At 42.6% G+C, this 69,344-nt stretch overlaps 1 protein-coding gene across 3 annotated transcripts; it reads left to right on the top strand.

The window, feature by feature from the left end:
• The first annotated feature begins 42,420 nt into the window (after window positions 1-42,420).
• On the top strand, window positions 42,421-68,946 carry EBAG9 (estrogen receptor binding site associated antigen 9). 3 transcript variants are annotated; one of them, XM_063451127.1, is made up of 8 exons: window positions 42,422-42,692; window positions 45,222-45,293; window positions 46,302-46,399; window positions 47,765-47,843; window positions 56,681-56,818; window positions 61,868-61,978; window positions 65,750-65,841; window positions 68,526-68,946. In XM_063451127.1, the coding sequence occupies exons 3-8, from the start codon at window positions 46,317-46,319 to the stop codon at window positions 68,644-68,646; spliced, it is 624 nt and encodes a 207-aa protein (XP_063307197.1). In that variant the 5' UTR covers window positions 42,422-42,692; window positions 45,222-45,293; window positions 46,302-46,316; the 3' UTR covers window positions 68,647-68,946. The 3 variants fall into 3 exon arrangements, with proteins under 3 accessions (XP_063307198.1, XP_063307197.1, XP_063307199.1); XM_063451128.1 differs by lacking the exon at window positions 45,222-45,293 and having other exon boundaries at window positions 42,421-42,692; XM_063451129.1 differs by lacking the exons at window positions 42,422-42,692; window positions 45,222-45,293 and adding an exon at window positions 46,082-46,173.
• The last annotated feature ends 398 nt before the right edge of the window (window positions 68,947-69,344 follow it).

Below are 69,344 nucleotides of genomic sequence, written 5' to 3'. Positions count from 1 at the left end.
TCAGAAGGCTGGGCGAGGTTCGAATCAGATTCCAAATTATAAAGTTCACTATAATACTTTGCAAATTGATCGCTAATTTTAGTTGGATGAAATATTTTTTGTCCCTGGTCATCCATTAAATATGCTATCTTTGATTGGGCATTGGGAGTTTGGATGCCAGAAGAGTTGAGGCTTTATTGCCTTTTAAATAAAACATTTTCTTAAGGCATCTCACCATGAGAGTAGTTCGGTCCAAATAAATTTTATGTATTTTGAATTTAACCTCTGCTATCATCGCTGACAGAGAGGAAGATGGGCCAAATGTATTTGCTTGCTTCAAGTTAAATAATTATTTTGCCATATTCCTTAAATTATTATTGTTTTTCCTCTTCAGGTGAGACGCTCTAGAAATGAAGTGGCCTCGCAACACAGCCTTGTGCGCATTCCAAGTCACCTCGCCAGGAACCTCATGAGAAGCATTTTCCAAAAAATAGTTGTTCAATACTCCCTCCGCTATCGATCTATTTTCACTGTCATCTAACAAGTAGTCACTTAGTTTCCATTGTCTGTTGGGTGAGGAAGAAACTATTTCATCTATATGCAAAATTATGGGAGCATGATTGGACCAATTGATATCTAAAATATCAGACCTCAAGATGTGTGGGATGAGAACACCCTGTATCAGAAACCTGTCCAGCCTGGAGTACATATTTTTGGACACCGAATAAAAAGTAAAGTCTCTCTCATTCTCATGCATTAGCCTCCAAGGGTCATACAATTCGCATTCAATCATATATTTCGAACATTTCTCAGCTAGTCTATCGCTATCTCTCATGTTTAAATTTTTTTCCCTTGCATTGTCCAAAACACCATCCATAACACCGTTCATGTCACCACACATCACCAAGATCCCTTTCAGATTCTCATTCACCAGATCCATTATCTTCCTTAAAAAAGTCAGTTGACCCGTGTTGGGAAAGTACACATTAACAATTGTATATGAACCGTAATTAACTTTACCAATCCACAATATGTATCTCCCGTCATCATCCGTCATTACTTTTTCTGTAGAGTTGGCCACATTCCGGCAAAAAAAAAAATAGAAGCACCCCTTGACTTAGATTTGTAAGTGATATGGAATTGGGATGGGAAATAACCGTGCCATAAATTTATACCTTCCTTATAATGAGTCTCCTGAACACATACAATATCCGATTTGTTGGTTTTGACTTCTTTGAACATCAATCATCTCTAGTGAGCGGTGTTCAGGCCTCTCACATTAAATGACATAAATTTAATAACTATGGCTCAAATCAGAGATCATGATTATTAAGAGAAAATGAACGACAATGTGAGAACCTGAAGGTCCTCGCCCCAAGAAAAGTGTCAAAAAATCCAACAATTAAATAAAAAAGACATTTGTTTAGACCAAAATAAACTTGATAAAACATTGGAAATATACCATTGTAACGTAACATATTGCTTACATTGCATAGTAAAATGGATGGAATGACAAAAAAACAAACAAAAATAGGGAATTAAAAACTTGGATAAATTCCCCTATCCGAGGAAAGATAAAAACCTTATTTAGAAAAAGGGCAATGCGGGAGAATTAAAAAAATGTCTCCATCTCAGGGTATTAGACCCAGGTTGGGGGGAAAGAAGACTACCTGGAGCAAGGGAACCAATGCAAGCAATGACAATAAAAAACAAAGAAAAATAATAAGAAAAATTAAAAAGAGATACAAAAAAATTATTCAAATAAAAAAAAGGGCCCTTCCAGCCCTGAAGTCGGATTTTGAACACAAGTAAAATCCTGGGAGAAACCATAACCATAGCAATAACTAACCATAATACAAGTTTGCTATATTAAAATAGTAGCAGGAACAAAGTTTTTAGTACTCCCTACATGTCTCAGGACTGGAGTAGGAATCAATAATATGTCCCTCAGATAGTGGACTTTAAATCCATACATTGAAGTTCGGTTCAAAGTAAAAATAAAAGAAGGAAAAAAGAAACATCAAAGGCCAAATCAGTGTTTGCAGAAATCTGGAGTAGAAAAAACAATAGTTTGTAAGTGGTAATCCAAAATCGACAATGCCAAAGCAGGAATCATGAAGGAACGGAATAGAAGCAGGTTGGGTCTCAAGTATCATCCGCTTTACTCTTCTTATGTGTGTGCGCTGGAGTTGAAGGTGAGAGCGCATGTGTCTTTGCTTGGTGTCTGTTTCTGGAGGCAAGAAATTTCATACCTTCCTCTTGTGATGTAACACTGAGATTCCTGCCATCCATATGAAAGAGTACTTTCACAGGGAATCCCCACCTGTAGCGTATTCCTCTCTGCCATAGTTCAGCTGTAAAAGGCTGTAATTCCCTGCGGCCAGGGGCGTACCTAGAGCATATGGCACCCGGGGCGGGTCCTAGTTTTGGCACACCCCCCCCCCCCCCTGCACTTTAAAATGTACAAAACACCCACATTTTTTTTAATGTATGTAGCATTGAGCAGTGCTTGCATGTTTCAATGTAAGCATGCTTTTGTATGGAGTAAGTGTGAGTGAATGAATGGGTGTGTTTGTATGTAGTGTTGGCATTTTAATGCAGGCATGCTTTTGTGTGTAGTGTTGGCGAGATGCAGTGGTGTGGTTATATATAATGGTGATGTTTTAATACAGAGGTGTGTTTGTATGTAGTGTTTGCACTGGAATGCAGGGATGTGTTTGTGTGTAGTGATGGCAAGATGCTGAGATGTGGGATTGCCATATTTAAGGACACCAAATAAGGGAGCTATCTGCTAAACAGCACCCTAATTTGGTATCTTTACATATGGAATCTCACCTAAGGGCACCAATGTAGGGAATTCTCTACTAAATAGCTAAAAGATCAAAATTTGAAAAGCCTTTTTCTTCATTTTAATCTTTAGGTTGTTTAGTAGATAACTCACTTATTTGTTATCCTTATGTGGGATTGACATATTTAAGGACACCAAATTAGGGAGCTATCTACTAAACATATACAAAACCACAGATATACAAACGCATTTAGTTATTAAGAGGTCCAACCAACCTCCCTACCTTACCCTGGGAGTGACAAGCGGTTGCTGCTGGGCTGGGATCTCTGTGCTCTTCCTTCACAGCTCACCTGCACGACCAGTAGTGATGCCGATGCCAGGATGATGTCATGCCCCGGCTGCTGGCTTACTGCAGGGCGTACACAAACTCCTATATGGTCCATAAAAATGTTTAATCTCACTGCCTTCCAGTATATATATCTGTCCTATCTGTCTGGGGGAATGTGACAACGTGGATGTATATGTAAGTGGGTGAGTATTACTATCAGGAGAAAGGTTTATGGCAGGGTGGGACAGTGTGGTGGATACTATGACAGTGTGTGCCATTGCACACAGTGGATTGAAGGAGGCGACTGCAGGTGAGGTGGTGAGTATATGGTGTTTTATGTCACGGGTGGGAACAATGGGGTTGGGTGTTATATGGAAGAGAGGATATTATGTCAAGGCAGGGCCAGGGTGTATGGCAGGGTGTGTATTATGATACGGTGGAGGTATATAGCAGGGAGGGGATTATGGCAGTGTGGATATTCTATGACATGTTAAAGGGGTATATGCCAGGGTGGGAATTATGACCAGGTAGTGGGTTTATAGCTGGGATGATATTATGACAAGGCAGGGGTGTATATGGCGGGGGTGTATATGGCAGAGAGGGCAGGGGTGTTGAAATAAATAAAAAATAAAAACTACTTGTCCAGGGACTAAAGTGTTTGCCCAATCTACTTGTCTGCCGTGACTATCTACTTGTCCTGATACAAATCTTTATTGATAGTAATTTAGGAGACAGACCTGGTGTAGGGGTGATAGGGATGTAGTATGGGTAAGACACATAGTGTGGGGGTGGGATGTAGTGTGTGTAGGGCATTGTAAGGCACATAGTGTGCTGTGGGATAGGGTTGGCAGAGTGAGGAGGGTACAGGTGGCAGAGCGTAGGAGGGAGGGGCTGACAGAGCGTGGGAGGGAGTGACAGGTAGCAGAGTGAGGGAAAGAGGGAGTGACAGGTGGCAGAGTGAGGGAAGGAGGGAGTGACAGGTGGCAGAGTGAGGGGGTGGCAGAGTGATGGGATGACAGGTGACAGAGTAAGGGGATGACAGGTCGCAGAGTGAGGGGGTGGTTAGTGACAGGGTGACTGAGGGAGGGGGTGACGGAAAGATTGACTGAGGGGGGTGACTGGTGACTGAGGGAGGGGGTGACTGGTGGCAGAGTGAGGGGGTGACTGGTGGCAGAGTGAGGGGGTAACAGAGTGACTGAGGGAGGGGGTGACTGGGTGACAGGGTTACTGAGGGAGGGGGTGACTGGTGACAGAGTGACTGAGGAAGGGGGTGACAGGGTGACTGAGGGAGGGGTTGACTGGTGACTGAGAAAGGGGTTGACTGGTGACTGAGGAAGGGGGTGACAGGGTGACTGAGGAAGGGGGTGACAGGGTGACCGAGGGAGGGGGTGACTGGTGACAGAGTGACTGAGGGGGGTGACTGAGGGAGGGGGTGACTGGTGACTGGGGGGGTGACTGGTGACAGAGTGACGGGGTGACAGGGTGACTGAGGGGGGTGACAGGGTGACTGAGGGAGTGACAGGGTGACTGAGTGGCTGAGGGGGATGACAGGGTGACGGAGGGAGGGGGTGACAGGGTGACTGGTGACAGAGTGACTGAGGGGGGGTGACAGGGTGACTGAGGGGGGTGACAGGGTGACTGAGGGGGGGTGACAGGGTGACTGGTGACAGGGTGACTGGTGACAGGGTGACTGAGGGGGGTGACAGGGTGACTGAGGGGGATGACAGGGTGACTGGTGACAGGGTGACTGGGGGGTGACAGGGTGACTGAGGGGGGGTGACATGGTGACTGGTGACAGGGTGACTGGGGGGGTGACTGGTGACAGGGTGACTGAGGGGGTGACAGGGTGACTGGGGGGTGACTGGGTGACTGAGGGGGTGACAGGGTGGGGGGTGACAGGGTGACTGAGGGGGGTGACAGAGTGACTGAGGGAGGGGGTGACAGGGTGACTGAGGGGGGGTGACAGGGTGACTGAGGGGGGTGACAGAGTGACTGAGGGAGGGGGTGACAGGGTGACTGAGGGGGGGTGACAGGGTGACTGGTGACAGGGTGACTGGGGGGGTGACTGGTGACAGGGTGACTGAGGGGGGTGACAGGGTGACTGGGGGTGACTGGGTGACTGAGGGGGGTGACAGGGTGAGGGGGGTGACAGGGTGACTGAGGGGGGGTGACAGAGTGACTGAGGGAGGGGGTGACAGGGTGACTGAGGGTGGTGACAGGGTGACTGAGGGGGGTGACAGAGTGACTGAGGGAGGGGGTGACAGAGTGACTGAGGGGGGGTGACAGGGTGACTGAGGGAGGGGGTGAGAGGGTGACTGAGGGAGGGGGTGACAGGGTGATTGAGGGGGGTGACAGGGTGACAAGGTGAGGGGGTGACAGGGTGAGGGGGTGACAGGGTGAGGGGGTGACAGGGTGAGGGGGTGACAGGGTGACTGAGGGGGGTGACAGGGTGACTGAGGGAGGGGTTGACTGGTGACTGAGGGAGGGGTTGACTGGTGACTGAGGGAGGGGGTGACAGGGTGACTGAGGGGGGTGACAGGGTGACTGGGGGGTGACTGGTGACAGGGCGTCTTAGGGGGGTGACAGGGTGACTGGGGGGGTGACTGGTGACAGGGTGACTGAGGGGGGTGACAGGGTGAGGGGGGGTGGCAGGGTGACTGAGGGGGGTGACAGAGTGACTGAGGGGGGTGACTGGTGACAGGGTGACTGAGGGAGGGGGTGACAGGGTGACTGAGGGGGTGACTGGTGACAGGGTGACTGAGGGGGGGGTGACAGGGTGACTGAGGGAGGGGTGACAGGGTGATTGAGGGGGGTGACAGGGTGACTGAAGGAGGGGGTGACAGGGTGAGGGGGGGTGACAGGGTGACTGAGGGGGGGTGACAGGGTGACTGAGTGGGGGCTGACAGGGTGACTGAGTGGGGGGGTGACAGGGTGACTGAGGGAGGGTGGTGAGAGTGAATTTACAATATTATTATCTTACCTTAATTCAGGGGCTGTCTCTCTCCATCCCAGCTAAGGCAGTGCAGCAGGTGCAGGCAGAGTGGCCGCAGGGGAGAAACCTTGCAGAATACACGCTCTGCGCCCCCTGCTGGCACACTCCATAACAGCATCCCTGGTGCTCAGTGATGACTCAGAACACAGGCTGGGAATCCCCTCCCTGTGCTCTGACTCACTCACTGAGCGCCTGAGCCGCGAGGGAGAGGACAACCAGCAGGAGGTACAGAGTGTGGCACCCCCTTACTGGATGGCACCCGGGGCGGACCGCCCCCCCCCCCTCCTTAGTACGCCACTGCCTGCGGCCCCTCATTGTATAGGCCAAGAAGTTTTGGAATATTTGTATATTTTTGTATTCCCCAGGTAGACCAGATGTGTGAGTTGAATGTAGAAGTTCTTCTTTTATATGGAAGAAGTGGAGTCTAACAATAGTATCCTTGGGTGCTGCTGCAGGTGCATTGTTGGGCTTAGGTAGCCTATGAATTCGGTCCACAAGTAAATCCAAATTGGTGGTTCTTGGTAGAACTGCCTTGACCATGGATTGAAAGTAGTTCAGCAATTCTGGAGTATCAACGTTGTCAGGGATCCCCCTGATCCTCAAATTGTTGCGCCTACTTCTTTCCTCTACATCCGCCACTTCTTTCCTCTACATCCGCCTCTACATCCGCCATAGTTGATTGGCCTGTGTTGGAATCATGCTGGTTCTGCCCCTGATCTGCCTACTTGTCAGTCTCAGCCAATCCTATGGGGAAGCACTGTGATTGGATCAGGCTACCACATGTCAGCAAACTGCTTGTTTTTCTGAGTCTAACAGGATGCAGATTTACAGCTTCTTGCTTGAATACAGTAAGATTTTTACTATATTTATGGAGGCATGAGGGGCCCAGGGGGGCTAGATGGTCGTGTTAACACTATAGGGTCAGCAATACATGTAGTTGCACTGGTGACTATAGTGTCCCTTTAAAGAAACATATATGAAAAAAATATGTTCCATTTCTAACACCTTGTCAGTTTGCAATATCTCTTATAGACAAAGTACACAGTTTAAGAAATTTAAACAACATTTAATTCTAAAACTTGTAATATTTGCATTTGCGCATTACACTCTAACTCTAATATCTCCCTCTTAGGCTGCCTAAATGACTGAGCAGTGGTAACAGGCTGTGTTGAAACTGCCCAACTGTTGTAAAACATAGCAGCGGAGCTGGCAGTAGTGGAGGTAGAGGTACTATTATCACCACTAGCAATGCTGGTGGTTGTGAGGGGAGTAAACAGCCATCTGTGAGATTTGGATGGTGGCGGCTTTGTGGACCCAGGGGACCTCTCAACCATGCTACTGGAAGGCAACTGCTGCTGCTTTGTGGTGCCAAATAGCTGGACATTGGGACCTGCAGTTTCCCTCTCTGCCCTTTTCAGTTTCATGGGTTGGCTAACTGGGCTTGAAGTCTTTCTAGTGCTCCTGCTGGCTTTGGTTGTAGGAATTGGAAGCACTAGCAGCTCCTGCTGTTTCATTTGCCACCGCTTCAGGTGAGCTGAAGAGGAAGCAAGTGTACCGCTACCTGTGCTCTGCCTCTTTACAATAGTACTGGTGGAGGAGCTAGTAGTGGTACTTCCAGCAGCAACATGACAGCTACTAGTTTCCACAATCACTTTCTTGAGGGGAGAATGTGAGGATTCGGAGGACGTGGATGATCCATTATGGTTTATTTTGTGTTATGAAATTGTTATTTAAATTAAATCACAGAAACATAAAAAAACACAAAATTAATCACTGTTGCATAGTCACAGTGAAGCAGAGAGACACCCTGGCAATCAATCAGGCTACCTGGCAACAGCTAAAAAAATACAAAATTAATCACTGCAGTAAAGTTACAGTGCAGCAGACAGACACCCTGGCAATCAAGCTGGCTTGCACAGCCACACACTCTCTCACCCCCCTCTTAAAAAAAAAAAAAAAGAAAAACAGAATGCAGATTGCAGAAGAAAAAAAAGGCACATCTCACTCTCTCTACTCCTTATCTCTCTCTCTCTCCCTGGAATACACACTTAAAAGAAATGCAGCTCCCCAATGTGGCTCAATCACAAAAATGTGCTCATTTCATTGGTCAGGGAATAGAGGAACCGGATTGGGCAAGCAAGCATTACATTGCACAAAAGGAATTAGCTTATTGGTCAAGATTCCCGTCATCATTCATGTAATTTTCCTCCCTCTTTCTAGTTTTGCCACTTTTCTGGAAGTCCGAAGCACTTCAGCACTTCCGAACTACCGAACTCCGGCACTTCGGAACTTCAGCACTACGGAACTTTGGCACTACAGAACTTCGGCACTTCGGTTCAACACTTCCGAACTCCCGAACATCGGCACTTCGGAACTTCATCACTTCGGTACTTCGGACATTTGTAAGCATCCGAATGTCCGATTGCCGAAATTCGTCCGAATTTACTTTTGGAACTAAAAAAATTGCACATGTCTATCAAACATGAAAAAAGCAATGTTTCAACACAAATATATGTCTTTCTACATTGTACAAAGTGTTGCATAGGATAAAACAACCATTCAAATCACATGTTCACATCACATTTGAATTGCAGTTAGAGAATACCAGTTTAAGTGATGAAAAATGGTAATCCAATCAGGATTAACATATAGAATACAATGTATGAAAGTATGTAACAATTTATTGTGCAATACAAATATGTTACATCTCTTTTTGCAATTGAATTTCCATACATTACAATATGTTACAATTTATTTGTGCAAGTTATGTAACACAAAATAAATGTATACCCAATTACCATATGTAAATATCTGCAAATTGGCTACCCAATGGCTGAAATATCAATGGATATCAAAAATTGTGTATCATGCTTTTGATGATGCTTTAGAGGTAATCAATAAGAAATTAAACACGTTTTTACTTAAAGATAACCCTGTTATTCCCTCCTTATATACTTTACCCAAAATATAAATACAAATGCAAATACATGCAAAGACAGATAGTCGTGAGTATTGAATAAGTTAAATCCCCACTGACATTCATCCTGAACCATTTTTTTCAGATATGTTTAAAGAATATCAAATACATTCTATTGAACACTACTGACTTTTTGAGACATTTCTATTTCAGGTAATACAATTTTTGCCTTGTTTGATGTTGTGAGCCTTTATATGAGGAGGTAATGAGGAGGGCCAGGATGTAATAAGGGAAGGTGATGGATGTAAATGAGGATCAAAAACTATTTGTGATGAATATCTTATGAACAGTGCTTGGTAGAAATGATTTCCAATTTGGTGGTAAATAATATATGCAAATTTTTGGAAATGCCATGGTCTTGAATGTGGCACCCACATACTCGAATATTGACATGTCCATGAAGAAGGTGCATGTGATCTGTACTGGAACGTGCGTCGGGCATTTGTTTCATCACTCTGTATACTGTGCACGCTTTGAACATGATGCATTGAGGACTTTTTATATATATTTTTCTCTGCAATTTAGCTTTCCTGTCTAGCAAGATTACAGGAGAGATAGGGATTCTATATACTTTCTTCCTGTTCCACCTTTCCACTAGAAAGCTGCATATATCTAGTTTGACAGGTTTGCATGATTCCCTATTCAAAAGGATACTATACTTTGCTGCTGCATTTCAAAGATTAAGCTTTTTTGTTGCAACATTATAGCTACTTATGTATATATGTAGATAGTTTGTTAGATGGTAGATGTTTCAATTGCATCATATGTAGTGCAATAATTAGGGGTTATTCATTTTTACACCCTAAATCTAATAAGAGACACACACGGGGGTATAAGACACACAAAAGAGGGGATAAGGTATACAACAGACAAACGTTAAGACAAACAAAGGGGTTGGGGAAAGTAAGAGACATAAAGAGATGCTCAAAGGAGCTTGGGAGAAAAAGATATATAGAGGGGGCAATGAGAGACACACAGAGGGGGTGTAAGAGACACACAATTGGATGTAAAACACACAAAAATGGGGATAAGATACACTAAAGGGGTGTAAGACACACTGAGGAGCAAAAGGTGAGATAAGATACACTAAAGGAGGCGTAAAACACGAAAAGGAGGTAAGATAAACTAAAAGGTAGTAAGACATTCAAAAGAGAGGATAAGAAACACAAAAGGGGCTAAGGAGGGTAAGAGGGTAAGAAATGGGGTTAAGAGACAGCACGGTGAAGAGGCACTTTGAGGGGCGGCGGCAAAATGCATTTTTGCCTGTATAACGAAAATTCTTGCACCGGCCCAGATCAGCTGGAACCATGTTATACTCTGTTACTTCCTTTTCTTCCTTGGTGGATGTGATGTCGAACTTGCAGCAGTGAGCCATTACTAGATGTGAAGGCCTAACCGTGGGTGAGATCAAACGTGTGGGGAAGGGGATTACTATACAGATAGATTTAAAAAGGGTTGTTGCTCCGTGGGTCTGGGCTGTGTGTTTGTGATACATTTATAGTATTGTGTTGTTGCCTTCTAAATAAATACCTTTTAATGTAGACGAACCTTGGGTGATACACCACAGGATGTTTGATGTAAAGAAGGAAAAACAAGTTAGTGACTGGAAACAGGAGTAGGCATAAAGTTGAGTGTGTTGCATACCTAAATCAGGATGATTGTGTTATGAAGTGGTTTGTGTCAATTAGTGAGTTTTAAACCAATGTTGGTAGCCTTTGCTTGAGGCTTTTTTCAATGTATATCCTTTTTTGTAAATTCTTGCTTTGCTAATGAGAAGAAGTTGATGTTAACAATTAGATTGGATTGTTCCTTTCTATTAAACCCTTAAAGGACCACTCTAGTGCCAGGAAAACATACTCGTTTTCCTGGCACTAGAGTGCCCTGAGGGTGCTCCCACCCTCAGGGACCCACTCCCGCCGGGCTCTGGGGGGAGGAAGGGGTTAAACTTACCTCTTTCTCCAGCGCCGGGCGGGGAGCTTTCCTCCTCCTCCTCTTCTACCTCGCGACATCATCGGCTGAATGCGCATGCGCGGCAGGAGCCGCGCTCGCATTCAGCCGGTCGCATAGGAAAGCATTCATAATGCTTTCCTATGGACGCTTGCGTGCTCTCACTGTGATTTTCACAGTGAGAAGCACGCAAGCGCCTCTAGCGGCTGTCAATGAGACAGCCACTAGAGGCTCTGGAGGCTGGCTTAACCCTCAGTATAAACATAGCAGTTTCTCTGAAAAAAAAAAGGGTAAAAGCTAGCTGGGCCTGGCACCCAGACCACTTCATTAAGCTGAAGTGGTCTGGGTGCCTAGAGTTGTCCTTTAAGGCAGGGGTAGGCATCAGTAAGGACAAAGGAATTTGTTTGAAAAACGTGATTGCCTAAAAGTCTCTGAACGTAGCATTTAACTTACTCTTTATGTCTTTGATTGTTTAGAATAATTTTTCAGACTTGAATGTTAAGAAAATATAAAAAATAACCAAAATACAATAAAGGCAAATTAATTTGTTTAAGACTAGATGCTGTTTGTTTCCTGAAAGTATCTGATCATTACATGACATGCATGATTGAAGCCAAATGCAGGACATCGTTTAACATGTTCTTTGTGTGTTTCATGTTTGAAAATATATTTTCGACTTAAATTAAAAAATAAATTTAAAAAAAAGGACCAAAGAATTAGTGTAAGGTTGGAAGCTGTTTGTTGCCTGAACGTCTCTCAACATTAGGCCACAGGGTGAGTCAAGGCAGGTTCAGGACATTATGTAAACGAGTTTACATAAGTATCAGTCATTTGGGTTTTAACTTGTTCCTTCTGTGTATCTTTTTTAAGAGGATTTGCTCGCACATATAACTACTTCCAAACATAGATGCTACTTTTTTTGCACGATCAACTAAGCTGTTATATTTCCCAGATTCTGTGAGATATATCCAAATTTCCACATGAAATTTGGATTTTAATAGTTTACTTTATTGCAACTCATTAAGCTCAATTTGAACAATTTCAGGTATGGTGCCTGCTTCTACATTAAACAAAGTGTGAAACGGCCTGAAAGAGAGAACAAACGTCAGCAATACAAGAAAACGTTCAGCTTTCAACTCATGTATCACAGCAACACATATGGTGCTGTCTGTTGGGTCGTTCTCTTAAAAATTGGGAAAATGAGAATAGTTTGATTTCTGAGGCTGGCATTCCAGTAATTATGTTTCAAAGGCGAATATGTATTCCCAAATCTCATGTATCAGCAGTTTATTTCCCTTAAGGTGCAAGTTTCAGTTGTTGAGATGGGATGTTAATGCTACCAAAAATGCCAGAACAAAATATGAGATTGCATAGCTTTGAGGCATCCATATTTTTGCTTTCAAGGAATGTAGTTATTTCTTCATTCATAGCATATATTCTTTCGAACATCTAATTAATTATCTGATTCCAGCAAAAATTGTTGAAACTGGCAATGGTTTAACCCCTTAAGGACCAAACTTCTGGAATAAAAGGGACTCATGACATGTCACACATGTCATGTGTCCTTAAGTGGTTAATTCTGGAGATCGCCGTTACTGCCCAAACTACTACATCCATCACATCCTTTAAATTAGAAGACTTAGCACACAATCCTTCCTGGAGATTATGCAGTGCATGTTTTGGACCATCAAGAGTCTTTCTTTGAAGCAAAGCCACAAAATCCTTCTTCTCTCCAACCATTGCTGGTGTTCCATCAGTTGTTATGTATGCTAGCGTTGATAGATCCAGCGCTATGTTTGTAGTACATGTGAGCATTTCTTCAAGAATGTCTTCCCCTGTGGTATTGCCCTTCATGGGGACCAGCTGAAGAAACTCCTGGAGAATGTTGAGCGAGCTGCGCATTGCCTTTAGTATCTGTACTCTCATCTAGTGCTTTTAGTATCTGTACATATTGTGTTTTTGAGAAGAACTTGACATTTTTGCAGTAATCCTTTACACAATGTTTCACATCTATCAACAGTTCTTCTATCTGTCATGTAACGGTTTTTGAGAGAGACTGATATTTGAAAATAAATTATATTGCTCTGGACACAGAATGTTCACAACTGCCATCAAACATTCTTTCACAAAATTCCCATAAGTGAAAGGCTTCAAACAGGCTTTGACACAGCATAGCTAATAGGTGTACTCCTTGTAGATGATGCACTTTTTTGTGAATACCAAATTTAGTTTTTCTAGGTGTTTATATTTATCAATAATAAAAAGACATATAGAACCAAAGCCACCTGATATTCACTAAGGTTAGTATCTATGAAAGGATGTTAATTTCACAAAGCATAGTGCAAATGTCACAAAGGATAGTGAAATAAAAAGGTCTTTATTATATATAGACTAAACAGCAATGTGCTAGCAAAAAATATAAAATCATACAAAACAATATGCAAGTAAATACACTCCTATATCTGCTGGACTCTGAGAATATGTCGATTCTAAATAACATGCAGTGAGCATTGCATACAGGGTCCAGGATACTGTAAAGAATGGACATAACCTTTACTTAATACCCCATACGTGGTGTAAGCTCAATGAGGTAATAGCAGCAATAGTATAGAAAAAGCCTTTCACTGTCCCTAAACTCATCCAATTCCTCACACGTCAAAGTAAACAAGATACTGAATTGCAGTGGTTACTAGGAAAGGAAAAGTAACAACAGTGGTGGACAAAGTAACAGATATATTCCACATCAATTCGCTCTAGGATGGCCTGATATAGATAATAGGCTACGGCTACAAAGAAATAAACAGTGCTATTGCATACCACAAGGAAATCTACCTGTACCTCAGCACACCTAAAGACCTGTGTGCCTTCCAGAGGGCCATAATCCACTACTGAAAAAGAATGTCTACAATAAGGCCCAAGAAAAAGCCTAATAATACTTTGGCACACCTAATACCCTGTTTGCCTACCAGGTCTACCAAAGGGGAATACTAACTGCTAGAAATCCCTATAACAGCTATTAAGATCCCTGCTAGACCTAGCAAGCCCGACATTACCTCAGCTCACCACAATTGGTTTTCTTACATATCAAAGGTCCCAACTACAAGTCCACACTTTAAAAAAAAATCCTAAATAAATCAAGTACCCATAGTGAAAAAACAAATGAGAAAGCACAAGCCTGATGTAGGTTTTGGCATGTAACACAGTGTCCTTGTCAGTGGAATTTCATATTTATCTTTTCTTGCATGACCCTTAAATTCACAGAATTTTGAATGTTTGACTAATAGTAGTGCCTAATAACTACTTATCCACAGCAACGCTTGCATGGTAAATTAGATAGGGAAAGGTGCTATATATCGATTGTTATTCATGGTCCATACGGTACTCCATGAAAACCTGAGACCACTCTCTAATATGAATTTTCTAGAGATGGAAACACCAGACCTTTACTAATACGTTTAAAGTTAGCAATATTCCTTTTGTATTTGTTAAAAAATGATTGACAAAAGAATAAGTTAACAATTGAACTAACCCCAAAACCTTATTATAAAATGTAAAGTGACTTATTAGACCAACCCCTAAATTATAGTTACTTGTCAAATCTAGTTTGTACACCATATTTAACTTAATATATGTACTAAATTAAATGAGAACACGTCAACAAAATCACAACATAATATGGAACATTAAACTCTGATTTAGTGTTTTCTGGTCTCTAAATAGAATATTTATTTAGCCTCTGTGGCTGAGCATAGAACATTTGTCGCCCTCTTGTGGAGGCAAACAGATCTTCTGAATCCCTTGAAGTTAAAAACACAAAAATAAACCGCATGAAAGAAAAATGTTTGCTACTGGTGGTTCCTTTAATTTCACAAACATGATGTGTACTTTCTCTCATTCTAGATTTAAATTTCCTAGTTGTCTGTCCAACATAGCAAATTTCACATTTAGTATAGTTGAGGTTGTAAACAACCTTTTTCTACCTACCGCCCACTAATGCATCTTTTTGGTTGAAAAAATGTCCTTACCGCCCACCAGTTTATACGCAAATGCGGAATATTTTTAAGAAAGGAGGGTGTTTTTAAAAAAAATAAATAATGAGATCCTTGAGGTTGATGCTGCGAGACTAAATATTTGATATCTGGTTCGATTTTCGTAAGGAACAAACGAAGGTCTCTTTCAGTGATATTCAGACGACTTCTCTGTTTGCTCATAATATGATTTCTCATTTGTGCGTCAGCTCATCTCCTCTCCCTCCTCAATTCCCCTCCCCACTTTTTTTTCCCCTTTTTTCTATCTTTTAACCTTCCTTATATCAATGCCCAGTAGGAAGGCTGAGCTAGGTAGCCCACTTACTATAGTCCACTATAACAGACAGGCACACATACAGACACACATACACACACACGAGACACACAAAGACACACATACACACACACACATACAAGACACACACACACACACATACAAGACACACACACACACGACACACGTAAACACACACACATACAGACACACATACACACATACAGACACACAAGACACACATACATACACACACAAAGACACAGACAGACACACAGACAGGCACACATACACACACAAGACACATACATACAAACAGACAGGCACACATACAAACAGACACACAGACATGCACACACACACAAGACACACATACAGACACACATACGACACACACACACACATACAAGACACACACACACACAAGACACACATAGGACACATACAGACACAGACAGGCACACATACACACATACAGACACACAAGACACACATACATACACACACACAAAGACACAGACAGGCACACATACACACACACACAAGACACATACATACAAACAGACAGGCACACATACAAACAAACAGACACACACAGACATGCACACACATATGCAGACATACATAGACACACACACATGCAGACACACAAGACACACATACAATGACACATACATACAAAGACAAGACACACATATATACAGACAGACACATACACACACACAAGACATACATACAAAGACACATACAGACAGACACACACACAAGACATACAAAGACAAACACACACACAAGACATACCTACAAAGACACACACACACAAACAAACACACACATTATATTTAAGTCACCCTCCTGTTTCCTACCTTTAAGGTGCAGGAGGGTGACTTTCCCTGGGGTCCAGTGGTGGCTCAGGTGGATGGGAGTCAGAGTTCCCACTCTGACTCCCTCTGCTTCCTCCCGCGCGGCTCTCAGTTTTAGCTGGGAGGAGTGACCGGGGAATCACTTCCTCCCAGCTCTGTGATGTCATCACAGGGGGCCCGGTCACGCTGTTAAAGCGCCCAGCGCTGACCGGGCCCCCTTACAATCCGCATCCATCGGGTGGCCCTGACAGCATGGGCCACCCGATGGACACCTTGGAAGGCGGCCCCGGTGGTTTACCGCGCGGGCCGGAGCCGCAAATGGTCACAGCGGTACCCAGTCGCACGGGTACCGCCGGCTCGCACCCGCCCGCCCGCACTATCAACCTGGAAATCCCTACCGCCCACCTGGAATCCTGAAACGCCTACTAGTGGGCGGTAGGGATCAGGTTGACGAACCATGTTGTAGACCATTTACATTGAATTATTAAAAAAAAAAAAAAGCTGCTTCCCTCTCAGCTGTCTTCCACCAATGCTCTCTTTCTTACACTATACACTCTCAGAAACACACAATGCACTAATTGATGTAAACCTTTGTTCAACTCTGCATACCCTGACTATTGTGGCACGGTGTGCTCTATGTGAATTTCCATGCACAAATAAAATAAAGAATTAAAAAAAGAAACACACAATGCATCCCTTACACACACAAACATACAATGCTTCCTTTACACACACACAGAACCACATAATGCTTCCCTTACAACTGCATGCACACATGAAAACACATTGCATCCCTTACAAACACATACACACAGAAAACTGAATGCATTCATTACACACAAACCAAATAAATCCATTACAAACACACAGTGAAACACATAATGCATTACTTATACACACACACACTGCATTCCTTACACACACACACACATACAAACAAAGCATACCTTACACACACACAGAACCACCCAATGCATCCCTTATGCACACACATACACAGAAACACACAGTGCATTTATTACACACACAAACACAGACACACACAATGCATCCTTTACACACACACAGACACTCAATGCATCATTTACACACACAAAAACACATAATCCCATACACACACACACACACATACAAATAGAAACACACATGTATACACAAGCACACTGCATACCTTACACACACAAACACAGAAACACACAATGTTTACTTTGATGCCAAATAACACCTATGGTGGCAATTACTCATATGTCTACTAGAGGTGCCTCCTAGACCAGTGTTCAGTGTCTTAATGCACATTTCCTATAGAGATGCATTGATTCAATGCATCTCTTTTACGAGATGCTGAGTGGCACAGCATGGTATTTTGCCGCACATGTGCAATAGCCTCCCAATGCTTTCCTACAGAAAAGCATTGGATTGAATCTCAGCCCCGAAATAGAGAAAGATCTTGCTAGGGGGTGGGAAAAAAAGGTAGGTAAACCCTTTTCAATGCTCTGACATGGAGTCCATGGACCTAAACACCCACACCAGCACTATAGCATCAGTAATACATGTTTGTATTCCTGACATTATAGTGTTCCTTTAACATTTTGCATATCATTGAGTAATGTACCAAATTTACCACAAGGGTGATGTCTCTCATTTGTAGAGGCACCCCAGTTCAAAAGTAGCCTGATAAATAAAGTGTAAACAATTGAGTAAATAAAATAAGCCTGGGTTTATAAAACTCCACTAGGAGTTAAGGATTAAAGATGGACCTCCCTCCCCTGTTGCTGCACCACCAGCAACCGCACCTCAAGTGGCGATACCATAATATGCAAATAAGCCAGGAGGTAACAGAGCTGCTTTAAGATGTTCCCTGAAGCATAGCTGTGATAGGTTAACAAATTAGTTTTTGGATTACACAGTCTCTTCTCCCTTGTGTGTAGAGCAGGATAAAATGTTATTTTATTGTAAAGAAAAAATAACAATCATCACTTCATTTGGCATTACTCACCTTTGGACATTTCGAGAAGATAAATATGTGGAAACAGGAACACATAAATAAGTATACATGCCTAAATATATAACCCCAAACTATAAATATACGTCACCCACTTAAACACACACAATCTCATATATGCAACATATTGCCCCAAAACTATTACAAATACATACAAAAGTTTACAAATACATCCTGAAATGTGCACACACTCACTTATATACACTTAATCATACACTCATACACAGATATGTACTCACAGTAGTTACATGCTCAACATATTTACACACATATTTACATATATACACAAAGATATATATAATTACATATTTACTTATACACACAGATAAATAGACTCACATATTTACATGTGCACACAGATATATACACTCACATATTTAAATGTACACACACAGATATATACACTCATACACTGATCAACCACAACACTAAAACAACCCAATATCATCTCGGTCACCATTATGCTGCCAAAACTGCTCTGATTCGTGGACTTCACAAGACCTCTGAACATGTCCTGTGGTATCTGGCACCAAGACACGATCAACAGATTATTTAAGTCCTGCAAGTTGCGAGGTGTGGCATTCATGGATCGGATATGTTGTTCCAGCACATCCCACAGATGCTCAATTGGTTTGAGATCTGGGAAATTTGGAGGCCAAGGCAATACCTTGAACTCTTTGTCTTGTTCCTCAAACCATTCCTGAACAAGTTTTGCAGTATGGCAGGGTGCATTATCCTGATGAAAGAGGCCACTGCCATCAGGGAACAGCAGTGCCATGAAGGGGTGTGTACGTGGTCTGCAACAATCTTTAAGTAGGTGGTACATGATAAAGTAACATCCACATGAATGCCTCTACGAAAAGTTTCCCAGAAGAACATTGCCCATGGTGCATCCTCCTCCCATCTCTTCCACAAGTAAAATGACTCATACATCCATCTTGTCTAAAAAAGAAACGTGATTCATAAGACCAGGAAGCCTTGCGCCTTGCTCCATGGTCTGGTTCTGATGTTCATGTCCCCATGTGGCTATGTAGCCCCAGACACAACAAGCTATGATGCACTGTGTGTTCTGACACCTTCCTATCCTGGCCAGCATTAAGTTGTTCAGGAATTTGAGATTCTATGTGATCAGATCCGATGGCTTTTGATAGTACAGTAGCTTTTTTTTATTGATACATTGCAGTGGAACATTAATATCAAATATTCCTGAGTACTTTTTTTGGACAATATCAGGGTTATTTACTATGTCCAAATTACCTCAAAAAAAAAAAAAAAAGGGCAAAACCACTTGGACTGCAAAATGTGGACTTTTTTGATGAAATTCATCAATGACCGGATTTTGTAGTTCAGATCCTGAGTGGGCCAAAATTCTGTACCCAATAAAAAAATCTATGCCCACAGTATTCAACTCTGCAAGCAGATTTTGAAAAAAAAATCTGTTTGCCCGCAAAATGTTAAAAACTCTCGATGGTGTGTAGGTTAATTATGTGGAAACTGGCCAGATGACAACCAATATGAGTGTTATGTGTCTAAATACAGGACCTGTCTGGTTAACCTGCACCTTGGAGGGAGTGGAAGAATGGACACTAGGTGAAGTTCAAAGAACTGGGTCAAGGAACACCACCCCTAGAGACAAGTGATGAGAAAAACTCATTTAACCAGATAAACTAGTAAGAGCCCCAGGGAAAAAACATAATGAACAACTTGTCAGGATCGGGACAGGGATCCAACACGCAGAGTACAAACAGTAGAAAGGTACGTATACCGGGCCTTAGAATGGCCGGACTAACGTACAGAGAATAACAGAGAATGGTCAGAGACAAGCCGAGGTCGAGGGAACGAGAAGACAGGTAAGCGAGAGACAAGCCGGGTCAGAGGGATAACAGAGATAAGCAGAATAGTACAACAAGCCGGGTCAGAACCAAAGAGAATACTAGAATACAAGAGCACTGAGTGACTAGACAAACTAGAACCACGACAGGGCAATGAGCTGAAGAGAGAAGCAAGCTTAAATACCCTGAGTACGGAGAGTAGACACGCCTCCGATGAGTGCTGATTAGATAAAGCCAAAAGAGTGACAGGTCGCTCGGGATAGCGTCAAGACGTCACGTATCGAGCGTCATGTTAGAAAAGGAAGCGGATCCCTTGCGGCCAGCGTTTGAATGACTGGATGGAGCGCGAGGAACGGAAGAAATGTCCCGTCTAGACGGATAAACAACTAAGTCTCTACCCTTCTCAAAGGTAGAGACCTCAGGTACCCTGACAGTACCCCCCCTCTCAGATACGCCCACCAAGCGGAAGGAACCGGGACGAGAAGGAAAACGGGAGTGAAACGCCCTGCGGAGACGAGGAGCATGAACGTCCTCCTGAGGTACCCAGCTCCTCTCCTCAGGACCATATCCCTTCCAGTTAACCAGATACTGTAATCCTCCCCGGGAGAATCGGGAATTGATAATGGAGTTGACCTCGTACTCATCCTGACCGTCCACCTGAACAGCACGAGGTGAGGACACCTTAGAGGAGAATCTGTTGCAAATCAGTGGTTTCAGCAAAGACACATGAAAGGAGTTGGGAATACGTAAGGCCGATGGCAGGGCTAGGCGATACGCAACCGGGTTGATACGAGACAAAACCCTGTAAGGACCTATGTACCGGGGCGCAAATTTCATAGAGGGGACTTTTAAACGAATGTTCTTAGTACTCAGCCATACTCTATCCCCAGGAACAAAAACTGGAGCCGCCCTTCTGTGTTTATCAGCGTGTTTTTTGAACAACATAGAATTATGCAGGAGAATTTGACGAGTCTGATCCCACAACCTCTTCAGATTGGCGACATGATCATCAACCGACGGTACTCCTTGGGAAGAAGAGACCGAAGGAAAAATGGAAGGATGAAAGCCATAGTTCATGAAGAAGGGGCTAGAACGAGTAGAATCACAAACGAGATTATTGTGTGCGAACTCTGCCCAAGAATTCAAACCGACCCAATCATCCTGGTGTTCGGAAACAAAGCAGCGCAGATATTGTTCAATCTTTTGATTAGTACGCTCAGCGGCTCCGTTAGACTGAGGGTGATATGCAGAGGAAAAGTTCAATTTGATACCTAATTGAGAACAGAAGGATCTCCAGAATCGTGAGACAAATTGAGAGCCTCTATCAGAAACGATTTCAGAAGGTATCCCATGTAAGCGAAAAACTTCTCTCGCAAAAATCTCCGCCAATTCAGGAGACGTGGGGAGTTTAGGCAACGGCACAAAATGAGCCATCTTAGTGAATCTATCAACCACCGTGAGAATAACAGTCTGTCTCTTGGAAGCAGGTAAATCCACAATAAAGTCCACGGCCAAGCAGGACCAAGGTTTCTCAGGAATGTCCAAGGGAAGCAACAAACCACAAGGGGATGCTTGAGGCCGTTTAGTCCTGGTACAAGTCTCACAGGCTCCGACGAACTCCTTAATATCCTTTCGCAAGGAAGGCCACCAGAAATCCTTGGAGATCAGGGAATAAGTCTTGCGAATGCCAGGATGACCAGCCACCTTGCTTTCGTGGAAACACTGTAAGAGTTCCAGTTGGAGTTCAGGAGGGACAAATTTTCTTCCCTCAGGAGATCTGGGCAAGCAACGGAGAATGGATTTTGAGACTTGTGTTAGCAATAATATTGCATTGGGGTACAATAGAGGACAGAACCGGTTCAGAAGAAGCCAAAGGTTCATATTGGCGAGATAGAGCATCGGCTTTAGAATTCTTCGAACCAGGCCTATAAGTAAGAACATAATTGAAATGGGTGAGGAATAGCGACCAACGAGCTTGCCTGGAAGACAATCGCTTGGCCTCTCCAATATAGGACAAGTTCTTGTGATCCGTTAAAATAGTAACAGGATGTAATGTCCCTTCCGATAAATGTCTCCATTCTTTTAAAGCCTTGATAACAGCTAGTAGTTCTCTGTCACCAATGTCATATCTGCTCTCAGTACCAGACAATTTTTTAGAAAAAAATCCACATGGATGTAACGGTTTATCCACACCTAGCCTTTGGGATAGGATAGCACCTATGCCAGTCTCCGAGGCGTCTACCTCCAGTAGGAAAGGAAGAGTGGTATTAGGGTGAACTAAAATTGGGGCGGAAGCAAAAAGCTCCTTGAGAGTTTTGAAAGCAAGGAGAGCTTCCGTAGACCAATTCTTAGTATCAGCCCCCTGTTTGGTCATATTGGTGATGGGCGCAATAATAGAAGAATATCCCTTAATAAAGCGCCTATAATAATTGGAGAACCCAATAAATCTCTGAACGGCCTTAAGACCCTTGGGTAGAGGCCAATCTAGAATGGACTGGAGTTTATCCGGGTCCATCTTAAATCCCTCCCCAGAGATCACATAACCGAGGAAGTTTACTTGGGATTGATCGAAACTACATTTCTCCAATTTGCAGTACAGCCCATGTTGAAGAAGTTTGTGCAAAACCCTTCTGACTTGTTCGTGGTGAGTCTCAATCTCTCTAGAATGTATGAGTATATCATCTAGGTATACAATAACACACTCATGCTGAAATTCCCTAAGAACCTCATTTATCAGATCCTGGAATACAGCCGGTGCATTACATAACCCAAAAGGCATCACTGTATATTCATAGTGGCCGTATCGAGTATTGAACGCCGTCATCCACTCGTGTCCCTGCTGGACTCTCACCAAGTTATACGCCCCTCTGAGATCTAACTTGGTGAAAATGTTAGAACCCTTCAAACGATCAAAGAGTTCGGTAATCAAAGGAATGGGATAAGCATTCCTAATGGTTATCTTGTTCAAACCTCGATAATCAATACAAGGCCTCAGTGTACCATCCTTCTTTTTAACAAAAAAAAATCCAGCCCCGGCAGGAGAGGAGGATCTCCTAATGAATCCCTTGTCTAAATTCTCATGAATATACTCCTCTAGAACTGAATTCTCTTTAGTAGATAACGGGTATACATGACCCCTGGGAGGCATAGTACCAGGGAGTAGGTTAATCTTGCAATCAAAGGATCTGTGTGGAGGTAAGGTATCGGCTCTCTTTTTATCAAATACTGCCTTTAAATCCAGGTACTGAGACGGTATTTGTGTCTCTGTAGGATTAGAGGAGTTAGCCGACGTGTTAGCTAGGCAAAGAGGCGAGACCTTCCGCAAACATTTCTCTTGACACTCCTGTCCCCATGAAATTATCTCCCCTAACTCCCAATTAATGATAGGGTTATGTCTCTTTAACCAGGAGTAACCCAGGACTATGGGAATAGAAGGAGAGGAAATGATCAACAGGGGTAGGTCTTCCTCATGCAAGATACCAACAGTTAAATTAACAGGTATGGTCTCACGGAAAATAACAGGCTCAAGTAAAGGTCTACCATCTATGGCCTCAACGGCCAGGGGTGTCTCCCTTAACTGGGATGGGATAGTATGCTTGTTAACAAAAACTTGGTCGATAAAGCTCTCAGCGGCTCCAGAATCGATCAAAGCCATGGTTTTTACTACTCCCTTCTCCCAAGTTAAAGAAACGGGTAACAGAAGCCTGTGATCTTTATAGTTGTGAACAGAGGACAAAATAGACACACCCAAGGCCTGTCCTCTAGAGAAACTTAGGTGCGAGCGTTTCCCGAACGATTGGGACAATTTAGGCGTAAATGACCTCTGACTCCACAGTACATACATAAACCCTCCCTTCTCCTGTACTGTCTCTCCTCCTCTGTGAGGTGAGTATTACCTATCTGCATAGGCTCTGAAAAACGTGAGGTTTCGATCTCAGAATTTTGAAATGCAGGAGCTAGTTTAAAGGAGGGTCTACGAGACCTATCTCGAGTGTTCTGCCTCTCTCTTAAGCGTTCATCAATGCGAGAGATAAAAGAAATTAAATCCTCCAAATTCTCAGGGAGCTCTCTAGTAGCGACCTCGTCAAGGATTACATCTGATAACCCATTTAAAAATACGTCTATATAAGCCTGTTCGTTCCACTTAACTTCTGCCGCCAAGGATCTGAACTCTAGTGCATAATCCACAAGTGTTCGATTTTCCTGTCTAAGGCGCAACAGTAATCTAGCTGCATTGACCTTCCTACCAGGGGGGTCAAAAGTTCTTTTAAAAGCAGCTACAAAGGCATTATAGTTATAGACTAACGGGTTATCATTCTCCCACAAAGGATTAGCCCATCTCAGAGCCTTCTCAATAAGTAACGTAACAATAAATCCAACCTTCGCTCTATCTGTAGGATAGGAGCGGGGTTGTAATTCGAAATGGATACTGATCTGGTTCAAAAAGCCACGACACTTCTCAGGAGAACCGCCATAACGTACTGGTGGAGTAATACGAGAAGAAGCACCTACAGTGGCTACTTCTAGACCTGAACTTACAGGAGAGATCGAAGGAGTACGTGTCTCCTCTGGTGGGTTACTAGCACGAGACAATAGCGCCTGTAGTGCTAGGGCCATCTGATCCATCCTGTGTTCCATGGCATCAAACCTGGGGTCGGAAGAACCAAGCTGACTGTTTGTACCTGCAGGATCCATTGGCCCTGTCGTAATGTCAGGATCGGGACAGGGATCCAACACGCAGAGTACAAACAGTAGAAAGGTACGTATACCGGGCCTTAGAATGGCCGGACTAACGTACAGAGAATAACAGAGAATGGTCAGAGACAAGCCGAGGTCGAGGGAACGAGAAGACAGGTAAGCGAGAGACAAGCCGGGTCAGAGGGATAACAGAGATAAGCAGAATAGTACAACAAGCCGGGTCAGAACCAAAGAGAATACTAGAATACAAGAGCACTGAGTGACTAGACAAACTAGAACCACGACAGGGCAATGAGCTGAAGAGAGAAGCAAGCTTAAATACCCTGAGTACGGAGAGTAGACACGCCTCCGATGAGTGCTGATTAGATAAAGCCAAAAGAGTGACAGGTCGCTCGGGATAGCGTCAAGACGTCACGTATCGAGCGTCATGTTAGAAAAGGAAGCGGATCCCTTGCGGCCAGCGTTTGAATGACTGGATGGAGCGCGAGGAACGGAAGAAATGTCCCGTCTAGACGGATAAACAACTAAGTCTCTACCCTTCTCAAAGGTAGAGACCTCAGGTACCCTGACACAACTGCAATAAAAGCAATCTCAGAATTTTAAAAACGCATACAAAAATGAAAATGATTGAAGATTGTGGAAAAAATTAGAGAAAAAGAAAAGAAGTGAAAAAATAAATAAATAAAGAACATTTATATATATATATATATATATATATATATATATATATATATATATATGTATTTATATATATATATATATAAATGTTCTTTATTTATTTATTTTTTCACTTCTTTTCTTTTTCTCTAATTTTCTTGGGAGGCATATATATAAAAATCCAAAATCTAAAATAGTCCTGGTATATGTTAGCAGGTGGGACTGAGTGATAGTAGTGCCCTGCTCTAACACAGAGTTGACCTAACGCAGACCCTCTTGCTATAAATGTATTGCACTTACATACAAAAAACTAGTTGGCGCTATATAAATACCAATAATAATAATAATACAAGGCAATTTCAATAAGCTGGTAGTGCTGTCAAATTTGGTGAAATTTGACTGCATGTAATGCATTAAAGGTCCACTAAATGGCAGCATAAATATCTGGTATATAAAACAACAATTTAAAATGCTCACTGAATAATTAAAATAACAAAATTGTATTAAATTGATAAAAACTCACAAGTTGTGAACAATGCACAGGCATAGCATGGCTGGGTGACTAGTTGTACCGTTTTTTCCTGGATAGTCCTGGTTTTCGCAGAATTGTCCCAGCATCCCGAGAAATTTTCTTGGGAGGCATAAATGTCCCAGTTTTTGCAGGCCGTTATCTGCCTTGTCGGGCCGTTACTCCTCTACACACACACATAGCCCAAACAAAGACTAATTTGCTCTCTAATCCCCCCTCCAGAAACACAGCACGCTCTCCACACACACTGACACCCCTTGACACACAGCATCCTTCCACACACACATCACCCCCTCCACAAACACCACACAAATGTATACAAAAAAACGCTATTGTGCAAATACATGGAAATATAGTGCAAAGGTGGAGCGCTTAAAAATAGAACACTTACTCCTGCAGATTTCAGGAGATAATGATAAATGATGTTGAGGTCCTTTAGGTATCCATAGTAGGTGAAAAAAACTCGAAATGGAGACAAAAAATGAGAGAAACACGGCGCTCATATTAGTGGGAGTCTAGAGACTCAGCTGTTGATAATTTCTTCCGATACTGTGATGTCATCACGCACGACGGCTCGTGCGTGTGACATCACATGCGGAAGTGAACTGTAGGCGTGTATTCGTCCGGCATCAATTTCGTCAGGGGGATGTTATACTCGTTCAGATTGTCCTTTCCAGTCTCGGGATAGGATCTATTTCAAGCAGGTTGTCACAGTACATCGACAAATGCTTACAACCTATAGTTAACACCTGCCCCAGTTATCTAAAAGACACCATCAATATTCTACAGATCATCCAACAGATCGCCTGGAAGACAGACTATTACCTTGTGACATCCGATGTAAGTTCGCTATACACGATCATCTCCCATATCCAGGGATGTAGAGCAACCAGATATTTTTTAGAACATTCGGAAAAATTCTCCAACAATCAGGTAAATTTCATTGTAGACGGGATCAAGTGGATTCTAATGAACAATTATTTTTGGTTTGGCAATCAGTTCTACCTGCAAACATGTGGAGCGGCGATGGGTACGAGGTTTGCGCCCAGCTATGCGAACCTGTTCATGTCAAACTGGGAACAAGAGTTTATTTACAACAACCATAGATGGGATGAAAACCTTGTTAACTATCGTCGTTACATAGACAATATATTTTTTATTTGGAAGGGTGATGAACTATCTCTCAATACCTTTTTAACCTATCTTAACACCAATGATCGGGGCATTGTAGTCACCAGCCATTATAGCAAAACCTCGGTCGAATTCTTGGACCTTAATATATATGTGGAAGAGGACACTCTCAAATCTTGCACCTTTTTTTAAAAGGTAGATGTCAACAGCTATATAGGGGAGAAGAGTTGTCACTTCTCCCCTTGGCTGTTGAACGCTCCCAAGGCACAATTATTAAGAATTAAACGTAATTGTACAGACAACATTAAATTTCAGGAACAATCTATCAAAATACTTTATGATTTTAAGGATAAGGGTTATAATGAAGAACTGCTAGTACAAGCCTATGAGGAGGTAGAAATGAAAAATAGGAATGATTTACTCATATATAAGGACAAAAAAATCGACACACAACATCAAAATTTCAATTTTATTTGAGATTTTAATTGTAACAACAAACAACTTAAGAAGATAATCAACAAATACTGGCTGATACTAAGGAATGATCCTGTTCTCCACTCCCTGCTGCCTGATAGACCTGTGATTACTTATAGGGGTGTAAATAATTTAAGCAGTAGTCTAGTACATAATTATCTACCATCAAAAAAGACTACTGTAAAATCATCTTTTTTCAATGAGACCAATGGATTTTATGGATGTGGCTCTTGTGGAGCCTGCAAAAATACACAAAGCTCGAAACGAGTAATTAAGGAGTTTGATCATCCTAGAGATGATGGCAAGAGATTTAAAATCAAACAAATAATCACTTGTCACTCCACAAGAGTAATATATAAAATTACATGCCCATGCAAATTAACATATATAGGAAGAACGATTAGGACACTTAACACACGAATCCAGGAACACATAAGAAATATAAAAAATGGTTTCGAAAAACACAGTGTCTCCATGCATTTAAAAGATAAACATAATTGTGACCCTCGTTTTATGGAATTTATGGAAATCCAAAGAATCTCTGTCAACTGGAGGGGGGGAGATTTAATGAAGAATATAGGACAATCTGAGATGAAATGGATTTTTAATTTGAACACAATGCAACCATATGGATTAAATGATGATTTTGAAATTTGCCATTTTTTATGATATTATCAGTATGTTTTTATATATATATATATATTTTTATATGTATATTTTTCTCTATATATATATATTTATACATTTTTATATTATGCTTTTTTTAATTCTCTCTTATTTATTTCAAAGTCATCATAATAACCATATTGTATGCATTTTCTATCCATTATATATTCATGATCCATCCATTACATTTCCCCTATATTGATATTATATTTCTTTCCTCTTCCCCCCTGTTATAACTATGTTTTCGGAGAACAAACATTTTGTGATACTGGACAATTATTGGACTAAACCTGGACATTGAGTACATTTGCCATCAAGCAAGATGGCGGAAATGAAACGCCTACGTCACTACCGAGGGCTGGAAAGGACAATCTGAACGAGGATAACATCCCCCTGACGAAATTGATGCCGGACGAATACACGCCTACAGTTCACTTACGCATGTGACGTCACACGCACGAGCCGTCGTGCGTGATGACATCACAGTATCAGAAGAAATTATCAACAGCTGAGTCTCTGGACTCCCACTAATATGAGCGCCGTGATTGGATGTATCACGGACACCATCTTCCACTCAGCTCCCCGTTAGGGGGTATTTAAATTCTAACTTAGCAGCATTATGATTACCAATTGATAAAGCCGAAACACATCGGCGAAACGCGTCTTGGATACAGCACTGGCACTTGAGTATACTGATTTTATTTTATTGTTTTTAAATATAAGTTACAATAAATGTTAATTTATTTTACCAAGTGGACTAGTGATACATTTATGCTGCTATAAAGAAGGGAAGTGTCACCCTATATTTGACACTATATCTGTACACTTGGAGCCCAGTTATAGGCTCCTGATAAGGTGAGAAATAAATTGTTATCTACACCTTGTTATCTACCATATTAAGGATTTCTGCACCAGGGTCAGCGTTGCTTCCCTGTTTCTCTCATTTTTTGTCTCCATTTCGAGGTTTTTTCACCTACTATGGATACCTAAAGGACCTCAACATCATTTATCATTATCTCCTGAAATCTGCAGTGTTCTATTTTTAAGCGCTCCACCTTTGCACTATTTTTGCATGTATTTGCACAATAGCGTTTTTTTGTATACATTTGATTGTTAGTAGGTTGAAGAGTTCCTACTTTTGGTGTGTAAGCTGCTACCACTTTATTGTGTATTGTACTACAATCTATCTCTTCTAAGCGCCTTCTACCACAGAATTATTATTTTTTTCACAAACACCACACACCCTCACACACACTGAACCCCTACACACACACAGCACCCCCTACACACACACAGCAACCCCTCTACACACATAGCAGCCCCCACACACACTACACACGCCCCACACACTGAATCTCTACACACACAGCACCTCCCACACACTGAACCCCTACACACACTGCATCCCTACACACTGAACCCCTACACCTCCCCCACACAGACCCAGCACCCCCACACACTGAACCCCTACACACACTGCATCCCTACATACTGAATCCCTACACCTCCCCCGCACATACACAGTAACCCCCACACACTGCAACCCCGACAAACATTGCACCCCTACACACTGAATCCCTGCACACACTGACCCCCTCCACACACACATTGCATCCCGCACACACACTGAACCTCTACACACACACACTGCACCTCTCCACACACAGCACCCCCACACTGATCCCCAACACACAGCACCTACCCCACACACACCACCCCCTTCACACACACGGCACACCCCACACACTGAACCCGTACACACACACAGCCCCTTCCACACACTGAATCCATACACCCCACACAGCACCCCTGTCACGTATTCATCCGGACATAAAAATGGGGTTAATGGCATTTACTGTCCTGACAGGAAAAGTTGTGCCGAGCAGCAATCATGCACATGGAAACCTGGTAATTACTTTTGGGGTCAAAGGCCGGTCATGACCAATAAAATCCACAGAATGGTTTAGCTGAGCAGCAATCATGCACACCTGGTAATTGCCTTTGGGGTCAAAGGCCAGTTACAGCCAATCAGATCCAGAGGAGGGGTATTTAAAACCAACTCTCCTCTTGCTCATTGCCCTCTCGTGGTTTCATGCTTAAAAGAAAAGAGAAAAAATGAGAAAAGAAAAGTAAAACAAGGATTAGTTAAATTAAAAACAAAAGAAGGAAGGTATGTAGATGAGGATAAAGGTCTAGCTGACTGCCTCAGTGAATATTTTTGTTCGGTATTTACAGATGAAAATGAAGGAGAGGGACCTCAGTTAAGAAAAAGGATAAATTAGTCATTTATTACACGTGAGTTTACAGAGGAAGAGGTTCTATTTCAATTGTCAAAAGTAAAGACAAATAAGTTAATGGGACCTGATGGAATACACCCAAAGCTATTAAAAGAGCTTAGTGGTGTACTAGCAAAACCATTAACAGATTTATTTAACCAATCATTGTTAACAGGAGTAGTTCCAGAAGATTGGAAGTTAGCGAATGTTGTGCCCATTCACAAGAAAGGTAATAGGAAGGAGTCGGGCAACTATAGGCCAGTAAGCCTTACTTCAGTAGTGGGGAAAGTGATGGAAACCATGTTAAAGGATAGGATTGTTGAACATCTAAAAACACATGGATTTCAAGATCAGAGACAACATGGGTTTACTTCAGGGAGATCATGCCAAACTAATCATATTGATTTTTTTGATTGGGTAACTAAAATTATAGATCAGGGTGGTGCAGTAGACCTTGCTTACCTAGATTTCAGTAAGGCTTTTGACACTGTTGCACATAGAAGGCTTATCAATAAACTGCAATCTTTGAGTTTGGATTCCAATATTTTTGTGTGTCTGCCTCTGACAACAGCGATGCCATTTGCAACCTGTGCCAAAAGAAACTGAGTCATGGGAAATCCAACACCCACCTAGGTACAACTGCTTTGCGTAGGCACATGATCGCACATCACAAACGCATATGGGATCAACACATGAGTACAAGCAGCACACAAACTCAAAGCCGCCATCCTCCTCCTGGTCCAGCATCTTCAGCCACATCAACCACTGCTGTCCTCCTTGCCCCCTCTTAACCATCCGCCACTCCGTCTCTCGCCTTGAGCAGTTCCCGCTCATCTGCCCACAGTCAGGTGTCTGTCAAGGACATGTTTGAGCGTAAGAAGAGAATGTCAGAAAGTCACCCCCTTTCCCAGCGTCTGACAGCTGGCTTGTCTGAACTATTAGCCCGCCAGCTTTTACCATACAAGCTGGTGGAGTCTGAGGCGTTCAAAAAATTTGTAGCTATTGGGACACCGCAGTGGAAGGTACCCGGACGAAATTTATTTCACAAAAGGCAATCCCCAACCTGTACTTGATTGTGCAAAAGGAAGTAATGGCATGTATGGCACACAGTGTTGGGGCAAGGGTCCATCTGACCACTGATACCTGGTCTGCAAAGCATGGTCAGGGCAGGTATATCACCTACACTGCGCATTGGGTAAACCTGCTGACGGCTGCCAAGCATGGAATGCGTGGCTCTGCAGAGGAGTTGGTGACACCGCCACGACTTGCAGGCAGGCCTGCTGCCACCTCTTCTACTCCTCCTACTCCATCCTCTTCCATAACCTCCTCGGCTGAGTCCTCTTCTGCTGCTGCGTCTTGCTCCACATCAACGGCACCCCCCCAGCTCCCCAGGTACTATTCCACATCCGTCTTGGGTTTGACTTGCTTGAAAGCAGAGAGTCACACCGGACAAGCACTCCTGTCCGCCCTGAATGCACAGGTGGAAAAGTGGCTGACTCCGCAGCAACTGGATATCGGCAAAGTGGTTTGTGACAATGGAACAAATTTGTTGGCGGCATTGAAGTTGGGCAAGTTGACACATGTGCCGTGCATGGCACATGTGTGTAATCTGATCGTACAACGCTTTGTGCAAAAGTACACAGGCTTACAGGACGTCCTGAAGCAGGCCAGGAAGGTGTGTGGCCATTTCAGGCGTTCCTACACGGCTATGGCGCACTTTGCAGATATCCACTGGCGAAACAACATGCCAGTGAGGCGCTTGATTTGCGACAGCCCAACACATTGGAATTCAACACTCGCACACACACTGAATAGAACATCAATTCAACACGCCTGCTCCAACAAGAAAAAGCCGTTAATGAATATTTGTATGACCGGGGTGCTAGGACAGCCTCTGGGGAGCTGGGAATTTTTTTGCCACGTTACTGGACGCTCATGCGCAATGCCTGTAGGCTCATGCGTCCTTTTGAGGAGGTGACAAACCTAGTCAGTCACACCGAAGGCACCATCAGCGACATCATACCATTTGTTTTCTTCCTGGAGAGTGCCCTGCGAAGAGTGCTGGATCAGGCAGTAAATGAGCGTAAAGAGGAAGAGGAAGAGTTGTGGTCACCATCACCACCAGAAACAGCCTTATCAGCATCGCTTGCTGGACCTGCGGCAATGCTGGAAGAGGATTGTGAGGAAGAGGAGTCAGAGGAGGAATGTGGCTTTGAGGAGGAGGAGGAAGACCAACCACAACAGACATCCCAGGGTACTCGTTGTTACCTATCTGGTACCCGTGGTGTTGTACGTGGCTGGAGGGAAGAACATACCTTCATTGAGATCACTGAGGAGGAGGAACGGGAAATGAGTAGCTCGGCATCCAACCTTGTGCAAATGGGGTCTTTCATGCTGTCGTGCCTGTTGCGTGTGCAGGCTTGACCTGTGGCCTGAGCTATCCCAATTTTGAGATAGAACTTCTGGCCTGCCCCGCTTCAAGTGTCCTGTCAGAAAGGACCTTCAATGCAACAGGAGGTATTGTCACTGAGAAGAGAAGTCGCCTAGGTCAAAAAAGTCTAGATTACCTCACCTTTATTAAATGAATGAGGAATGGATTCCGAAGGGACTGACAGTGGGCGATACATTCGACTAAAAAAGGCCTGATGAGATGAGCTGCCTTGGGCTAAAAATGGTCCACACGCTGCTGTATTTTAGCTCTGAATGCCGGTTGACTTGCGTGACTTATCCGCCACCAACTAGGGTTCAATCGCAATGTTTTAGGGCACTTTCTGCCTGGGAAACAAACATCAATTTTTCTGGCCGCTGCTACAGCAGCGGCTGCAACAATACCTAATTTTTCAGGCATGTGTACATGCCTAATTTTTCGGGTCTCTGGTGCTGCACTGTGGCTTCAAAAACGAAACCAAAAAAAAAGGCACATAACAGGGATTAAACTGATAGGAATAGTACTACTTAACACACCACTCCTATCTGGTGGCACATTAGATTGCACGCGCATGTTGTATAATCCTTCTCTCACCACCAATACTTCCAATTGGTATCCTTTTGAGAGAAATCCACTCTGCGTTGTGTTTTAATAGTGAATGTAATATCCCCGTGTCACCTCTTCCAAGAACTAACGTATATCTTTATCCCCTTGTCCAGATAAAAATATGACTAGCACTACTAACGTATTCTATCCGATATTACAAATAAACAGTCAACACCATAGTCCTTACCAGAGAGAAATCTTTACTTAGAATTTGCCCAATTAAATATTACAGAAGAAGAATGTTACAGAGTTATAGTATTACAGAGTTACAATACATTCATAACACTCACACATTCCATCTATCTAATAATATCTACTGTATTGTGTATGTGCTGTGAGATGTTGTGTGCAGCATATATGTTTTACCAAAAACCTAATCTAATGTGATGTCAGTATCTTCTATTTTTAAAGGAATTGGTTGCCATGTTGTAAATAGCAAATTCCTCAGCTCAATTGATATGTAAATGTGATTTACTTTCCCAAGGCCCAAAGTGTTGTCTATCCTGTTATTTTATTGAAGTGTTAACTCTCCCAGCCATCCCTTTTCCTCTAACCTAAGGTGTGATTTCCTAGATAGAGACTCCTTTGAAGACCAGTTGATATGTAAACGTGATCAGTGCCTTTCAGGTGCTGTATCTTTCCAACTATCTAAACAGAAACTCCCTTTGAAGATAATTCCTGACCTCCCATACACACAGACTTAATCAAGCACATATTAAACAGATATATATATATATATATATATATATATATATATATATATATATAATATTTGCCCCAACACTCCCCCACTTGAATAAAATCTAATAAGGAGATTATTCACATACAACCCCGCCACCCACTCTGATTTCTGTATATTAAAAAAAAATCAAGGCAAGACATGAACCCACACATATATTTTATATGCCTAAAATTGATGTGAGCTCTAATTTTTCCTTCTTTGTATGGATTTTTTTTTCATTCTTTCCTCCAACAGCAATATAAAATCAATAGAGAGCAGATTAAAACAAATTGTAGACAAACAAATACTACAGAAGCAGTTCTTAATCCTGGGTGTGTGTAAGTATTGTAGGGTATGCTCCACCAGGGCTCTTGAAAACTATTTGCTAAATCATTAAGGCTAGCTACATTTTCCTTCACCAGCTCTTGCAATTGCACCACCTTTCAATTATTTCTTTTAAAAAATTGTATCCAAATCTACATTTAGTGGTGGGATTTTCTTAAAAAGTGAGGGAGCCATTTTATTCCAATTTCCTAGATCTTCCTGTACCACGTCCATAAATCTTTGTGTGAGTTCGATATTGACTCTTATGACCTCCTTGCCCACTTTCATGGAGCCATAGGTAAGATTAACACACCATCATGTTGGGGGTACCCTACATTGTATAGTTTGCTGCCACAGAACTGAAGATACTCCCAGTGCGCAGATCGTGGGACCCTGTCCGTGCTCCACTCTTTTCCAATCATTTATGGGTTTGTGAAGGTGAACAGGGCAGCTCCCTGAGTTTTTCACCATGCACCCATCTGCCTGGACTAATGGTTCTAGTACACACAGGAACAAAGACAAGCATTACCACGTCTGTCACAGCAACTGGGGTTGATAACTTTCCAGAACTGGTCTTTTATTACTAAGCGAGTTTGTGGAAGGAATTGCTTTAAAACATTAGTGCGATTAGCCACTTCCAACTCACCAAACATAGTCATCTTATAAACAGGTACAGGCTGTTCTGTCCAAACTGGAATGTCAATTATGTTGTATAATCCTTCTCTCACCACCAATACTTCCAATTGGTATCCTTTTGAGAGAAATCCACTCTGCGTTGTGTTTTAATAGTGAATGCAATATCCCCGTGTCACCTCTTCCAAGAACTAACATATATCTTTATCCCCTTGTCCAGATAAATATATGACTAGCACTACTAAGGTATTCTATCCAATATTACAAATAAACAGCCAACACCATAGTTCTTACCAGAGAGAAATCTTTACTTAGAATCTGCCCAATTAAATATTACAGAAGAAGAATGGTACAGAGTTATAGTTAAAATACATTCATAACACTCATACATTCCATCTATCTAATAATATCTGCTACATTGTGTATGTGCTGTGAGATGTTATGTGCAGCATGTGTGTCTTACCAAACCTAGTCTAATGTGATGTCAGTATCTTCTATTTTTAAAGGAATTGGTTCCCATGTTGTAAATAGCAAATTCCTCAGCTCAATTGATATGTAAATGTGATTTACTTTCCCAAGGCCCAAAGTGTTGTCTATCCTGTTATTTTATTGAAGTGTTAACTCTCCCAGCCATCCCTTTTCCTCTAACCTAAGGTGTGATTTCCTAGATAGAGACTCCTTTGAAGACCAGTTGAAATGTAAATGTGATCAGTGCCTTTCAGGTGCTGTATCTTTCCAACTATCTAAACAGAAACTCCCTTTGAAGATAATTCCTGATATGTAATCAAGCACATATTAAACAGATATATATAATATTTTCCCCAACAGTGCAGTGCCCCAAATTTGAAGTAGGAGGACTGACGAAGCATCTTTTTCCATCTCCCGGTTCCTAAAATCGATGCCATATACACGTCCCCTGATAGGGCGCCAGCTCGTTATTCTCTTGGGCGCCAGCTCGTAATTCTCTTTTTCACTTCACTAGGGACACTTTACTGCACTGTGGGCACTTAGACCCACTCTTTGTCTTGCACACTGTTATTCCTAGCCAGCATCTGTGATGGGAAATCAGGCAGTCATCTAAACGTTTAGATTGAGCTTTAGTTTAGAACACCCTTGAAGGTGTTTAAGGAGATTAGGGCTAGTTTAGGAGGATTCTTCTTAGACCTCTCTGAGTCTTTATAGCCCTTCTACCTATCCAGCATTTCTGGAAACTAGCTAAGAGAAAGGGTGGCTGTGTGTCTGTGATACATTTAACTTTATATCACCTTATTGACACTTTTTATGACAGCATCACTCCGGGCTCCATACTCTCTGCCTATACTCATCTATTTAGAAGGAATTTCCTTGCCCCTGGCAATATTATGTAATAGGTAATAGTATTACCATTATTACACAATTAGCCACTATAGGGGAATGAGTATAGTATCCCTTTGTTATTTATAAATTATACAATAAAGACTTTTGTCCATTACTCAATTTACTTTAACAAAGGGTACTAACCACGGTATTAGGAAGCATTACTCTGCTTTCCCTTTCTCCCTCTATTATACACCTATGCTCACTAGGATTTGTAGGTATCACTTTATTATAGTTGTCTAACCTTTTCCTATGCCAGTTTTAGATCTCCTTCTTGGGAGATTTTTTCTTTTTTCAGTTTATTAGCATACCTGGGTACAAGCCCTCGGTGGGGCTGGCACCACCACCTGACCACATTTCCTTGTTTCTTCTACTCATACCGCTTTTTCCATCTTTGAAGGGGTTTGGCGAAACAAGGAAATAGTCCTCTACTCGTAACAGGGATTAAACTGATAAGAATAGTACTACTTAACACACCTTATATTAATGCAGTGAGAGGCAACGCAGAGAGAGGAGTCTGAAGAAGAGGAGTCAGATGAGGAAGGTGACTTTGAGGAGGTGGAAGACCAAACACAGCAGGCGTCCCAGGGGGCTTGTTGTCACCTTTCGGGGACCCTTGGTGTTGTACGTGGCTGGGTGGAGGAAGAGACCCTCAATGACATCAGTGAGGACAAGGAATGGACATGGCTAGCTTGGTATCCAACCTTGTGCAAATGGGGAGTTTGCGGTTGTGCAAATGGACTGTTTGCGGTTGTTTGCGGTGCGTTAAACGGGGAGTTTGGTCTGACACTGTGAAGCGGGCGGAACCCTTACACTACCTAATCGATACAACATCATACAGTAGGTCCCCCCCTCATTATTTTATGGCCCCCACCTACCGCTCACGGGTGGGGGCGGGCGGGAGGACAGTAGGTCCCCCCCATTGTGATTTATGGCCCCCACCCACCGCGCAGGGGTGGGGGCCGGGGGGAGGACAGTAGGTCCCCCCCCCTTATCCTTATTTACAGAATATTCCCCTGTATAACAATGTTTGGCATTTAGTGAATATTCCCTATTCTGCTCTGTGTCAGTGTGTATCAGGGTTTCTGAGGACAGGTGTCAATCCATATCTGCCAAGTGACCCTATGTAGGAGGAACAGTCCCTATTCTGCTCTGTGTCAGTGTGTATCAGGGTCTCTGAGGACAGGTGTCAATCCACATCTGCCAAGTGACCCTTTGTAGGGGGAACAGTCCCTATTCTGCTCTGTGTCAGTGTGTATCAGGGTCTCTGAGGACAGGTGTCAATCCATATCTGCCAAGTGACCCTATGTAGGAGGAACAGTCCCTATTCTGCTCTGTGTCAGTGTGTATCAGGGTCCCTGAGGACAGGTGTCAATCCATATCTGCCAAGTGACCCTATATAGGGGGAACAGTCCCTATTCTGCTCTGTGTCAGTGTGTATCAGGGTCTCTGAGGACAGGTGTCAATCCATATCTGCCAAATGACCCTATGTAGGGGGAACAGTCCCTATTCTGCTCTGTGTCAGTGTGTATCAGGGTCTCTGAGGACAGGTGTCAATCCATATCTGCCAAGTGACCCTATGTAGGGGCAACAGTCCCTATTCTGCTCTGTGTCAGTGTGTATCAGGGTCTCTGAGGACAGGTGTCAATCCATATCTGCCAAGTGACCCTATGTAGGGGGAACAGTCCCTATTCTGCTCTGTGTCAGTGTGTATCAGGGTCCCTGAGGACAGGTGTCAATCCATATCTGCCAAGTGACCCTATGTAGGGGGAACAGTCCCTATTCTGCTCTGTGTCAGTGTGTATCAGGGTCTCTGAGGACAGGTGTCAATCCATATGTCAAGGTGTCAATATGTCATATGTCAGGTGTCAATCCATATCCATTGTGATTTAGGAATGTTAGGTGATTTATGCCCTTTATGGATTAAAACCAGACTCTGCATAAACTGTGTAATTTTCCATGGGAGTTTTGCCATGGATCCCCCTCCGGCATGCCACAGTCCAGGTGTTAGTCCCCTTGAAACAACTATTCCATCACTATTGTGACCAGAAAGAGTTCCTGTGGGTTTTAAAATTCGCCTGCCCATTGAAGTCTATGGCGGTTTGCGAACATTTGCAGAAGTTCGCATTCGCCGTTTGCGAACCGAAAATTTTATGTTTGCGACATCACTACCTATAAAGTAAACCACAATTGGAAAAGTTGGTAGCTAGTCTACTGTTTCATTAACTATGTTACTGACTATATTTAGTACTGTATATGCTAATTGACCTCTTGTATGGAATGTTTAGTATATGTATTAATAACATCATTTATTGATGATTATTTTTGCCTTCATGTATAGTTTTTCATATATACTATCTGTTGTTTAATTGTGGTAGAGGTCCTCTGATACGTACCATTTTTATGTTCTATGCAGTTTGGGAATTTTAATTAAATTTTGTGGGAATAAATGTGTGTCATGATTATTATTCCATGTCTGGTCTCCCTTTTCTCTCTTAGTTTTCTTTTTTTCCTCCCTCCCTGAGGGTATAAATGCTAGATTGAATGAATTGCACAATTTAGTCTGATAAAGTCCCTGAAGGGGACAAAACGCGTAGACTGGCTTTTTGATCCAGATCGTTTGACACTGCTCCTTTAAGGCAGCCAAGGCCTTTTTTGAAGATACCAGCAGCTACAGCACACCACAAGATCTCGGCTTTGTGTGCTCCCCAGACATATACCTCCTGTACGGTACAGTCTTTTATATTTTTCATCAGTGATATATACCACATACCGGGTACAGCTCGTTGAGATCACTAGCGTTGATAACCTCCTTTATTATTACCTGATATATCAGCATCCCTTGGATCGGTGGATGGGGCCCTCCACGGACACAGAACATCTGTGTGATCCATCGCTGACTGTTGGGTATATGCTACTTTTAGGAGGGTATTGTATTGCTTTTACTGTGGTAATTTGTTTTAATTTTTCTATTGTTTTTCCAAGCAGTTTTATTATATTTCTATTTACATATTTATTTATTTTCTATTTCTGTTAAGTGAACATTCCCTCATTTTTTGAAGGATGTCTCTCTCTCTCTCTCTATATATATATATTTTACAGTGCACTTTCTGTTTTTCTTCTATGACAGATCACACCTACATTTGAAACATCTTGTTACACATTCGTTAATGTTGTAGTTGTCCTTACGGCATTGCAACTTAGCCACTGTGCAGACTTGTATATATGTATGATTGACTATTTTTACTGCTTTGAGTTGATTTGTCTTTTATCTGGGGGTACTATTAAATGTTATCTTTATTATATATAATATTGCTTTACTTATTCATTTACTCCCCTATAGGAGCGCTCACACTATATTTGTTTTTCTGTGTATGTTTGTGTCTGCCTGTCCGTGTATGCGTGTGTCTGTCAGTACGTCTGTCTGTAAATGTATATGTTTAGGTCATCAGCCCCCTTCCGAACGCAATGAAATGGTGTTTTCATTTTAATGGCTTTTTTTCCAACTGCGTGCTGGTCTGGCCGCAGCTGGCCAGCCTTCATAGCTGAGATTATCTTGACGATCTAATTTAATCCAATGCTTTGGACTGCCACTGGAGGTGTTACTAGGCAGTAATGTAAATACTGCTGTTTCTCTGTAAAGGCAGTGTTTACATTCAAAATCCTGCAGGAATAGGTTATAGTCACCAGAGCCACTACATTAAGTGGTAGTGGTTTTGAGGACTATAGTGTTCCTTTCAGAATTGTACTTAGTTGCAGATCTGGGAGACACTCTGAGAGCGATGTTAAAGGGACACTCCAGGCACCCAGACCACTTCTGCCCATTGGAGTGGTCTGGGTGCCAACTCCCACTACTCTTAACCCTGCAAGTGTAATTATTGCAGTTTTTTATAAACTGCAATAATTACCTTGCAGGGTTAACTCCACCTCTACTGGCTGTCTACTAGACAGCCACTAGAGGGAACTTCCTGCTCTATAGCACAGAAAACCTGTGCTAGAACGTCGCTGGACGTCCGCACGCTGTGTGAGGACCTCCAGCGTCGCTCAAATCCCCATAGGAAAGCATTGAAAATCGTTTTCAATGCTTTCGTAGGGGGAGACCTAATGCGCATGCGCGGCATTGCCGCGCATGCGCATTAGGTCTCCTCGACTGGTGGGCAGGATCAGTCTTGCCCACCGGCCGACGGAGACAGAAGGAGGAGCGGCGGCGGAGGAGGAGACAGCGACGAGGGACATCGTCGCTGCCTCAGGTAAGTGACTGAAGGGGTTTTCACCCCTTCAGTAACCGGGGATTGGGAGGGAGAGGGAACCTTCAGTGCCAGGAAAACAGATTGTTTTGCTGGCACTGGAGATTCCCTTTAAGCTCTGCCCCCTCGCTCCTGCTTCCTCTCCTCACTGTCACACTCACTGCACAGTGAAGAGTGCTGCTCTGCGCGTGTGCTGTGGCTGTCTCCTGCCTGCATTGCATGCACTGAAGAGATTACGAGGCAGAGCAGCTAACAGCACTTCTGGTCTGCAATATTCACCCCTGCCCCCCTCCACAAATGGACAGAGAGAGAGGTCTGTCTGCTAGAAGGCTTCATAGAGGAGATCAGACTTGCTGAGTGTAGAAAATGGGGACACTTAAGGACGTAAAGAAGAAATATAAATACATAGCAACATTTATTTTTTTAAACAGCATGTATGACTTAATGCCTGAATCTGAATGTCTGTGTATGACAGTATCTGTATGTCTGTGCATTGCAGTGTCCGTATGGCTGTGTGTGTCTCTGTATGCCTGAGTCTGTATGTCTGTGTATTGCAGTGTCTGTATACAACCATACGTCTCTGTATGACAATGTTTGTCTGAGTCTGTATGTCTGTGTATTGCAGTGTCTGTATACAACCATACGTCTCTGTATGACAATGTTTGTCTGAGTCTGTATGTCTCTGTATTCCTGTGTGTTTCTGTTTGTGTATGGCAGTATGTCTCTGTCTGATAGTGTCTGCATGTCTCTGTCTATATGCCTGAGTATGTCTGTGTATTGCAGTGTCTGTATGTCTCTGTATATCTGTATACGACCGTATGTCTCTGTATGACAGTGTCTGTATGTTTGTATATGGCAGTATGTCTCTGTATGATAGTGTCTGTCTGCCTGAGTCTGTATGTCTATATAGGGCAGTGTCTGTATCCCTGTGTCTGTATGATTACACCTGCAATCAGGCACGGTACACACATAATGAGACCCTACCACAAACACACATACAGCATACACAATCAGATATGGTATTCACACAATACTATACCTACACTCAAACACAGTATGCACGCTTACACTCACTGCTACACATACACAATGCTACAGTCAGACATGGTACACATTGTTATTAGTGTTTTAGGGAACTTTCCTCTTCCAAACAGTGACAGTGCCCTGCGATGTCAGCACACACACAGATACAAACAGCAGCACACAAGGATGGCAAGACACACAGACACAAACAGCAGCACACAGGATGGCAAGACACACAGACACAAACAGCAGCACACACACAGACACAAACAGCAGCACACAAACAGACACAAACAGCATCACACACAGCTACAAACAGCAGCACACAGGATAGCAGCACACACAGACACAAACAACAGCACACAGGATAGCAGCACACACAGACACAAACAGCAGCACGCACAGCTACAAACAGCAGCACACAAACAGACACAAACAGCAGCACACACAGACACAAACAGAAGCACACAGGATAGCAGCACACAAACAGACACAAACAGCAGCACACACAGACACACAGACACAAACAGCAGCATACAGGATGGCAGCACACGTTTCCTAGAGGTTACTGCTCGGGCTTTCACTTCCGCCAGGCTTTGGCATTTCCGCATTCTACAACGTAACGTCGTTGCCAGCGTGCTGACGTCACCAGCAGACGTCTTCCCCTGCTCCTCCGTTGTCCCTGTCCCAGGCCCCGCTGTCACCTGGCTCCGTGACTCCTCGCCCAGTCCGTGTCCCCATCCTGAGCCCGGACACTGAGACCCGATGGGGCACCTTCACCCAGTCTGCTGATCGCCTGCCGGAGGAGGATTCTGGGTAACAGGAAGATCCGGTTCAGCGGCGCTCACCTGCCTTCCTAGGCTGAGCTGACTCTGGACAATGGCGCATCCTGTGTGAATAGCCCCGTGCGCTGGTAAGTGTGGAGAGATCGTGGAGGGACCCGAGTCTCTGCATTGTACCCAACCAGGCCCTCTGTATGCTGAACAATGGCTGGAATGGACTACATGTCCCATGATGCTAAGCCAGCCTCTTGCTGGCCATAGTGTGACACCAATTCGGCCTCTGTGCTCCCAACATGCCTTTAATAGCATTGCTGCTCTGAATTACAACTCTCATCATGCTCAGCCTGACAGCTCCCCCTCCCCTCTCTTCAATCCCTAATATTGGTTTGGCTGAGGATTGTGGGTCTTGCAGTTTATGCAACCTTAAATAACACAGTGCCCATATGGAGAAGGGTTTAGTAACTCCCCTAAGTCATAAGTGGTTCATCAAACATTTATTATTTTTTGTCATTTATATAGCGCCAACTGTTTCCACAGCGCTTTACAATATTATTATAAAAGGGGTAAATTTAACACTAAATGAATTATTTAGAAAAATATATTACTGGAACAATAGGTTCAATGAGGACCCTGCTCAAACAAGCTTAACTTATTTCCTTTGCATCCGTACAAGAGAGTGGCAGTGGTGTAAAGTATATTAAATATATAGCCTTTTACAATTGTATTTAAAATGCAACGAGACATACTCACATTTACATTGTTTTCACTTGAAAGTCAGTGCTTTATTTAAAGGGACACTATAGTCACCTGAACAACTTTAGCTTAATGAAGCAGTTTTGGTGTATAGAACATGCCCCTGCAGCCTCACTGCTCAATCCTCTGCCATTTAAGAGTTAAATCCCTTTGTTTATGAACCCTAGTCACACCTCCCTGCATGTGACTTGCACAGCCTTCCATAAACACTTCCTGTAAAGAGAGTCCTATTTAGGCTTTCTTTATTGCAAGTTCTGTTTAATTAAGATTTTCCTATCCCCTGCTATGTTAATAGCTTGCTAGACCCTACAAGAGCCTCCTGTATGTGATTAAAGTTCAATTTAGAGATTGAGATACAATTATTTAAGGTAAATTACATCTGTTTGAAAGTGAAACCAGTTTTTTTTTTCATGCAGGCTCTGTCAATCATAGCCAAGGGAGGTATGGCTAGGGATGTATAAACAGAAACAAAGTGATTTAACTTCTAAATGGCAGTGAAATTGCAGGGGAATGATCAATACACTAAAACTGCTTTATTGAGCTAAAGTAATTTAGGTGACTATAGTGTTCCTTTAATAGTAGATTAATTATGCCATCCCTTGTGCATGTTAACAATTGGCTTTTAACAAGAAGTTTCTCCTTATTAAACGCCATAGCAATAAACATAGAAGTATGGTACATTTCTTATGTAATTGTATTTGTCTGTTTTGTTCTTGCTAGTATTGATGGTCTTTTACTATTAAAAAATATTTCACTCCATTACAAAGCAGGGATGTCTTTTTTTTTTTTCTGAAATAAACACAACATTCCGTGTTCAGATTTTTACCGTGACCCCAAAACAAGACAGAATGCCATACAGTTCTCATCATTGATTCCATGTCCTTGAATGCTTATGAGGTGTGTGTGTGTGTGGGGGGTTAGGCAGGATTGGACCGTCGAAAAGCAGTTCACTCCCACTGTCAGTCTTTCTGACCTCAGGGTGGACAGACCTCTGATCTTAAGTAAATGTGCTGTCGTGTAAATCACTTTTCTGTGCATTGGGTTTACATGATATCTTAATTATTTATAAAGTGTACCAAAAATGGCCTTTCTTAGGCTAGTTGGACCTCAATATCAAGGTATGCGCACTTAAAGAGCAAACGCAGGAAGCCACAATACCAATAATTTCTATTAACCTGTGGAAAAGCTGCCACTATTTTCTCTTGCAAGAACAATACCATAACATCTGAAGAATGATCTATTAGTGTTGGGGAAACCGTTTTACCCCCTTCCCATAGTGTAACCGTATTTGGTAATCAGTCCTTCTTTTACTGTATTATGTCTACCAGTGAGGGCATTGCTTTTCTGATGCTCTCACAATAAAGATAACTGTAGACGAGGTTCCAAATTTTTGTCCCCCATTGCTAAGTGCTTCTTCATTTGACTTGAGAGCATATTAGGTGACAGGGTAATTATTCCTAGTATGCATGCAGTTGAGCTTGCTATAAGCTTTCCAAGATTCAGATCCGAGTTGTAGTCCTCATGTAACACATTTACTATTCTCATCTTTTGAAAACCTTTATGATTGCAAAGGATTGGTTGAAACTGGTCTTGAAGGTGTTAACCAGTTATGTGGCAGGTGGAACAATCTTTTATTGTTTGACACAAAATGTAGTATTTTGACTTCCGAAAGGACGGTAAACTTTTATGGAAGACATATTTCGGTTTATGGAGACTCAAAAGATGAATATCTCAGCTCTTGCTGAACTACAATTCTCAAGATTAACAAATTATTGGGCTTCAGAATACTTGATCCTGTTTCCTTATTTGCCACAGACATCACTTTCTTTACAATAAACATATATTTAGTTACCGATTCATCATCCATCTCACTCCTTTTAATAAACTTTTAATTCTGATCATTTCAGTGACCATAGAAAACTGGACTTTTATGACACTGGAGAGCTGTGAATGAAGCTGGCGGGGTATACAGTTCTTGGGTAAATAATTTTTCAATTGTATTTACACTTAACGGAACACATTTAAGGCTACATTTGTTAGTAGATTGTGTAGAAAATACTGGTTAATGTTTCCACTTTGCAGACTCTCTTCAATGTTACAGCAGTAAAAACAAGTTGTTGATCAGCTGTCAATCACTGCCAAAAGTCTGGGTGTAACACTGAACATGTGCGAGTGACAACCAAAACATGCAAAATTTTTTAGACGTGTGCAGTAGTGCTACAATTGCTTGAATGCTGGTGCAACTATACATGGTAACACCTGAGAATTTCTAGTTGCCTTCAGTAATGACAGAAGTAGGTGTCATATGACTGGTATCGTCTTGCCAAGCAGAAAGCAGAAACTGTATAATTCAATTAAAAACAATTCTAGATTAAATTATTGTTCCTTGCTTTTCACATAAATAATAAAAAAAAACATCAGAGTAAGGTTCTGGTGTGAGAAGTTAATATCATGGTTTTTGAACAGGTTTCTTTTTATATTTGTCTGTTCGAAATAAAACAAGTTACGGTAACTTATTATCTTTTAGGCACGTTTCTCCCCCCTGGCGTTATTTATTTTTTAATAGTGAAGTTTTATTCGCCTCCTTACCATTGATAACTCCATCTGCTGAGCTTCTTTGCTACAGCTGCTTCATGTCTTTCATGTGTATCGTTGGTATGCCTGGGCAAACTAGCAATTTGTTATTGTCTTATGTTCATGGCTCTTAATTTAGTGATTTATATTTTATCAACATTCTAATCCCACTGCTATATCATTATTGGGGATTGCCGAATGTCATCTGGAGACCTGGGAGTGAACTACCCATGTAAAATGTGATGGTTGTTCATTGCCTAATTCTCTTCAGTGAAAGACAAACAAGTCAGTGTGTAATGCATGATGTCTAAAAGTTACTGTGTGATTATTAATGTTATACAAGCTTTATTACTTAAATGGGACATGAAACCGTGATGGGAACAATAATACATTTTATTTATTTTCTTCATTAGTTAACAGACCTCAAGATGGCCATTACACAGTTTCGACTCTTCAAAATTTGCACTTGTTTCGCGTCTGTGCTTTCCTTCTTCAAGAGACTAATATGCAGGTATCACCACTGACAGTTCATAAATACATAATAAGGATGTGAATACAGCTACCCTGTGATTGAGGGGAAATCAATTCTGCACACAGAAGTATAATTTCTCCTTTCTCAAAGTGCACTGGTCATGCAAAAATGGCACAGTGGAACTTTTTAGGTAAAATTTAGTTTCAAATTGTGACCATTGACATGGGTTTCAACCCACTAAGTATTATCCCACTTGTTTTAAGTGTTATTAGATCATCTATATTGCATGGCTGGAGCTAGCACATTGATAGAGGAAGAGTTAAACTTCAGCTGTAAGTATACCCATTGGCAGTTTTTGGTAGACTAGTGTGTCGATTCAATTTAATTATAACTGTCTCCCACAATTTTGTGTTGCTTACTTTCTCGCTTTTAAAGGACCACTAAAGTCACACAGACCACTTCATCTCATAGAATTTGTTTGGGTGCAGTTAACCTGTCATTTTAACAATGCAATGTAAAATATTGCAGTTTAGTAGAAATTGCATTGCTTACATTGGAGGGTTAAATACACCTCTAGTGGTTGTCTTTCTGATAGAAAATAGAGGAGCTTATTCCTCCAGAAAAGAGTGAAACTCGGTCCTAGAATCAAATGCTGCTGAAAACAGCATTTGATTGGAGGAGTACGACATTTGGTTGCACAAGCCTAGCTCCGATCCATTGCTTCTTTATGCAAAGCAATGGATTGGAGTAGATGCGGGCCATATCACCTTGGATGCTGATATCACTGATGGAGGGGATGGTGGCTGCAGTGGCCCTAGAAACTAGTTGAGTAAACTTTATTTAACTTCAGTTTTACTGAGCAAAGTAGGGTGGGCAGTGATTACAAAGCTATAAGGGCACCTATTTTTCCAAAATAACAATTGGCAACAGGTTCCCTTTAAGATTTGAAGTGGCTTCAAAGTATTTAGCAGAACTTCTCCTCCCCATTTTTGTTGTTGCATTAGTTGTGAATTAATATGTACAAATATTCTAGGTGCCAAACCAAGGTGAACCATTTTGATTTCACATTTATGTAAAGAAAATCTAAAATGACAATTGATGTATATGTATTTTTTTTTGTCACTTGATTATCAATTTGATAATGAAACATGCTCTTTAAAAGTTCAGAGTCAGACGTATTGTTTTGTAGAGTGAAAAAGAAAAACAAAACAAAAACAGCTGTATTTGCCAGAGATATAGAAAACATGATTTGACCGTGTTATTTACTAAAGAGAATTTCCCGGAATTTAAAGGGAATTTCAAAATCAACTTCATCATATTATTTTTTTTCCTGTTCATATTTTCCTTTAGTGTGATCGCCTAACTCTTCTTCTTTTTTTTTTTTTTTTTTTTTCTTCCCTGTAGGTCTGGACGAGGCAGGAAGCTAAGCGGAGATCAGATAACTTTGCCAACTGCTGTGGATTACTCCTCTGTGCCTAAACAGGTTGGTGCATGGTATTTTGTATAGCATTATGCTTAATTGTAAAGTAGTTTAGCATTGTGCAGCATAACCCATGCTCGTACATTTAGCCATGTAAATGAACACTTTGTTCTTCTTATGTTGACACATGTTGATTAATGAGTATGGTATTGTGTTTTGGGAATATAATTTTTTTTAATTTTATTTAACCTCCTTGATGTACCCTGTACTTTATCGCTAATACAATTTTAAATGCCCTTAAAACTGAGGTAGCCAAGACCTACCTGGCTGTTGCTCTAATTCTTACAAATTAGGCTTTCTGGCAATATCTCCCCCAAAGCTGCTTGAGTGACTAATCCAATGTGGCATCGCTATTTTGATCATGTATTAAAAATTTTGCAAGGGGGAGGAAGCTTGACTGGAAGTGAATGGGACAGGAAGCCTTGGGGCAGAGCCTCTGGCACATTAGTGATATACAGCTAAGTATAACACAGCGAACCGTACAAACAGCGCCCCATACAATGGGTATCACCTTCTACAATTGCCTGCATGTGTTCCAGGGGACAGGAAAAAAAAAACAAAGCAAGCACACATGAGCCTCCGAGTGTCTGCTTCGATTCCGATACCATAAACCTAAGATGGCGGTTGCGCAAACCTCAACAGTATCTAGTCCTGCGTGTAGTGACGTTACCACTATTTGCCAGCAAGTACCTCTCACAGGGGCATTTATTCAGAGGCTGTTAGAAAAACTGCAAGCACTCAGTTTTCTCATGAATCCCGGCATCTGACATGGGATTTCCTGTATAGCGATCTTTGCAAGTAATTTTGATGATTTAGTTGGAAATCAATATTTGATTGTTTTAGGAGATCATCAGTTCCTGAGGCACAGATACATGTACTGGAATAAAAATGAAGTCCAAACGGTACTCCTGAACAGTTTGCAGTACCCAGACATCTAAAAACATCCAGCCATTCCCCCCACACTGTGTTGGGAGAAAAAAGGGGTTAGCATACTCGCCAAAAGGTCTCTTCCAGGGATCACGTGTTCCTCGTGAAGCCCAAGATCGTCCATGAGATGGGAACAATGAAGTGGGTTTGTGTTTTGGGGCAGATGATAGAGTAGGAAAGGAGCCTCTGCTTTGTCTTTGTGTCATGGGCATCATAGCTGGACACACGGCTCCTTGCTATTCCATCCCCTTAAAAAACCTTTGGTGAGAGCACCCATTTCATGGAGCTTTGTGCCTTGTCCAAGGCCGGAAGTCTGCCCAAATATTTCATGAAAGATTTGCCGAACAGTAAGACTTAAGCTTCTGCCCCAGGCTCATTGCTTGCCCAGCGGCCAACATGCAGACTGCGTTAGAGCCAGCCTTTTGCCACCTCAAAGTTAAACTAAAATGTGCCTGTCAATCAGCTCTTTGTTCACAGGACCTAGAGTGTCTAGTAATTTATCTTGGCAATTCTTCGGAATTGCCTACACCATCTGCAGAAAGAGGATAGCATAAGTCATCAAAGTCAAATATAGGAGATACCTTTTTGATACAAAAGATCGCCACCTGCTTCCATAATTGGCATGGCTGAACCCGAAGCTGGTTTTCCATTGGGTGTGGGAAATTGCTTTCCCTCTGAATTGGAAACTTGGTGCCCGTAGGAGTCCAAACATGGCCCCTCAGATAAATTGTCCTCACTCAAGTACGAATTGGACAAATCACGTTTCTAGGATCTGGCTTATTTTTTCATTTGCGCAGTGGGTGCGCATTAACTATGATTCTTCTTGTCAATTAGGAGAGGATTTTTCTTGTCAGGCATTCGTGAGGTAAGGTGTTTCAGTTTAGCTTGTGCCTTGCTGCCCAAAGATTCAGGTTTCAGGGCATTTTAAGTAGAAGTGTGGGGAGCTTGCAGGGGTCACATGCTGTGCTTGCATAAATGCTGGATCAGTCAAGTATGTAATTGAGGAGAACATCACCCCCATGGCTGAAGAGAGGGATCTCTTAATAGATTTAGCCATCGCATTGTCCAACAGTGCCTCGATTTCCTCTGGGACCGTATCATCACAGTAATCCTGTAACCTAAAAACCTTACAGAACCATGTTGAAGTGCGCTCAGGTAGTGTAGGAGCCGTCAACTGCCAGTGTATACCGAATCCGAGATGTAGGGAGGAGGTGGCGGCGTGCAGTTTCCATTCGATTATTGAGTGTAGTCCCAGGACAGAGAAAATTCACAACCGTGTGAACACTGAAATGAACAACAACATAAAACTATTCCTCATAACATATGATAGCAAAAATAGTCAGAAAAACAGAAGAACACTAGTTGTAATAACTAGTCGGAGGGAGCTGCAAATAAAGAGGAGGTGCTAGATGACGTCACACCAAAACCATTCTCAGTTGTGATTGGTTATAATGTTTATATGCAGTTTTGTGTTTATTTGCAAATTATTTCCTTTTTTCCCTTCAGATTAGAGGCAGTGCTTATACCACAGGGGATATCCAATCTGGAGGGAAAAAACAGGCAGGCAAATCTCCAAACATTTAAACCCTCCCCTAATTACCTCCTTTCCCATAAGTAGCAGCTCCTCCTGATCATACCCAGTTCTTTGCCTGCCTCCGGCAGGGGAGGTTAGACAGGAGGTTCTCCAGGAAGCAGGTGAGAAGGGCTGAGGCTCTGGGGGCACTGCTTCCTTCATGTCCGGGTAAGTAGCCTTTAACACGCCGGACGGCGTGGTCCCTCAAGTTTTATGTTGCCGTCTAATGCCGTGCCAGGTGCCGGTCTGACGAAGGACGCAGGCGTGCGTCGGCTGGGAAGTCCTGCGGTGGAACGCACACACAGGTTGCGTTGCGTTCCACTAGGGAGTCGCGGAGCGCTATGCGCATGCGCAATGCGAACCTTGATTCAGGCGCCAAATTTGAACTGGGCGTTCTCTTTGGTTTCAGGACTTATATGAGCATTTACCAGCAGCAACCTCTGTTTGCCAGGAGCTCTCAGATCGGTTGTAAAGAGTGTTATCTCACCTGCCCTCCAACACACTCTCAGGCCATTTAAGGTAAGACTGATTAAGTTTTTAATTAAATGGGTCCTAGCCTGAATCGATAAGGAGAAAAATTTGATTGTTTTCCCTTTTTTGTTTTCTCTTTTCAGTATGTCTAATCCGGAAAATTTGGATAAAGTTGCTGAAAAGGGTAAATGTTCATCTAAAGCCAAGCATTTAATCTGCTCTGTGTGTAGCCAACCTATGCCAGATGGTTATAAAAAGAAACTTTGCTCAGTGTGTTCTAAAGAAGCTTCAGAGGAAGCAAAAAGAACAGAAATGTCTACTTTCCTCAGCTGGTTGCAACAGAGTATGCAGCAAACATTTGTGGATATGCAGTCGGCTGCATTACAGTCAGTCCAGGCCTCGGTTGCCCAAGATTCGCAAGTTGTAAAACATGCTAAGAAAAGACTGAGATCTTGGGAAGCTTCTGATACTAGTTCAGTAACTAGTGGTTCTGAGTATGAGGAAATTTCAGGTGGTGATTCTTCAGATGAGGAGTTTGCCTTCCCAGATGAAGCAATTGGGAAATTGATTAAAGAAGTGCAGTGCATTTTTGGAATTGAGGAAACAGGGAAAAAGTCCAAAGTGTTTCCTTTTCTCCCACAGATTAAGGAATTGATTTTAAAAGAGTGGAAATTCCCTAGTCACAAGCCGTTTCTGTCTAGACATTTTAAAACTCTTTTTTCCTTAGCATCGGAACAAGACTGCAAGCTGGATACGGTCCCTGTAGTGGACGTTCCTATTGCTCAAATCTCTAAGAAAACTACTTTACCGATTGGAGACACAAGCGGGCTCAAGGATGTCATGGACAAACGCATTGACTCCTCCTTAAAAAAGTTGTTCATATCTTCTGCAGCCCAAGCTAAAGCTTTGATTACGGGGTCATCTGTTGCCAAGGCCCAAAGACTTTGGTTGGAAGAACTAGAAAAAGTTTATACGGGAGAAACTAAGGAAGACCCGGTAAAGCTATTAAAGAATATCAGGATGGCATCTGATTTTTTGGTAGATGCGTCTGCAGAAAGCCTAAAAATTTCGGCCTAGAGTATAGGTACTTCAACAGTCGCCAGAAGAGCGCTTTGGCTCAAAAATTGGTCAGCAGATACAGCATCTAAGAATTCACTGTGTGACCTATCCTTTGAACCAGGAAGACTTTTTGGTTCAAAACTGGATGAATTGTTAAAACAGATGAAGGAAGGAAGGAAAGCTTTACCAGAATCATTTAAGAAGCAGTTTAGAAGACGTAAAGCGGAGTCGCTTCCCTCATTTAGAAGTTCCTTTCGTAGAAACTATTTCAGGGGTCAGCATAAAAAAGCCTTTGATTATAGGAAGAAGGAAAGATTTTCTGACAGAAGAAATAAAAAGTTATGACGCCAGGCCTGTGGGTGGAAGGCTGAGTCACTTCCTAGAGCACTGGAAAGGAACAACATCAGATCGCTGGGTTCTCACAGTGATAACACACGGATACGCTCTAGAATTATCACAAGCCCCAATGGAAATGTTTCTATGTTCCGAGGTTCATTCTCTAGAGATGGAACTCTCTCTGATGCGAGAAGTATCGACTCTATTACTGAAAAGAGTGGTGGAAGAAGTTCCTCTCAAGGAAAGTTTTCGGGGCACCTATTCAAGACTTTTCTTGGTTCCAAAGCCAGATGGTTCGTTCAGACCCATTTTAGATCTAAAAGCCGTAAACAGGTGGATTATCAAAAAGAAGTTCCTCATGGAAACAATAAAGTCCGCTACTCTGCTTATTCATCCAAAAAGTTGGTTTGCGTCCCTGGATTTAAAAGATGCCTATCTTCATGTGCCCATAGCAGAATCCAGCAAAAGTCTTCTAAGGTTCGCTGTGTGCTGCCGATCAGTAATCAAACATTACCAGTTCAGAGCATTACCTTTCGGCCTGTCATCAGCACCCAGGGTATTCACAAAGCTGCTAGTAGTCGTTTCAGCTTTTCTAAGAGGTATGGGCATCTCTGTCATTCCGTATTTGGACGACTGGCTGTTGATTGCAGAGTCCCAAGGTCAACTACAGCTAGACCTGGGGACAGCGATAGAATCGCTAGAAAAGCATGGCTGGCTAATAAATTTCAACAAATCGGAACTAGTGCCAGTTCAAAGGATCCAGTTCCTGGGTCTGATTTTGGATTCTATCGCAATGAAGATATTCCTGCCAGAAGAGAAGAAACTAAAAATCAAGCGATTAATTCGGAATCTCAGAAGAAAAATTGTGTTTTCAATCAGAGAAGCCATGGGCTTACTGGGTCTGTTTACAGCCTCAATCCCGGCAGTCGGTTGGGCAAAATCCAGAATGAGACCTCTACAAAGAAACATTCTGCAAGTCTGGAATCGACAGGAACTCGGCCTGGATGGGCTTATGAGGTTCAACAAGCTAACTTTGAGAAGTCTGCAGTGGTGGACATCTTCTCGATTCCTGCACGAGGGTCTGTCATTCCGGATGAAGTCCTTCACTATAATTACGACAGACGCCTCTGCCCTGGGCTGGGGGGCCCATCTGGGAGACATCAAGAAGCAGGGGTCCTGGCAAGAGAAGGATATGAAAAATTCCTCGAACTTCAGGGAATTAAAGGCCGTGTGGATGGCACTCTTGGCATTTCAGATGCTTATCAAAGATCGACATATTCAAATCCGCTCAGACAATCGAACGACAGTGGCATATTTGAACAGACAGGGAGGTACGAGATCAACAAAGTTAGAAAGCCTTTGTTCAATGATCATGCTGTGGTCAGAAGTGCACCTGATGTCAATTTCAGCAGTTCACATTTCAGGGAAATTCAATGTGGTGGCAGATGCCCTGAGCAGGCATCATTTGAAACAAGCAGATTGGTCCCTGTCATGCAGAACTTTCAAGTTCATCACAGACCGCTTCGGTGTTCCGGAGATAGATCTGATGGCTTCCAGAATGAACAGGAAGACGGGACGTTTTGCATCCCTAAATCCAACAGACAGGCCGGATATCATAGATGCCCTGTCAGTTCCATGGAAGTTCAACCTGGCTTATGCCTTTCCGCCAGTAGTGCTTATTCCCAGAATACTTCAAAAAGTAAGACTGGAAAGTGTACGTATTATCCTTATCCTTCCATGGTGGCCAAGAAGAAGTTGGTTCTCGGTTCTCCTGAATTTTCCAGGGGCCACATTTTGGAAGCTCCCACTTTCAAGAGAAATACTAGAGGACGCCATGGTGCCTCTGCCGACCCTTCGAAGATTCCATTTGACGGCCTGGTTTCTGAACGCCAGATTCTAGAGAGCAACGGTCTGGATACTGAAGTGATAAAGATCCTGTTGGCAACTAACAAGGAATCTACTTCAAAGATCTACGCTAGAATTTGGAAGATATTCTGTCAGTGGTGTTGTAGATTTAAAGTCAACCCTGTTTCCGCATCCATCCAGAAGATTCTAAGTTTCCTTCAGATGGGATTTGCTAAAGGTCTTAAACCTGCTTTATTGAAATTGCAGGTTTCTGCTATCAGTTTCTTCTCCCTCAGATGCTTGGCCTCTAATATTCTGATTTCGAGGTTCTTCAGAGCTCTAACTCGTTTGGTGCCCTATGTTAGGGAAACCTATCCTCCCTGGGATCTTAACTTGGTTCTTTCAGCGCTTTGTGAGCCGCCCTTTGAACCATTGGAGGAAGCTTCCCTGAAGATTATTTCGTTAAAAACTGTCTTTTTGGTGGCTATTACATCAGCTAAAAGAATTTGTGAGATTCAAGCTCTTCGGGCGAATTTTCCTTTTTTAGTTTTCCATCAGGACAAGGTGGTTCTAAAGCTCGATCCTTCTTTTATACCTAAAGTTTTTTCGGTTTCGAACGTCAACCAGGAAGTGGTCTTACCGACTTTTTGTCAGAATCCATCTAATGCCTTGGAAAGCAAATTTCACTGCCTAGACGTAAAGAGATGTCTTTTACAATACCTAAAATCTACGGAATCCTTCAGGAAGGATAATAGTCTTTTTGTCCTATTCAGAGGCACTAGGAAAGGCATGAAGGTTTCGAAGAGTTCTCTGGCTAGATGGCTGAAGGATTGTATTCTGTTGGCTTATTCCAAGAATGGCATGGAACATCCAGGCCCTATAAAGGCCCACTCTACTAGAGCGGTTTCGACGTCTTGGGCTCTCCGAGCAGCTGCATCTCCCTCTCAGATTTGTTCGGCTGCTACTTGGTCCTCTCTCCATACTTTCTCAAGACACTACAAGTTGGACATACTGGCCTCGGAGGATGCTGCTTTTGGGCGCAAGGTGCTTCAAGCTGTAGTGAAATGAACCCGCCCTCAGGATCTGCTTTATTATATCCCTGTGGTATAAGCACTGCCTCTAATCTGAAGGGAAAAACATAAATTTTACTTACCGTAAATTTCTTTTTCCTGAAGATTAGAGGCAGTGCTACATTCCCGCCCCTTTTTTCTAATAAACTCAGTAATTTTGCAGCTATTTGGCTTATGTATTTTCTGGGTATGATCAGGAGGAGCTGCTACTTATGGGAAAGGAGGTAATTAGGGGAGGGTTTAAATGTTTGGAGATTTGCCTGCCTGTTTTTTCCCTCCAGATTGGATATCCCCTGTGGTATAAGCACTGCCTCTAATCTTCAGGAAAAAGAAATTTACGGTAAGTAAAATTTATGTTTTTTTTTGTGCTGCTGAGAGAAATAAAAGAAAGCAAAAACATAATAGGAGCCTCTGTATCTTTAAAGGACCTCTATAGGCACCCAGACCTCTTTGGCTCAATGAAGTGGTCTGGGTTCCAGGTGCCCCTAGTTTTAACCCTGCAGCTGAAAACATATAAGCCACTATAGGCCGCTTCCGCGATTCTCAATGCTGAAATCGCATTGAACTCACGCTGGACGTCCATAGGAAAGCATTGAGTAATGCTTTCCTATGGGTGTTTCTGGCCGCGCATGCGCTTTGGAGTGGACGTCGGCAGGGGGAGGAGAGGTCACCAGCGCCGAGGGAGCCCGGCGCTGTATTAAGATAAGTGGCTGAAGGGGTTTTAACCCTTAAACCCAGCGGGAGGGGGGCTCCAAGGGAGTGGGGGGACCTAATAACCCTATAGTGCCAGGAAAACAAGTTCTGGCACTATAGTGCTTCTTTAACTAAATCCGGTGTGTGGCTAAGGCTGTTGTTAAGAAACCAAAAGAGAATGCAAGATGATTCAAGATAATTGTGAAAACAGACAACAGTTTAAATAGCTTGACCTTCAGTGGGTCCCCGCTCAGTTCTCAAGCTGGTTTTAGCTTATCTTGTCATAACAGAGAGAACCTTAATTATTTGCATACCAGACTAATGCTACCTAAAATGGAGATCCAGAAGCGAAATGCAGGCTGCCTCCCTCAACACGATGGATGCAATGGTACAAGATGAGGTACTATCAGCTTAAGAAATGAGCAGGGACCCACCGAAGTGCAAGCTATTTAAGTGTTGTCTATGCTCACTATTCTCCCTAAAGTAAAAGGATAATCCTGATGTAGACCCTCTATGCCTAGAGGGTATCAACAACATCTCACTGACCAGGCTCCCCAAAGCTAAAACAATTGGATGTCTTGTACAGAGGTGCCAGCCTTCATTTTGGATCTGAATCACTATTTTTGGTGGGATCAGTCGGATATTCAAATGGTTAGACTCTCTGTGTAATTGCACAAGATGAACTGAAATCAACTTGAGAACTGAGCAGGAACCCACCGATGGGCAAGTTATTTGAGTTGTTGGCTGTTTTTAGTATTTTCTCTTGTGCTCTATTTTGGATATTGTTAAGGAGAACTTTTAATGTGTTATGGTAATTAATGATCATCCGTTGTAACTTGGCAAAATTATCTTTTGTTTTCCTTAAGGTGGAGGAATGGAGCTCATGGGACGAAGAGGCCCCAACAAGTATAAAGATTGAAGGGGGTAATGGTACCTTGAATTCTGCTGAAGATGAGACTGATTTCTTTAAGGATATGACTCCAACAATAAGGAAAACACAAAAAGTGAGTTTCATTCTCCTTAATTTAAATAGCTTGAACAAGGAACTATCTATTTTTTATAAATGTTATATGTCTAATGTTCAATTCAAATACTGATCTATTTAAAACGTGTTTTATTTCTGATTTAAAAGGGATGCATTCAATCACGATGTCATAAAATACATGCACCTATGCACACATCAAACGAGAAACATTAACAACATACTGGTGGTGCAACACCCGAGGCAATCAAAAATTGTTTACAGTAAATACATAAAGAAAACAGTGATGCATCACACCAAAATAGAGTACATCAAGCACTATCAAGTACATGTTTTTGATTATTTACACATTGACAAAGGTTTTAACATTACTGTATGTAGTAAAAACTATAAAATACAAACAGAAAGAAAGGAGCATGTGTTTCAATCAGTGTTAATTAAAAACAATGTCGCCTGTGGCAGAGCTCCCTGTACCCTGCCTGGGTACCTCTGCCAAGCACTGCTTCCTAGCTGGAACAGGGGAAAAAACCTCAGCGCTTCTGCCCCAGTCACCCTGGCTTGACTGGGGTCCTCCTGGAGCCTCTCCGTCCTGGAACCGGATAGGGAACTAGCTCTATTCACTGCCAGGTACTGGACGACACACAGTCCTGGGAGCTGTAGTCCTTTACAAGGACTTTCCCTGCTGAATCCTCCATGAGCTGGAACAAGGTGCTGAGCAGTGAATAGCCCCTTCCCCTCACAGTAACTTGACGACACATAGTTCTGGGAGTACAGCTGAACTGTTTGACCCCTTAAAGACCAAACTTCTGGAATAAAAGGGAACCATGACATGTCACACATGTCATGTGTCCTTAAGGGGTTAATGGGACATGGTAGAGCCAATTTATCCACAGACCCCCAGCATGGGGTCTGCATACAATTGCACAAAACATTCACCAATAGGAATACAAAACAGGTCACAGAGACACAAAGAACTACAAAGCAACAAAGTGATTCCTTACACTAGTTACCACCATTCCCTGTGCCAACAGACCATGACAAGTAAAGGTTATCTTGGTTGTGGCCCCTGTCCCTTCAAAGCAATCTCTGGTTACATCAACACACCCCTTTGCTGTAGTAGATAGACTTGCTGGCTTCCACAGCAGGAGGTCGATTCACAGTGCAGCATTAACACACAGAATACATTTCACACCTAACTATAGTTTATAGAGCTGCTGTCCTGTACCCCCCCCCCCTTTTGTTGACCCACAGCTGAATATACAGACACACATACTGCTCTATGTAGAATACAGGTACACAATACAGCGATATCTAGATACATGGGAAAACAGTCACAAACTTGTGGCTTGCACCAAACAAATCCGGCCATCCATCACATATCTCTCCCATAGAAATAGACAGGCCTTTAAGTCTGTTGGACCCCCCTTAGTCCACAGTCCAAGTCCTTGGGGGTCCAGTGTGCCTGGACAAGTGGGTGCAAGGCAGTCTCTGGTCTCTTCGTGTGTGTGTGTGGGCAAAACGGCAGCCATTCTCCCCTCCCAACTCCCCTCTGCCAGGGCAGAATCAGTCCAAGGGAAAACACAAGAGGGTACACAAACAATACATTGTTAAATAGCCCTGATCTGAGCGCCCAAGTTCTCCAGATAGCACTCAGATCCATGCAGTGTAGTTAGGTCCTCTATCCGGCTAAATATATAATAACTCCCAAACGGTGTCCCAGTCCTGGAACATTGTTGATTGGCAGGAGGCGGCTTCTACACTCATCCAGGAGTCCATGGCAAAGGTACGTGGGAAGGAGCGTTTGTCACATCGCCGTTGAATGCTTATGGGCTCTGAATGATTGATAAAGATTGGATAGCCTTTAAAGGGAATAAATGCGAAATGAAGAGATAACTAAAATGTATGAGGTCCACCGTTTCTTCTGTTCGTAACTCATACGAGAGTGTAGTGGGTAAAATAGAAAGAAATGAGAATAGATTCAGAAAAGGAATAGAGTTGATTTGAAGAGCATTACAATAATCGGTGAATGGGTTGTGAGTGGAATCCAAGAAGAGAATTTGATGTTGGCAAGGAGGGGTGAGTCTAGGGATCCATGTGTGGTGCATTGACGACACATAGTTCTGGGAGTACAGCTGAACTGTTTAACCCCTTAAAGACCAAACTTCTGGAAGGTGCATTTTGCGGGCCTGTCCCCAAAGCGGGAGAGCTGTAAGCAGTTCCCACCCCCCTTCCTGCTCCAGTCGTTCAAAACAATATTTGAATATTCTTTTGTGGGCTTGAAAGCTTTGTCACTTTTCTTTTTCTTTTTTTTTTTTCATAACCTAATGCCTAAATTTGAGGCATTAACCTCTTCACGTACGTCCGACAAAAAAAAACAGTCCTTAAGGGAATTTGAGCGCTGGAAGAGATTGTGATATTTTCCAGACGTTTTATGGGTATTGCACGATGCCTCAATGTCGAGGCATCGTACATTACCCACCCTCACTGTCGGGCACCCAAGGAGCTATCACTTCCAGGTTGCCCCACGTGGCGCCTGGCAGTGTAGAGCAGAGCATTGGAAGCCATTAGGCAAGCTTCCGATGCTCTGCCTGTACTGAGTACCTCGAGGGGTTGAGGCACTCAGTTAAAACTAAAAAAAATTAACTCTCCTCCCCCCCCATGTAGTTGCCAATCGCTGCTGTTCTCTCGTCAGCGATCAGTCTTCTTCTGAGGGGGGACTAGCCCAGACAGTCCCCCCTCTGCAAATCAGGACACCCAGGGGCCATGTGACAGCTTTAAATAGTGCTGCTGAAGAAAAAAAAGTATATATGTATGTATGTATATATAAATTTTATTATAAAAAAAAAACCGCTAACTTTGGCCACCGTTTGTGACTAAGTGGCTACTGCAAAAGACTGGAAATTCCACATTTTGAATACCCTGGGTTGTCTACATTTGAAAATGGTATGCCATGATGGGGTTATTTCACATTCCTGGGCTGCCATATGGTTTCAAAAGGCAGCACAGACCCAGCAAACCAATTTGGCAAACTGAATCGGGCAAGCCCTATATTGACCCTGTAACTTTCCAAAACACAATAAAACCTGTACATTTGGGGTATTGTTATACTCTGGGATAATTCGCTGAATACAAATTTGAGTGTTTAAAACAGTAAAACGTATCACGCCAATGAAATCACCATTAAAAGTTTTTGTGAAAAAAATTTATGCAAAAAACAAATATTAACGCTAACTTTGGCAAGCATTTGTGGCTAAGTGGATACTACAAAAGACTGGACATACCCCATTTTGAAAACCCTGGGTTGTCTACTTTTACAAATGGTATGCCATGATGGGGTTAATTTTCATTCCTGGGCTGCTATACCGTCTCAAAGGCAACATAGGCCCAGCACACCAATCTGTCAAATTTCAATGTGCAAACATGGAAAAGGGGAAAGCCCTACATTTAACCCCTGTACTTTTGCAAAAACCCATAAAACCTGAACATTAGGGGCACTTTTGTACTCGGGAGATGTTGCTGAACACTTATGTGTTACTGACAAAGAACACCCCAATAACAGGAACTGATAATCTATGCCTAAAAAATAACAAAAAAATGACTACCCAAAAGTTTGACATAGACTGGTGATATAATTAGTGCATGGAAATTGTTAAAATACCACCATTTGAAATACCCTAGGGTGTGTACTTTTCAAAAATATATGGTTTGTTGGTGGTAAATTACATTGGCCACCTTAAAAAATGTCCCAAATAGGACATGTGTGCATGATGACCAGCTGTTAAAAATTCCTAATTGGAAAACTAGAATGCGCACCCTCCAAATAAGGTCTTTTAGCCCCCAGAGATCCAGACACACCTATACATGGGTGGTATCACTGTACACAGGAGACGTTACTGAACACATATTGGGGTGTTCTTTGGCAGTAACTCTTAAAGTTCTCCGTACATGTATTCTTAAATTGCTATGTGTCAAAAAAATCACCAATAATTTTTTTGTTTTTTGTTTTTTACATTTGGCATAGATTGGTGGTAAAATGGTTGAATGAAAAGTCAAAATACCCCAAGTATAATAGCTTAGGTTGTCTTATTTAAAAAAAAAAAAAAACTATACATGTGAAAGGTTATTCAGGGATTACTGACAGATAGTGTTACAATGTAATTTGCGTTAATTTTGAATAAAAACGGTTTGGAAATGGCAAAGTGCTACTTGTACTTATTGCCCTCTAACTTTCCAAAAACAGCTAAGAACATGTTAACATTGGGCATTTCTAAACTCAGGACAAAATTTAGAAACTATTTAGCAGGGGTGTTTTTTGGCGGTTGTAGATGCGTAACAGATTTTGAGGGTCAAAGTTTGAAAAAGTGTTTTTTTGTTTTCTTTTGTCATCATATTTTATTTTTTTTATAGTAAATTATATGATATGATGAAAATAATGGTATCTTTAGAAAGACAATTTAATAGCGAGAAAAACTGTATATAATATGTGTTGGTCCAGTAAATGACTAAGAGGAAAATTACAGCTAAACACAAACACCGCAGAAATGGTAAGAAAATTAAAAAATAAAATATAAACTGTCTGGTCACTAAGGGGTTAAATAGCAGTTTGTTTTTATCTTTGACATCAAATTGTAGGCATTAAAAATTAGATTTTAATAAACAGATGCATGTACATTACAGGTAACTTCAAAGACCTGTTTATTGATTATTTTTTTTGTCTCTTAAATATGAACATGTTTTTGTTTTTCTTTGAATTTTGTGGGTTAGGTTTTCTTACATGTGTATGATTTTCCAAGTTGAACATCCAAGCACTGAAACAGGAAACTATTTGCTCTAAAAACATGTCCTGCTATTTACATTTAAACAATAAATTATGCTGGAAGGTCCTATGCAACAGTGTATTTGTCAGTATCTTATATGACCTGCATTAGTCTGGTTAGATTTGAGATATGTTGCTTCTGTTAGACCTTGTATATTGTCTGAATAAATTGTCAGGCCAAGTGAAATTGTATTACATATTTATTTTTCACTCTACGGCATTTTATTGAGCTTTATGTCTGTTTCCACCTCCCAGATCATTATAAAGAAGAGGGAGCCAATTAATTTTAGTGTTCCTGACGGCAATTTAGGAAATTTCTCCAGTAGACTGCTGCCATCACAAGATATCCCATTTGTACATCAGTCTGTGAGTATACTGCATTTATGTTTCAACATTTAACCTGCTGATTTGAGTTGAAACTGTTGTAAATTAGTGACATTTGCTATTTTGAAAGGGCTGTTCTAGCCTGTAGTATTCTATAGCCAGTAACAATAAAACGGATATGCCTTCAACTGCACTTGACCATCAGACTTTCATCCTTCGAAAGTTGGTACATTGAGTACTTTCTAGTTGGGTAATAACATATAGACCAAGGTGTATGTCAAAACATGATTCATTCTTTGCCTAACAGTTTGATATTATTATTCAGTAGTGTGACCCTAGTGATCAAACACCCCTCTTTAATATAGTTGCGCAGTTACATAGGCTGAAGAGAGACATGTGTCCATCAAGTTCAGCCTTTCTCACTGCTGTTGGCAAACAACCCAGTGTGAAGCATTTCCAATTTTGCAACAAATTATGAAAAAAATCATTTTTGACCCCAGAATGGGAGTCAGATTTATCCTTGGGTCAAGAAGCTATTACCCCACAATTTAAACATTATATCCTTGAATAAAACTACCGTATATACTCGAGTATAAGCCGAGTTTTTCAGCCCATTTTTTGGGCTGAAAAACCCCAACTCGGCTTATACTCGAGTCAAGGTCTGTATTATGGCAATTTGCATTGCCATAATACAGACTGGGGGAGAGGGGGGCTGGCAGAGCTGTACTTACCCGTCCTGCAGCTCCTGTCAGCTCTCTCCTCCTCCGCGCCGTCCGTTCAGCACCTCGGTCAGCTCCCAGTGTAAGTCTCGCGAGAGCCGCGGCTCTCGCGAGACTTACAGTGTGAGCTGATAGAAGGAGCTGCACGGACGGCGCAGAGGAGGAGAGAGCTGACAGGAGCTGCAGAACAGGTAAGTACAGCTCTGCCAGCCCCCCTCTCCCCCCCACTGGACCACCAGGGAAGGAGAGCCCCCCTCCCTGCCCTATATCAAGCAGGGAGGGAGGACGAAAAAAAATATATACAAATAAAATAAGAAATAATAATAATAAAAAAAAGGAGTATAAGGACCACTATGGGAGGGGGGGGTATAAGGACCACTATGGGAGGGAGGGGGGTATAAGGACCGCTATGGGAGGGAGGGGGGGGTATAAGGACCGCTATGGGAGGGAGGGGGGGGTATTAGGACCACTATGGGAGGGAGGGGGGGCATAAGGACCACTAGGGGAGGGAGGGGGGGCATAAGGACCACTATGGGAGGGAGGGGGGGGGGATAAGGACCACTATGGGAGGGAGGGGGGGGATAAGGACCACTATGGGAGGGAGGGGGGGGGATAAGGACCACTATGGGAGGGAGGGGGGTATAAGGACCACTATGGGAGGGAGGGGGGGATAAGGACCATTATGGGAGGGAGGGGGGGGATAAGGACCACTATTGGAGGGAGGGGGGTATAAGGACCACTATGGGAGGGAGGGGGGTATAAGGACCGCTATGGGAGGGAGGGGGGGTATAAGGACCGCTATGGGAGGGAGGGGGGGTATAAGGACCACTATGGGAGGGAGGGGGGGCATAAGGACCACTATGGGAGGGAGGGGGGTATAAGGACCACTATGGGAGGGAGGGGGGTATAAGGACCACTATGGGAGGGAGGGGGGGATAAGGACCACTATGGGAGGGAGGGGGGGATAAGGACCACTATTGGAGGGAGGGGGGTATAAGGACCACTATGGGAGGGAGGGGGGTATAAGGACCGCTATGGGAGGGAGGGGGGGTATAAGGACCACTATGGGAGGGAGGGGGGGGCATAAGGACCACTATGGGAGGGAGGGGGGGCATAAGGACCACTATGGGAGGGAGGGGGGATAAGGACCACTATGGGAGGGAGGGGGGTATAAGGACCACTATGGGAGGGAGGGGGGGGATAAGGACCACTATGGGAGGGAGGGGGGGATAAGGACCACTATGGGAGGGAGGGGGGTATAAGGACCACTATGGGAGGGAGGGGGGGGTATAAGGACCACTATGGGAGGGAGGGGGGGATAAGGACCACTATTGGAGGGAGGGGGGTATAAGGACCACTATGGGAGGGAGGGGGGGTATAAGGACCACTATGGGAGGGGGTGGGATAAGGACCACTATGGGAGGGAGGGGGGTATAAGGACCACTATGGGAGGGAGGGGGGGGGTATATGGACCACTATGGGGGGGGGTAAGGAACACTATGGGAGGGAGAAGGGGGATAAGGACCACTATGAGAGGATGGGGGTGGGATAAGGACCACTAGGGGAGGGGAGGGTAAGGACCACTAGGGGAGAGGTGAGTCAGGACCACTGGGGGGGGGGTGAAGGAACACGGGGGTGGGGAGGTAAGGACCACTGAGGGAGGAGGAGGGGAAGTCAGGACATATGGGGGGGGGAGGGGGCGGCAAAATTTTTTTGCCTACGGCGGCAAATATCCTTGCACCGGCCCTGCACACACTGCATTCACACACACACACACACACACTGCATTCATGCACACACACGCTGCACTCATACACACACGCTGCACTCATACACACACACATACGCACACACTGCATTCATTATACACACACTGTAAATAAATATTCAATTAATATATTTTTTTTAGGATCTAATTTTATTTAGAAATTTACCAGTAGCTGCTGCATTTCCCACCCTAGTCTTATACTCGAGTCAATACGTTTTCCCAGTTTTTTGGGATAAAATTAGGGGCCTCGGCTTATATTCGGGTCGGCTTATACTCGAGTATATACGGTACTTATTTAGGCATGGAATTCAACATCCTTATTGTTCTTACTGTAAAAAAACAACAACAACTTTCCTTTGCCTTATACTAAATCTCCTTTCTTCCAGTCTAAATGCGTGACCTCTTATCCTATACATAGTTCTATTTGTGAATAGATTACCAGACAATGGTTTGTATTGGCCCCGGATATATAAACTATTTATTCTTTATTACTTTCTTTAAGTCAAAACTGCACATTTAAAGATTGGAGATTGTTGGTAGCACTGCAATGGCCATTAGAGTGTAAGCTTGCCAGCTATGGTAAGGCGCAAACCTATTAACTACGTTCCATACGAACAATTCACTTTGCTGCTTTTATATACAAAGCAAAATTCCTTATGCGACAGACATGGAAATTTTTCTGAATCTCTACAAACCTACTAACCTTACATGGCACACATGGGGTGGATAGTAAATCTGTAACATGGCTGTTTAATACAAAAATAACAAAATGTATTAATCTTACAAACCGGAAAAGTCTTTAAAAAAACTGCTCATATAGAATCTGAAAGATGCTGTGATGTACGCCAATTCTTCTGAAATTACATTAGTAAGTACTTTATAATAAGAGGTTATCCATGCAGATAAATTCCAGCCTTTTATTCCACCCTCATTTGTGCGGTTTCCTACTATTCACCAAGTTAAACCAAATTTCATTTCTTGTACAAGCAGAAACTATATAGCATAAGCACGTAAAAGCAATATTTAGTTAGTAAAATTCCTTCATTTGATCACATCTGTGATTTCACTAACAATGTCAACAGTGGCCCAAGCACTCTGTAAAGACCTGTCAAAATATACCTGTATATTTCCCTCCCGAACTTAGCAAAATGAAGTACATGGTGAGAATTGTGTGCTATATGTTGTCTGTATTGCCACTATTGGGTCCCCTTGCTTAGAGATCCAAGTCTGTAAATATACCACTAGGGGGTGCTAAGGGGTGAAATATATCACTGCTTTCAGTGGAAAATACAGGAAAAAATATTGCTGCTGATTGTACAATTTTAGGCTGAATTGGGCGATTTGGAAACCTGGCAAGAAAACTCTAATGCTTGGGAGGAAGAGGAAGATGCTGCCTGGCAAGCAGAAGATGTGCTAAGGTAATGACCTGCTTGTTTTGTTACTGCAATCTTTGCTTTTTTTGTTATTTTACATCTATTCGGGAATTTTCTAATTGTGTTCCCATTGCTATCCCTGAACTAGGTTCCTCTTGTAATCTTTTAATAATCATTTTTGCACTTTGTTTATTTGCATGTTGCATGGATTGCTCTGTGGTTCATGACTCCTATCATAAATTCTCAAAGTAATTTGGGAATTGCAAAGGCAGCCATGGCAGAAAAGCATTTGAGTTATAGTGTCTAACTTTCCCATGTAAGATGTAAAATTGGTGTAATGCTTGGAAGTGTCAAGGTACATTTTCTCAAATAGTATAAGCATACAGGAAATATATAAAATAAACAAATTTAGATGGAACTCTTTTCAAAGATCTCCCTCACTGGCCCACAGGCATTGAAATGGGCAGTCGGCAGGTGATGGAGAGGACCCGGTGGAGCTCTAGCCTGCAGCTCTGTCGTGTTCCTCTCGCAAGGTCTGAATGTTGTTGTGGTTACCATGGCAACCCTCCGATCTGGCAAGTGTGAACTATAGCCGGAGGGAGCCACAGGCTAGAGTTCACTCCCCACTAGGACCACCAGGGCTTGCTGACAATGTCCCACCTCCCCAGGCAAAGGTAAGATGGAAGGGGGGATATAAACTATACATTTTTTCTAATTATAAAAAAAACACACAAAAAAACACATTCACTTTAATCTGACCCCACTGCATCCACACACACTGCACACCAATCACCCCTCCCCCCACACACAGACACACTGCAACCTACACACACACACACACACACACACACACTGAAACCTCCCTCCCACACACATACACACTTCACTTCTACACAAATTACATTCCAGACACACACTAGATTCTGTACACAACTCCGTATCTTCTACACACACTAGAATCCTTATGTAAACTCTGATTTCTCTACGCGCACACACACTAAATCTCCTATACACTCTCTGGGTCCTCCACACAAACTACTATAGGCAGACACTGCACCACCTACACACTTAAAGGAACACTATAGACACCTAAATTACTTTAGCTAAATAAAGCAGTTTTAGTGTATAGATCATTCCCCTGCAATTTCACTGCTCAATTCACTGTCATTTAGGAGTTAAATCACTTTGTTTCTGTTTATGCAGCCCTAGCCACACCTCCCCGGGCTATGATTGACAGAGCCTGCATGGAAAAAAAAACTGGTTTCAATTTCAAACAGATGTAATTTACCTTAAATAATTGTATCTCAATCTCTAAATTGAACTTTAATCACATATAGGAGGCTCTTGCAGGGTCTAGCAAGCTATTAACATAGCATGGGATAAGAACAGAACTTGCAATAAAGAAAGCCTAAATAGGGCTCTCTTTACAGGAAGTGTTTATGGAAGGCTGTGCAAGTCACATGCAGGGAGGTGTGACTAGGGTTCATAAACAAAGGGATTTGACTTCGAAATGGCAGAGGATTGAGCAGTGAGGCTGCAGGGGCATGTTCTATACACCAACACTGCTTCATTAAGCTAAAGTTGTTCTGGTGACTATAGTGTCCCTTTAATACATTCCTGACATGCTCACTCTAGATTCCCTGTTAGCAAACACACACTACTTTCCCTAAACACACTCACTTTACAACCCCTACACACACTACAGCACCTATGCATACTCGCTACATCCTGTATACAAACACTCACACTCTACAGCCACTAGCAACATACATTCCACCACAAGCACAACACAACTGACATTTACACAAAACACCACACTACAATTAAATCACCCTGCACACAATGGCACGCACCACGTGCACGCACACACAAGCCGGCTCCAAACACATGCACAATATGCTTTCCTGGCCCTTTTGTCCTCTGGTATCCCACTTATGGAGTCTCCAGAGACCAGTTTCAAGCAAACGCAGTGCAAGCACCTTAATAAATCTGCTTGCGCTGCGCAGAACAAATACAGGGTCTTTCTCATGCGAGAGCTCTTCAGCAAGGCTCTGCGCATGGGCTGCCCTGGAAGAGCATTGACCCAACATACTCAATTTGAGAGGGGGCATGCTTGTAATTGGTGATTACAAAACACCCCCTTCTATGGGCCAAATTTTTATTTTTTTGCATGGGAATAAATCACTCCAGCAGAATTCAAGCCTAAAATCGCAGGGTTAGCTACACAGTGCTCAGTATTTAATGTAGATACGGAACACTGACAAAATAACAAATCATCAAATGTGTGAATTATGGTTGTTTCCAGAACGCTTCTTTCTTGAAGCTAAGTTATGGAATAAAGATACAAAGTTCCTATATAGAAGTATATACAAGAGGACACTATTAAAGGGAAACTATAGTGCCAGGAAAAGAAAGTTGTTTTTGCTGGCACTATAGCTCCCCACTCCATCACGCTCCTCCCCTGAGTCTGACATCAGCCAGCGTGGGAGACTAATGTACATGCACGGCAATGGCTGCGCTTGCATTAGTATTTCTCCCGTAGGAACCTTATATATAATGCTTTCCTATGGGGTTTTGGGTGACGCTGGATGTCTCATGCATAGTGCTGGCTTGAGCTCTGCCTATTACTACAACCACTTCTAAAGGCAGAAGTGGTTATGGTGGTTTGAGTAACCCTTTAATGACCACTTTAATGCAGTATAGCTAACCTATAATTCACTTATTTACAGGCAGCAGAAAATAGCTGAAAGAGAAAAAAGGGCAGCAGAGCAGCAGCGGAAGAAAATGGAGAAAGAAATGCTACGGCAAGTGAAAAAAGAGCAGACCAAAATTGGTGTCAAATTATCCTAACAGACAATGTCTTGTGGCACACAGCTGAAATGCAGAATTCCTCAAACATTTCAACAGTTTCAGAAGTGACTCTTCGATTGCAGAAAAGGCAAACCTTCTTTACACATGACTGCTGGGACTTGTTTGACAGATGAGTCCCAGTATGTTTTTAAACCCTGGGATTTAACTCACAGCTCTTCTCCTCAGTGTAGCGCATGGAATTTTTTAAGGTGAAAAAGGGTGTAAATAATTCAGTGGTGGTATCTACTGCTCCATTAAGCTTTCTGAAAATATGTAATTAATAAAGACTTTTAAAGAAAATTGAGGCCTTTTTTTGTGTATTTATTATTTTTTGAGACGCTTTGAGAAGCGTGAATTAGACACCAGAATCGTGCTGGTTATCAAAATAAGCCTCTGACCTTTATTTTGTCAGTTGTGGTTTTATACATTAAAATGTAAGTGCTTACATGCAAATACTCATAGAACAGTAGTAGCAAGGGAGTGAAAGGGTGAAGGGTGTACAGATAAGACCTAGGGATGAACGTCATGTACAAATAACAGATAAGTTCCAAAATCAGGAACAGACTGATTTAGGAGAGACAGCTCAGGTGGGGGCTATCTGCTCCCGGAACAAGATATATATGGTCTTAAGTGTCGTTTTAAGCATTTCCGGAGTCCAAGTTAGCCAATTTTAATGTAGGCTATCTAAAATGACACCT

Source organism: Pelobates fuscus, chromosome 4 (assembly GCF_036172605.1).
Source record: "Pelobates fuscus isolate aPelFus1 chromosome 4, aPelFus1.pri, whole genome shotgun sequence".
In the NCBI taxonomy this organism is placed as follows: Eukaryota; Metazoa; Chordata; class Amphibia; order Anura; family Pelobatidae; genus Pelobates; species Pelobates fuscus.
The sequence above is the reverse complement of the archived record's forward strand: the minus strand, read 5'-3'. Positions and strand labels throughout refer to the sequence as shown.

What these genes read in the sequence shown, in the direction of transcription:
- EBAG9 (XM_063451128.1), top strand. Translation starts at nt 46,317, where the DNA reads ATGGCCATTACACAGTTTCGACTCTTCAAAATTTGCACTTGTTTCGCG. An exon ending in TCCCATTTGTACATCAGTCT is followed by an intron (nt 61,979 to 65,749) that starts GTGAGTATACTG and finishes GTACAATTTTAG; the next exon opens with GCTGAATTGGGCGATTTGGA. An exon ending in CAAGCAGAAGATGTGCTAAG is followed by an intron (nt 65,842 to 68,525) that starts GTAATGACCTGC and finishes ACTTATTTACAG; the next exon opens with GCAGCAGAAAATAGCTGAAA.